The sequence below is a fragment of the Medicago truncatula genome, chromosome 1, assembly GCF_003473485.1.
Source record: "Medicago truncatula cultivar Jemalong A17 chromosome 1, MtrunA17r5.0-ANR, whole genome shotgun sequence".
NCBI lineage: Eukaryota > Viridiplantae > Streptophyta > Magnoliopsida > Fabales > Fabaceae > Medicago > Medicago truncatula.
The window spans coordinates 33,100,281-33,161,401 of NC_053042.1; the positions used below are offsets into that span (position 1 = coordinate 33,100,281).

General features: G+C 32.8%; 5 protein-coding genes and 1 long non-coding RNA gene across 7 annotated transcripts; 4 read left to right on the top strand and 2 right to left on the bottom strand.

Annotated features, from left to right (window-relative positions):
* Positions 1–11,912: 11,912 nt before the first annotated feature.
* Positions 11,913–17,353, bottom strand: LOC112421402 (uncharacterized). The gene is made up of 3 exons (XR_003011722.2): positions 13,269–17,353; positions 12,952–13,072; positions 11,913–12,816 (listed from the first exon to the last, which is right to left on the bottom strand). It is a non-coding gene; the product is annotated as an uncharacterized lncRNA (long non-coding RNA).
* Positions 17,354–18,315: 962 nt separating this feature from the next.
* On the bottom strand, positions 18,316–19,383 carry LOC25484093 (protein SLOW GREEN 1, chloroplastic). The gene has a single exon (XM_013612848.2). The coding sequence runs from the start codon at positions 19,381–19,383 to the stop codon at positions 18,316–18,318; it is 1,068 nt and encodes a 355-aa protein (XP_013468302.1).
* Positions 19,384–28,669: 9,286 nt separating this feature from the next.
* LOC25484095 (kinesin-like protein KIN-5B) lies at positions 28,670–35,759 on the top strand. 2 transcript variants are annotated; one of them, XM_024778972.2, is made up of 24 exons: positions 28,670–28,866; positions 28,947–29,156; positions 29,252–29,381; positions 29,478–29,633; positions 29,720–30,060; positions 30,145–30,283; positions 31,011–31,108; positions 31,198–31,354; positions 31,442–31,511; positions 31,596–31,672; positions 31,950–32,003; positions 32,096–32,176; positions 32,255–32,366; positions 32,454–32,540; positions 32,802–32,977; positions 33,070–33,231; positions 33,380–33,487; positions 33,595–33,753; positions 33,835–33,918; positions 34,006–34,211; positions 34,575–34,676; positions 34,781–34,890; positions 34,993–35,144; positions 35,332–35,759. In XM_024778972.2, the coding sequence occupies exons 2-24, from the start codon at positions 28,972–28,974 to the stop codon at positions 35,518–35,520; spliced, it is 3,135 nt and encodes a 1,044-aa protein (XP_024634740.1). In that variant the 5' UTR covers positions 28,670–28,866; positions 28,947–28,971; the 3' UTR covers positions 35,521–35,759. The 2 variants fall into 2 exon arrangements, with proteins under 2 accessions (XP_024634740.1, XP_013468304.1); XM_013612850.3 differs by having other exon boundaries at positions 28,950–29,156.
* Positions 35,760–37,425: 1,666 nt separating this feature from the next.
* On the top strand, positions 37,426–38,138 carry LOC25484096 (zinc finger protein ZAT11). Its single transcript, XM_013612851.3, has one exon. It carries the CDS (start codon positions 37,492–37,494, stop codon positions 38,005–38,007), a length of 516 nt encoding a protein of 171 aa, XP_013468305.2. The 5' UTR covers positions 37,426–37,491; the 3' UTR covers positions 38,008–38,138.
* A 6,336-nt stretch (positions 38,139–44,474) lies between these two features.
* Positions 44,475–45,262, top strand: LOC25484097 (zinc finger protein ZAT11). The gene has a single exon (XM_013612852.3). The coding sequence runs from the start codon at positions 44,492–44,494 to the stop codon at positions 45,005–45,007; it is 516 nt and encodes a 171-aa protein (XP_013468306.1). The 5' UTR covers positions 44,475–44,491; the 3' UTR covers positions 45,008–45,262.
* A 5,486-nt stretch (positions 45,263–50,748) lies between these two features.
* On the top strand, positions 50,749–51,435 carry LOC25484098 (zinc finger protein ZAT11). The gene has a single exon (XM_013612853.3). The coding sequence runs from the start codon at positions 50,828–50,830 to the stop codon at positions 51,323–51,325; it is 498 nt and encodes a 165-aa protein (XP_013468307.1). The 5' UTR covers positions 50,749–50,827; the 3' UTR covers positions 51,326–51,435.
* The last annotated feature ends 9,686 nt before the right edge of the window (positions 51,436–61,121 follow it).

Below are 61,121 nucleotides of genomic sequence, written 5' to 3' on the forward strand. Positions count from 1 at the left end.
AAAATTCAAATATATTTAATCTAAATTTGGATCAAATATTTTTAAAATTTGACTTATATTTAGACAGTAATTAATATACTTATTTTATTTTTGGTACTAATGAGGCCATAAGCCCAAACGAAAAAACAAAAACTAAGAAATTAGTTGAACAATTATGTGTATAGAAGCCCCAAATAAATCTTCAAAAATCAAATTGTGGAACTCATTAGGAGGAGACTCCACGAATATAAAAACCAAATGAACTTATAGAGAGACAATAATTAGCAAACCATGATGTTCTTATGTTTCCATCACGCCTAGCATGACAAACTTGAGTATGTCAATTTAAAGCTAAAAGACTTTGAATGTGCATCACCAAAGTAGGCATTTTTCCGTTGAAGTTGCAATTATCCAAGATCATATCAATCAAAACTTATGAATCACTCTAGACAATAAAATGTGAAATATTGTCTTGCCAAGCAAACTACAAATCAAGATACAAGTCCCACATTTATGTATGAAGTGCGTCACACAACCCAATCTTGTTTGTGTAGCTTTTGATCCAACGTCCATCTTAGTTGCGAAATAGTTCTCCACACACCGAAACATCACAATTTCCCTTGCAAGCAACATCACTATTCAACTTCATCCAACCATATGGAGGTTTAATCCAACAAATATATTGTTTCCTTGTGATGTGGACTCTGATGACATAGTGATGATATGTACATTCTCAATGAAATTCCATTTAAATCTATCATAAAGTTTTTTCTAAATCAATTATGATTGAAATAAACATATTTTTACCTTTTATGAGAGACATAGTATGAATCATTTTATGGACAACAATAATATTATGATGGATGTTGCGTCCCGAAAAAATAATTGTTACGTTAGTATTTTCTCCTTTCTCAGAATTCAAATATTGAACTTTTAAACTCTTCGGTTGTTCAATAATCGTTCTGTGTTGCCTTTGAGCTCAATCACTTTTATTTCAAACCAATGAAGCACGAACACTTCTCTGATTAGCCGTGTCCCGGTGTCAGGCACGTGTCGTGTCCGACACCGACACATATAATTAAATTGAATTATGTGATTTTCCTAAATTTTTAGCGGTGTCGGCGTGTCTGTGTTGTGTCCATATCCGTGCTTCATAGTTTCAAAAGCAATGTATTAAGTGTTTGTTTATATCTTTTTTCTCTATATTCATAATATCCACATATAGAATTCGCCAATTTGTGTGTTTCCATTATTGTCACATATGTTGTGGCAGGCAATACGTTTGTCGTACTTTTCATGTGAGAATTGGACAAATATATTGCTTTTATTCGAAAGGACAAAATCTATTATTTTAATAAACAGCAAGCATCCATGCAGTGTGTATCTTCCCCGTTTATTTAAATTTAAAAAAGATGACTAGATTACAAATTGCATGCAGCCGAAAGAATCTTTTAAATTTTGAAAATAAGTTGGCTTATTAAACACACCATGCATTATTTCAAGTCACAGTAGTGTTTTATATTGTTTATGCTTTGATTTGCAAGTTGACGTACTCATTTGTTTTGTTTTCGGGAGGCAGCTTGATTCACCAGTTCCTTACACGGATTTTTGTATAAGCTAAAACATGAGTAAAAAAACACGTGTGTTGGTATATAAATATGCTTCATCTGTCCCAAAATAATTAAGCTATTTTTTTATCATTCCACATATATTATAGATATCGATATCCAACCAAACTTCAGGGTATATAAAAATTTACCTAAATACCCCAAGAGCTATTGCTAGCATTTTTTTTTTCATCTCTCTCTCAAGGAAGATTGCGGAGTAAAGTATTTGCTCCTCTTATAATTGCGTGACAAGCTTGCAGTACCAAATTAAACTCCTTTGATTAAACTTATAAGGACCAAATTAAACTCTTTATATTTGATAGCATTTTCCTACCAATTTGTATTCCTTCTTGCGGTACGTTTGTAAAGTTGGACTTTTTTTCATTTGATTTTCCCCTCTCTCTCTCTCTCAAGGGAGATTGCGGAGTAAAGTATTTGAACCTCTTATAATTGCGTGACAAGCTTGCAGTACCAAATTATATCGACCTTTTCTCCATTGCAAGTTTTTGACTTGCTGAATTGCGGGTGAGAGAATTATTGCAAACATATATTATTACTCGGACAAGTTAAAAGTAGTAAAGTAGTTACCGAATTATGGGGCCAAATTTGGGTTAGATTATTGACTTACGAGATCATTAATTGGTTGTTGTACATTGCTCAATTCCCTTTGCTTCATCTTTTTTATGGTAGGGGCATATTTGGGTTTCAGTGTCCTCTCGATGGATCCAAAGGAATAGACGTCATAACAACAATAAAGGTAATTCTGTCCCCAACACATTGAGACTAAAGTTGCCAAAAGCACCATGTGGCATCACAATGATTCTTCTTGACCTTCTATGTGTTCATCTTATTCAATCAAATTTTTTTTATAGATTAATCAAATATATACTGTATGTCTCTTCTAGAAGAGAGTGAAATCAAAAAGGCCTATATTGGAGTAAAATATTGAAACATAATGGTTCGTAGTACTATTAAATTATCGATCTCTAACGAGTTATTTAGGTTATAATGTATGATTGGTTTTGAGACACAAGTAAACCATTCAATAGCTAATGTATAAACCTACTGGTTTTAAGGTATAATGTTGCATGATAAGGAACAAATTTCCACCTCTCTCGCTTAATATATGATGTTTGTAATTAAATTAAAAATAACGTAGATATCCATGTATGGATGTTTCTAAAGAATAATGATGATAAACAAACACAAATTTGACAACTTTTCAGTAATTTTTGTAACACAATACATGTCATTATTCACATGTACACATCATTAATTCACTCCATCTTTATATTTATTTTTTTTAGTAAAATTCACTCCTTTTTTATTATTAATGTCTAATAAGCATTCATTCATTTCAACTATACATTTACAACTCTTAAAAATATTAAATGTAGTAAGTCTCACTATTAATTTTAGATTATTTCATTTCAACAATAATCATTATTATTTTTTGAAATATGATGAAAGAAGTTAAGAGAGAGAGAGAGAGAGAGAGAGCGGGGGGGGGGGGGGGGGGGGGGGGGGAAGCATTGCATCGCAAATCCATGTTACTTATGCTTTCAATAGAAGTGGCTAATAAACTTTACATATTATTAGGCAAAACATCTTCTAACGAGATTGACTAGGTTAACCATTTATTTCATTCAACATAGTACATATATCCCTCTTAATACGTAGTACTTGATACTCTACCCAAAAAAAAAAAAAAAGTACTTGATAACCATTGAAATGCAAGAAAGTAATCATTTATTTAACATATTGTACTTCATTAAGCATTAAAAGGAAGTGCGGTAAGCTTTTCTTCTATATAATTAAATAAATATGTATCTCAATTGGTTGAGTTTGTAGCCGTCCCACATTACTTAGAAAATGAAATTCCAAAAACAATATATGAAATTTCAAAGCTTTTCTTTTGATCGGCCTGAACTAATGTCACATCTTCAATCAATGAATTGGGAATATTAGGACGAAAACCGCAAAGAGTATAATTTAGTTAACCATCTTAATCACTTCTATAATATACACTAAATTAAGAGGCCTATAACTATAGAGTTGCCTAAAACACTACGAAATTTAGGCCTATAAGTCAAATTCATGCGATAATTGCAACTTGATTTAAAGAACGTATTTCCAATAATAAGCTGCACTTATTCTTACTTCTATAATATATGAAGAGTGCGTTAGGTTTGAGTCTTCTATCATTGGGAACTTTCTATTCTTACTCCACCCTCACCAGCTGTTCGCATCTGCCACAAACTTTTGACAAGTACTTCTAAAGGTGGATCTGGGTTTATCATCTACGAATATATTCTTAAAAAGTAAATAAAAAACATAAGTACAAACAACTTTTAAAGAGAGTAATTATCTTTTATTATGAAATAAAATATTTTTTTAATAAAACTATAGTTGTTTATTTTATTTTTCTCAATTTGATTAATGATAATAAAAAAGGATGACAATTGGTAGGTTGTGGGTACATATAGTTAGAAGAAACGTAAATTTATTTGAGTAAATAATGAATTTTTTTTTTTTTTAAAATTAACACTAACTTAATTTTTTCTTAATTAGCTAGTATAAGATATTTCTATCAAACCACAAAAACAAAAAAAAAAGTAATAGAAATTAGATCAATTTATGTTTTGGCCTCTTTTTCTATAACTAGATTTGTCACCATTGGCATCTTTACAAAATTAGACTGTAACTTACATTTTTCTTAATTAGTTATAAGATATTTTTAGCAGACCACCTAAAAAAAGTAATAGAAATTTTATCAAATTATGTTTTGGACTTTTGGCCTCATTTTTTACAACTAAATTTGTTACCTACATTTATTGACCAGTGTGAAATTTATATATCTTCTAACATATGCATAACACTATTGCTTGGTATTTGTGTTCTGATTGTATCCCATTGATGATTGAAAATTTTGAAATATTAGAAATTCGAATAGACACCTAATAATTGATAATTGAAACACGTCACAATGATAATTGATAAGCTTCCAATTCTTGCTTCATATACAGTAGAAGAAAATGTTACAAACTTACATCAAATATTAGAAAGACTGTATCAAACTGTTCTTAAGTACAGTTGAGGATAATAATAGTGAGGGCACATTGCCAAATACTATAGCTTTTTAAATGTTCAGTTTTTGTCGTTCTATAACAACACTCCAAAAGAATATGTACGTAAATCTCTAATACTATTGAGTGTTGGGTCAAGCAGTATGTTAAGGGCCATGCAATATGGCAAATCATTGTTTCTTTTAAGGCAAGAAAAATCACAATTTCAAACCTAGATTTGGTACAAGACAATTTCTCAATCAAAATTATCGTCAATAGATGAAGACACGTGAGTTTAAAAAAAATTAATCTAGATAGCTTTTGAGGATCAAATGTCTTGAACTTGATATTTTAGGTTTCAAATAGCGTGTCAAAAAAATTTAACTACGTTATTATAAAAAAAAAAAAAAAAAGATTAATTAATTTTAATTAAGCACCTTAGATAAAAAAAAAAAAAAAAAAGTTCACAATAACATTGTTCAAATAAATGTTACACTATGGTAGAAAAGGACATAAGTTCCAAGTGTGACGACCTTTTGCTATCCAGCAAGGGGACAAAAGCTCTAATATTATGATTGCTCAAAGCCAAAAAGGGGTAGAAAACAAAATGCAGCAACTTGCCATAGGTGTGTGTGTTTGATTTCCTCTATTAAGGAAGCTACACTACATGTACACCAACCCCTTCCTTAGAATATATTACTGTACTTGATTAGATATGAGTAATGATACGTAGACATCTTTGATGTGTATATTCATTATACCATTTTGAAAAATTTCAGTTAACTAAATATATGGTTTGTGTGACCACATTTTTTAGTTGCCTGACCACTAGTTTTTCGGAATTTATTTGGTTAACTAAGTGGAAAAATAGTGGTCATGCGCATTTTATTGCGTGACCATATTTTTTAGCTTCTAAATAGTGGTCACGCAACTGAAAAAATGTGATTACACAGACCCTGTAAAGCCTCCATACTTCAAAATGGATGACGTATCATATCCCCTGCGTATCCTGCACCGATACCTGCATGATACTTCCCGTTACGTATCAGGAGAGTATCCGAAGATTAAATTTAATTTTTTTAAAAAATAATTATCTGATACTTCCCGATACGTATGAGGAGAGTACCCAATAATTATCCTGCACTGATACCTACCCCAATACTTCCCAATTAATATTAACTAAAATAACTTAACTATTGAGTATAATGCTTCTTTTTTGGATCAATATAGTATAGTACTAACAATGTTTCTTTTGGATATAGTATATCACTTATGATGCTCTTTTTTGGATATATTGTGTATGTAATTGACTAATCATCACTCTCTTAATCGTCGATATTATTTATATTTATGTTGATGTGCTACGAGCCTATGGCTGGTTTCTTTTGTTTGCTAATATATTTGCATATTAAAAAAATGGTTATAATTATATTCTACATTTAATTATATGATTTTTTTTATTAACGTATATCAGCCGTATCGTATCTTAATTTTTGAAATTTTCCTGTATCGACGTATCGGTGCAATATCGTATCCATATTATATCTCGTATCCGGGCTTCACAGACCATATATTTGGTTAACTGAAATTTTACAAAGGTGGTACGAAATATTGTACACATTAAAGGTGTCTATCAATATTTATTCATTAGATATAAAATCATATAGATGAAGAGACCACTCAATTAATCAAGACAAACGCGTTTAATTGTGATTATAACTCAAAATTCTTGGCTCCAAATCTAGAACACAGTGTATTATGGAAATGTTGATTAAGGTACGTACTAATCAACAAATATGCTAGTACCAAAACAAATCAAACAAGGAGGCCGAAAATGATACGTTGAGTTCATCCAATAGTTTAGCTTGAATACTATACGCAACACAGAGAAGAAAAAAAATGTGTTTAACTTTAGAAATAAGTGGATCCAAAGCTATCATCCTATTACAAAACATTTTTGTTTCTCTTTCAAAAAAAAAAAACATTTTTGTTTCTCTAGTATCACACATTTATTGCAATTTCGGTTTCAACTTAGATTTTTTACCCCAAAGTCATTATTTATTGTCTCAATTTTGATTATAAAAAAATACACATTTACCACTTTCAAAAAACTAAAAATTATCATATTTTGGATCAAAATATTGGTTCTGGTTGGAGTCAAAATTGCATCGATTATGATACTTGAGTGTAGGGATGTCAAGGGGTATCCATTGGTACAAATAATAAGATATTTGTCCTCGCTCCGTTGAATAAGTATGATATCGTTGCCAGCCTCGTATCCTTAGAGTTGTCAAAACCGGCCGAGCCTGCAAGGCTGGCCCACAAAAGCCTGAAAAAATGTAGGATTTGAACATAAAAATCTAGGTCCGTTTAAAATCGGGCCTTTTTAGCCCGAGCCCGTCCGGGATAGCCTGCTAGGCCGCGGGTAGCCCATTTATTTATATAATATTTTTTACATTATAATTTCCTACATGTAAAGACACGACTGTGAACTTCCCGGCTTTTGGGGAGCATGTCGTTCATTGTAAGGAACTTCTCGGCTTTAAGTACAGACACGACTTTGTAAGGGATGTATTTTTTGATATATTCAGACGGGCATGAGTATCAGTGAAGAAGGAGGCGCCTGTGAACTTCCTGACTGACCCGCTAGAAAGAAGATCAACACTCAGGCCTGCGGATGTTATGGTGTACGGATAGGTAGGAGGAAAACATGCATGTGTAGACTTGACTGGGGTTTCACCACTTTGGGATTAGGTGTCGGGCCTTTTACCGTAGGACAGACAGCCCTTAAAGTTGTGTCAAGTAAGGTGGCCAAACACGAGAAAACGTGTTCTGACAATCAACATGCTTTTATACCATTTGCTTTTGACACTTTCGGTTTCCTAGCACCAGAGGTTGTTAACCTTCTACATAGAGTTCAAAAGGTCATGCACAGCAATGTCATGTCTCCTAGCAGTGGCGGAGCCCTTCATGGGCTGGGGTGGGCCACAGCCCACCCGGAAAAATTAAAAAATCAACGATTATAGGTCTAATTTGCGAGATTTTATGCAATTTTGTATCGATTTTATGTTTTGGTTGATCCAAATTCCTACAAAGTGGTGTAGTAGCCCACCCAAAAATTTAAATAATTCAATTATAGGTCTATTTTGTGAGATTTTATACAAATTTATGTCGGTTTTAGGTTTCGGTTGATCCAAATTTCCGCAAATTGGTGCAGTGATCCACCCGAAAAATTTAAATAATTCAACTATAGGTCTAATTTGTGAGACTTTAAACAATTTTTCAATAGTTAATTTTAGTGGCCCACCCTGACATTTTTTTCTGGCTCCGCCACTGTCTCCTAGGTCCATGAATGTTGCGTTTACAACAATTTGTTTTGCCATTTAAAAAGGTCTAACGGTGCAGTTTGTTATCCACTTGCCTTCTATTCAAGTGTAAATAATAATTTATATATATAAGATGCAGGGACATGTTTGTGTATATACATGTTTGTGAACAAATGGTCTTCGACACTTAACCAATGTTAAAGGGGAGAAATGATCAGTTTCAAATTGTGTTGTGTGTTTTATATATGTTCGAGCCGGAAGTTTAATTGCATTATTGAACAACATTTTTATATTTACTATTTTCTGTTATTGCATTGTGGCATTAAGATCTTTATGTTCTCCCGAGTTCTTAATTAAGGCATATATGCAAGAATGGTTTCCTTTTCTTATTCCCTCTTAAATTTTTGCCTCGATGAGTATATCAAATCACTATTATCAAATTTTGTCGATTGCTATTTTTTAGTGTAATATTTTAATTAAATCCTTTAAGTAACTGGCCCGACCCGAAAGCCCGTAGCCCGCAAAGGGTCGGGTTTGGACAAATATTTTTGAGCCAATTTATCTTTCGGGCTTTTTGGCCCGGCCCGTCAAAGCCCGGGTCTGTCATTGGCTAGCCCGACGCGAGCCGGGTATAGCCCATTTTGACAGCTCTACGTATCCTCGTGGGTATCCATTATACGGATACCCGCGAGTATTGAGGTATTCATGGGTACTCATGGATTTTTGAAATATTTGTCCCCGCCCCGTTGGATAAATATGATATCTTTGCCCGCTCCGTTTCCTCGTGGGTACCCATTGTACAGGTACCTGCGGGTATTGAGGTATTCATGGGTACTTGTGGATTTTTGAATGGCAAATTCTATGGTACACCCAGTGAATTTGGGTGTATCGATACACCAAGTCGTAAAATTAATAATAAATGAGTTGTTTTTTTGAAGAAAAATAATTATTTTCTATCATTGACAACTAAGATAATTAAATTTTATTTACCAAAAGCTTCGACGAAATAAAATTTAATTTTTAAGAATTTTTATTACTCATAACAATGAATATTGATTATTTTTTATAACAAAATGTAAATTTTTTAATTTGATCCTTATAAACAATGAAATGATGGTTTTTCTTATGAAATGATGTTTTCTAAAATATAAATATTAACAAATACCTTTTTATTTCATTAAAGTGATCGTTAATTTATAAATTTTGTGAAACAAGAGTACCGGTACACTCAAAATTGTGAGTGTACGATAGAAGTTCCCTTTTTGAATTTATTTATTTTTTCGTACAAAGAATAAATTTTTAAACATCCATTCAAAATTTCATAACTCATACATAATCTATAGAAAATTCATGATTGATAAGAGAGAGAGGTGGCTGAAGACTTATGTTTTGATAATGGTGGTGGAGGAGGAGGAGGGTTGCAATAGGAATTGAAGAAAAAATAAAGGTAGGTTTCTTGGGGAAAGAATTTGTTTTATAATGTGAATGAAACAGTGAACTTAATGAGATGAATTAAAAAAAAAATCAAAATTAATAATAAATAATAAGAATATTTTAATAATTTATTAATTTGTTATCGGGTATGGGTACCCGTGGGAATGGATACAATCAAATCTGTGTATGTATAATATAATAAAGGGTAATCAAATACATGTTTATTACACTCGTGGATACTCGTTTAGCTATCCGTCCCATGCCCATGACGGATTTTACTTGTGGGTATCTGTGGGCATGAGTATTTTTACCACCCCTACTTGGGTGACACAAATTTCTGATTTTTATTAAAAAGGGAAACTCTAAATGCAATTAAGTCTAAAATAAGAAAGACACATTTTAGCTTCTGAAAGTTGATTTCCGATCATCAAATAATAAGGATTATACAAAATCATTAAAAAAAAAAAAAAAATTCCAATCAAAAGATACGAATTTGGAAGTTTAGCTTTCCGAAGATATAAACCGTCTACCAGCTAACTTTTGGAAGGTAATTTAAGTTCCAAAAATAAGTATAATTTTCGTTCGAAAATTTAGACATGGCAACGGGGTGGATCGGGGGCGAGTTTAAGCATCCCCGTCCCCGCCCCCGCCTCCATGCACCCACCCCCACCCCCGTCCTCAAACCATATCGGGGGTAAAAATTGAACACCCAACCCCGCCTCCAATGGGGACGGGTCTCCCAGCCCTGCCCCACCCGCGAAAACTCTATTTTTTATAAAATATTTAAAAAAGACATATTTTTTCATTACAACAAAAAACAATAATTATATTAATAATTAAATATCTAATAAACTTTTTTCAAAATAGCAAAATAATTATAACAAATATGTTTCTAAAGAGTAATAATATATTAAAATAGGTTGGTGCTTATGGAAATAAGATTATAAAATATAATAAAGTAAATTTCAAAAAGCGGGTGCGGGCGGGTGTAAGCACCCCCCGCCCCCGTACTAAAAATTTAAATTTCCCCCACACCCGGTTAAATTGACTTTTCCCCGTTAAATTCGGGGCGGGGTAGCCGGGGGTGGGTTTTGTTGCAATGTCTACGAAAATTAACTTCTACATATAGGTATTTTGATTAAAAAAAAAGTGACAAATTAGGTAACTATTAGAAGTAAAAGTGAGAGGTGCAAATAAGAATAGTATACACCCTCGATTGATTTTTTAAAAGAATGATACTAGCTACCTCCATAGCAAAAACGAAAAGAAAGTTGCTAAATAGACCCTTCCCTTTCGCTCCCGCTCTGCTGTTTTTTTGTGTAAAGTATGATCGAGTCGTAACTTCCAATCGACTTTTTTTCAATCAAATGAACAATTTTGAGATGTCTATTGAGTAACCATCAAACAAAAAGCTATCACAATTGGCATTATTTAAAAAGAATGCAGCTGCCTGTAGACAAACCAGACCAAAAACGAATTAGTGCAATGGCTTGTGCTCAGAGTAAAATTCTCAACGAGTATTTGCTGCTTCTAAAAAACGCATGTCTAGGGACTTGGTTGACGCAGATCTAAACAAACAAACTTGACCGGGTTTACACTTGGATGTGTTCCGTAAGTACATCCCAAACTATATCATCTGCAAAATGCATACATCTAGGTGCTAACTCTTGCATGTGTTCCGTAAGTACATCCCAAACTATATCATCTGCAAAATGCATACATCTAGGTGCTAACTCTTGATGCAATCCTATTGTTATGGGAAAATCTTCGGTAGCCCCATCATGCGTCCTCACACTAGTCGAAACTTCCCCATGCATATCATTGATAGCTCTAATATAGGCAATCCTAACCCCTCTCTTCTCTAGGCCTTTCCACAAAACCTCTCTCGGCACTCTATCATACGCCTTCTCCAAATCAATAAAAACTAAGTGCAAGTCTTTTTTATCCGTCTGATATCGCTCCATCACACGTCGAAGTAAGTAAATTGCTTCCATAGTCGACCTCCTAGGCATAAAACCAAATTAGTTATCCGTAACTCGAGTCTCTTTTCTTAGTTTTCGTTCAATCATCCTTTCGCATAACTTGATTGTACGACTCATTAGTTTAATTCCCCTATATAATTCACGCAATTTCGTATATCCTTCTTGTTCTTATAGATTGAAATTAAAGTGCTTCTTCTCCACTCGTCTGGCATTTTCTTTATTCACATAATCTCGTTAAAAAGTTTGGTGAACCACACAATTCCTCTAAATTACGTTAAAAAAAGTAATACAAATTTGATCAAATTATGTTTTGGCCTCATTTTGTATATCTAAATTTGTTACCTGCATATTATTGGCCAGTGTGAAATTTATATCTTTTCTAACATAACACTATTGCCTAGTATTTGTGTTCTGATAGTATCCCATTGATGATTGAAAATTTTGAAATTTGAATAGACACCTAATAATTGATAATTGAAACACGTCACAATGATAATTGATAAGCTTCCAATTCTTGCTTCATACAGTAGATTAAAAGGTTACAAACTTACATCAAATATTAGAAAGACTGTATCAAACTGTTCTTAAGTACAGTTGAGGATAATAATAGGGAGGGCACATTGCCAAAAATACTATAGCTTTTTAAATTTTCAGTTTCTGTCGTTCATATATCTCCAAAAGAACAAAAGTTCCAAGTGTGACGACCTTTTGCTATCCAGCAAGGGGACAAAAGTGCTGATATTTTGATTGCTCAAACTCAAAGCCAAAAAGGGGTAGAAAACAAAATATTATGATTGCTCGATATGTATGTTTGATTTCCTCTACTAAGCTACGCTACACCTACCCCATCCATTCAGTGTACTGTGTATTTGATTAGATATACAATCATATAGATGAGAGACCTCACTCAAGTAATAATGACAAATGCGTTTAATTATGATTACAACTCAAAATTCTTGGCTCCAAATCTCCAACACAGTATATTATGGAATTGTTGTTGATTAATATGCTAGTACCAAGTTAAATCAAACAAGGAGGCTGAGAATGATGCGTTGAATTCATCCAAGAGTTTAGCCTGAATACTATAATATCCTTAAATGCCTTCTAGATTTGTTCAGGATTGGTATCACGCTTTTATGGTTTTTGTTCGATTTTGTCTTGGATTATGGAGATCAATTTGTTGGTCATCGACGGAGTGGGTGCAACAACAGATAGGTCCTTGAGTCAAACATCCTTTGCTTGAGGATGAACTGAGTGAACTGCATTGTGGGAGCACACATAAAGATAAGAGTATTTTAATCTTGACCGTTCATGTCAACAGTTGTAAAATGATTGGCGCACGGTGAACGATATGCTAGGCTCGCTCACGCTAGCCTGAGCCACGCTTTTGTCATAAGTCCAAGTAAGAACTTCCGCATACGCCCTGAATTGAAAAAGAGAAGACGGCCTCCAATGAGTTATATAACTTATAAGACAACCCTTGATATAATTTAACACTTAGCCAAAGAAAAACAATAACACAAGACATGCCATCATTAGTGATGTACTTGTCTGTTACCTCCTTTGTCTGTACTTTTGTTTTGGTCGAATCTTTAGTTTGTACTTTGGTTAACTTGAAACGAAGCTCTATTGAGTTCAATAGAAGTTCAAAACAGGATTGTACACTTCAATGGATACTCCTATTCAAATAAATAAATAAAAAAAATTAGTGTGCTCATGCATATAGGACATGAACATGTCTGATATCAGGACAATGGCCAATATGCAGCATTGGGTAGTTTAGATATATGTAACAATCCACAAGATAGGAAAGTAAATATCCATCATTCAAAGTTAAGATAGAAAAGGCATCGTTAGAGTGCTATGTGGCTATACCATAGCAGAATTTGAACAAATCACTGCTGTTCCGCGATACACTATCTAGAGAGAATGTTGTCAAACAGAGGCTCTATAACACTGTTGCAAAGTGGAATTTGAATGGCTCTATAACACTGTTGCAGAGCGGAATTTGAATGAACTGCTGTTTTTTGCAATCCACAATTAACAACATTATACCAAACATTAATTAGCATAATTGGATGCCATGGTAAATGGGAATCTAATAAAATTTCTATAGCAACACCAACACGCCACCAGATTATCGCAAAACAAATTCAATTTTCAATGTAAATCCTAGGGACTGTGACTCACTGCAGTCAGTAAAATGACACAGTCACACATTCAAACAAAACATAACCATCTGATCAAATAAACGGTGCAGATTCATCTTCTCTACTTTTTCCACTTTAAGCATAACCCATGATAGTAGAAAGGGAAAACTCACGCCGCCATCAAAACGCATCTTCAGGGTTGTGAAAATTTGAATTGTTCTCAAAGTTCTCCCCTTTTCCTTGTGCACGATGCCTTTCTCATCATCTTAATAAACCTCTTAAACATGATTCATTAGTAGACCGACATTAGGGACGCATCAAACATTGCAACTATGTCGGAGGTCATATAATCCACCACCGCCAACAACCGTGCCACTGTGATGGGCTGATTCAGATTGTTAATTTATTGGTCATGCAATGAGTTTGGAAGGTTAATAGTTTCATGAATTGTGTGGTGGTTGAGACAACCTGTCATGGTGCTCAGACCAGATGTGTCCATATACGAGGATGACGCATGGGGGAAACTCACGGGTGTTAGCCTTCCAATCCCCGTCCACCCTCCATGAAATTAACAAATTGTCACCTTGAAATTAACAAATTGGAACAGAACGCAAGAACAACAGAAATGAAATGAATTAGAATTTTGGAACTTTCGATTGAAATTGATAAATTGGCGTGATTGAATGGAATTCAATTTTTACTATCCTGCACGTTTGGCCATACAGTGGAAAATCATAGAAGTGTGAATCTGAACCATAGAAAAAAACCGGTTGGCTGTGTTTTAATTGACAGTGTGACTGTGTTATTTATATAACTGCAGAGAATCACGTTCCAAATCCTAGCCACTTTCCATGGGGTTTGCTGTATGTCACTCTCCAACAAGACCACCCATAGTGTACTATAATTTTTTTTTTTTGTTTTTAAAAGGCTAAATCTATTGAAAATCCTTGTTCAAGACGAACAGAGATAAGTGAAACAAGAGTTACAAAGCAACAGTGCCGTATATAGGCGGAACACCCAAAAAAAGTGATACGAACAAAGCAAAGTTCGTGTACAAAACCACAAAATAAAAGCCATATTAATGACACCCAAACAATTACACAAAACAACCAAACCAAATCGCACAAACTCTCGTGAAGATTAACAATTGCCCCAACCCCCAACCTCAAACACTAAAAGACCACTAAAATATGTCCACACCCGCAAGCCACTACATCCATATGATCTCCAAACAACAATCAAACAAAACCCATAACTAGAATCCATTGAGCAACAACAATATCAGCCCCTACCACAACCTTCCACCACATCTGCACCTCATCCGACACAAGCCAATAAAAAACCAACTTTCAAATTCCAACACGAGACCTCCCCACAACAGCCCCAAAACCAAACAAAAGCGTCAGTGCCATACGCCAACACCCCTGCCATTGCCGAAACCCAAAACAGAGAGACAAAGCCGAAACCACTTTCTAAGGAGAAGTTTTCCATTTTTCGAAAAAAAAGAAGTTTTCCATATAGAGCAGCATTATGATTATCCTATTCCAATATTACATTATTACTGTTGTGACCTATGGAATGTAAATGTATTCACACTTGTATATTATATATACCTCCCAAAAGATAGGAAGAAGATTCATTGTATAATGAAATGTATTCGCACTTGTATATACCTCCCAAAAGAAAGGAAGAAGATTCATTGTATAGACGGACGCATAGCTGGTGTTTACAATGGAAATACTTACATGATGCCCTGAAATTAGACTAATGGACCAATTCTATTTTACCAACATAAAATACACTGTTCTAAAAACCTAGCCGGACCTCAATTTAAAGGGTCCATTGGTGGACCTCAATAAGTTACCTGGTATAGTGGGTCACCATTATAAAGGGTATCAATCTTGTGGGACCAATTAGCATTCAGTTTATATTTGCAGTTATTTAAAACATGTACTCTCTCCCGTGGTAAAACTCCTCTAGAACCACTGCAATGTTGACCTATATTTGAACACAATCTATTCCTTTCAAACCCATCATCTAGCTACATAAATGGCTATTTTCAAGTCACAAATGGATCTGAACAATTTAAAAACTATAAACAAAGCTTTTTCCTCATTTCAAGCAATATTCTTATGTTTTCTCTATAATCAACAACAGTCATGACTCATGACAATCTCAAATAAGAGAAACATAAATCATTTAGATTAAATGCCCAACATATCTCTTTCCTAAAAAGAGTAATCTCATACGGTCATACTTGTGTTGGTAATTAACTATTGTGGAAGTTCAAAGGTTAGATTTTCCAAAAGAGGAAAGAAAGATCGAAGCTTTAATTTTCATTTCACTGGTACAAGAACTGCAAATGGTAGTAAGGTAAAACTATTATCCGGAAATTTTTTAACGATCCACAGCTGGTAAAGAGAGGGAGGTTTAAGGGTTCGTTGCTTTCTCACTTAGCAATAAAAACTATGAAAGAAACCAAATCCTTAACACCATTTCAACTGCACAATGAGAAAGAGAGAGTGCCCCTATATTTGAGTTTTTATGGAGGAGTTTAATAGAGAGGGAAATTTATAACAAAATGCTATCCGGTCCCACAAGATTGATACCCATATAGTAGCGACCGGCTATTGCAAGTAGCCGTAGGCCCACTAAAGGTTCCTTTAAATTAAGGTTCACATTAGACGCTCCCCACTAACCATATGAACCAAATAACTAATGGTTTTAACTCTGCATAAGCTCTGTCTAAGCTGTTATTATAAGTTATAAGCTAGGTAGTCAATAGTGCGCTATAGCGGTGAAGCGGAGCGATCGTGGGCCACACCAGGAATGACTACAGCAGTTCGCAATAGAGGCCCCCCAAGTGCTATAGCGGCATGGTGGGCAGCGGGTTCTGATCTGCCATTTTGTTTTAAACACAAAAACCCTAAATTTTAATTCATTTCGAGGACAATTTGGGGATTCCGGATTAACCCTGACCGTTTTCCCTTTCCTCACACTTCAGCCAACTGTTCCATTGCACAAAACTTGAAAACCCTGACAATATTTCATCACAAAAACTCTTCTCCGTAACTCTTCAGCCATCGTAGCTGCCCATCAAACCGCCGCCGTTGCCGATTAACCCTAACCCTTTCATCTTCCTCTATTCAGGTTTTTCTCTTTTCTCTTCCTCTGTTAAGTTTCATGGCTTTGTTTTGTTCCATCTCGCATTCTTTCTATGTCCTATCATCTCTCATCTGTTTTCTCTTCCTCTGTTTTCCATGTTTTCTTTTTCTTTCTTCGTTCTGAATCTGTTCTATTTTTCCTTTCTATGTTTTCTCTTCCGTTTTTTGAATAGCAAACGAGGATATATATAAAAAAATTAAAAAATAAATATTTTTCTTTCTATCTTCTGAATCTCTTCCTGTGTTAAGTTTGTCTTTCTAAGATTTCTTTTTCTTTCTTTGTTCTGACTCTCTGTTCTCTTTTTCTTGCCTCATTTTTTTTCTGCTCTCTGTTTTACGTGTTCAATGAATGACAAAAACCAGAAAACAACTTATGGTGAAGCTCGTAAGCTATTTGTATAGGCTCTTCCAAATACTTACATAAGCCTTTATGTCATAAGATAGATCCAAATAAACCCTTCCAAACGCACTCTACATTGAAAAGAAGGTGGCAGCCTCCAATGAATTATAAGACAACCGTAATATAGTTTAAAACTTAGTAAAAAATAATTGAAATGGGACACGCCATTATCAGTGATGTATGTACTCACTCGTACATAACCTGTACATAACGGGTAGCACTTGGATGACATAGAGTTGGGTGACATTGGTGACACTGACCAATCACAATGTCACAATGCTTGTGAAAGAGAGAGAAACACAAGCATTGTGGCATTGTGATTGGCCAATGTCACCAATGTCACCCAACTCTATGTCACCCAAGTATTTTCCGTACATGACCTGCCTGGCTTAGTTTTCATTTTGGTTGGACCGAATTTAAATCCTATGGAGTTACATAAAAAAGAAGACATCAAAACAGGAAACGGTGCCCTTCGATATACACCCTTATGAAAAGGCAACAATACATAGGTTCTAAGGTTCATATCCATCATTTGGAGTTGAGACAATAGAGTACCAAGCATAATTGGATGCCATAGTAAATGGAACTCCAATTAAATATCTCAAACACCGCCAAAGATTTTATTCCAAAACAAATTTAATTTTCAATGTAAATCCTAGTTACTTCCTATGGGGTTATGCTTCCCCGGTAAGTCATTCTCCAACAAAACCACCCACAACGTACCACTATACTGAATAATGAATTCATTTTTCAAAGGCATAACCATTTTCAAAATCCATATTCTTTCTCAGGAAAAGTTCTCTATTTATGACTATCCTATTCCCATATCAATGTTGTGGGTGATGGAATGTATATTCACACTCGTAAAGGAAGTAGATATATCACACAGAAGGAAACATAACAGGTGTTACTGTGAAAATACATACATGAAGCCCCAGAATTAGACTAATGCACCAATTCTATTTTACAACATTAAAAAAAATGTTCCAAAAACCTCACTATCGATATTCCATATCCACCATAATATTCAAACTATCACCAGAAGTAAAATACATGACCTAAAATTGTACCATTCACCTAAATTACAACCCAAATCATTTAACAAAACTAAAGCAAGGCATAGTAACACTAACATACCTTTAGCAAGGAAAAACAAAACAAGATAAGCAACAAAACCTCTCTATAGAAACAGCACATGCTTGTGATTCTCAAATCTTTGCTTCTTCTATTCCTCCCATTTCTAGCTTCTTTGACAAAACCTTGGTGTTATCCTCAAAATACTTTTTATAAGGATGATTCTCCGGAACAATTCTTCTAAACTCCTCAAACTGTTTCTGAGCTTCATCATTCTTCCGAAGCAAACTATACACAACACTCTGACACAAATAAGGTCTAAAATCACTCGGTTCTTCCTTCACAATTTCCTCATACACCTTCAATGCACCCGAATAATCCTCTTCCATCACCTTCACCTGCGCAATCAAAAGCTTAAATTCTCTAGCTTCTGACTCCATTTTTTTCTCCTCAAAAAACTTCACTACCTCATCAACCCTATTCAAAAATCCCTCCATTGGCTCCTTTAACTCCGAATTCGCCATCAAAAGACCGCGATAAGCTTCCGAATTAAACGGATCTTGCTGCAGAGTAAATTCAAATCCTTTCTTAGCTAATTCATGTTCACCGTTATGACTATGCAAATGTGATTTTAGTAGCAACAAATCAAATTCCTCCGGTTCAAGTTCCATTAATCGTTCCACAGCGCGAATAGCTTCGCTTAGTTTGCGTGCTTTCACGTTTTCCTCAATCAAAGACCGAAGTGCATTTGCATCGTTGGAATTTTCAATCAATTTGTCATCAATTGTAGTGTTGTTTTCTTTATTGGGTCGATTTTCCGTTGCGGTGGTGGTGGTCGTGGTAGCAGTGGAGGATTGTGCTGGTGGTGGTGATGGGAGTGGTGACCTGGCGGTGGCGGGGTTTTGTTGAAAACGGAATAAGAAGAGAGCGAGAAGTGCTACTGCGACGTAAGCAGGTTCAAAGAGAGGTGAGGTAAAGGGGTTAAGGGTTTTGAGAATTTGGGAGAAAGTGTTTTGGGGTTTTTGAAAAGGGTTGTTGTTGTTATTTGGAGAGGATGATGCTTTGATGGAGGGTAGTAATAAGGGGGGTGAAGAAGAAAATGAGTGATAAGGTAGAGAGGGGGAGGAGAGTTTAGGGAATGAAGAGTGGCGGTGAGTGAGAGAGAGGTGGTGATAGAGATGGGTTTTTGGTAGAGAATTCATTTTGGCTAAGGTTTGAACAAGATGATATGGTATTCAATCCTAGCTAAAACCCCCCAAACCCTTTACGTTTCACTATATGTGGCCTCTAACGGTGTCGTTTTCACATTGCTTTCATAGTTTTTTGCCATGAAATCTTTGATATAATCTCTCGCAAAATTCCTCTTTCATCAGAACAAACTAATGAAATCTGAATTTTTAGATTTTTTTCTTACAAAGATTTGGTTATTTTTAACGATATTTTATATGTAAAAAGGATGATATTGTTAGTATTTAGAACATAAATAATCAAAATTAAAAAAACAAGTATTATGAATGGCTGCATCTATTTTAGTTAGTATAAATAAATATTTGGCTAAAGTGTACTTTTCACCCTTTAAGTTTCAAAAAGTTGTAATTTTGGCCCCCTATTTAAAAAATTACTATTTTGGCCTCTTTCGTCTCAAAATTGCTGAGAAGACGCAACGTGTCTCAAAAAATGGGCCATAATCGCAACTTTATGAGAAGATAAGGGGTCAAAAGATCATATTTCCCTTATGTTAGGGGTCAAAAGAGCATATTTCTCTAAACATAAGGGGTCACTTTTGTCATTTTTTTCATGGGGACCAAAATCGTAACTTTTTAAAATTTAAGAGGTGAAAAGTGCACTTTATCCAAAATCAAAGTATAATCAAAAGTTTGCAAAAGTTGTAATTTTTGTCCCCTTTTAAAAAAATGGAAAAAGTGACCTTCATGTCTACCCCTTTTGCAAAACGTCGATTTTGACTTTGTCAATCCTACGTGTCATGTCAACTGTGTATTTTTTTAATTAAAAAAAGAAAAAGCCACACGTGTATTTATAGAATTAAAAAAATAAAAAAGGAAAGAAAAAAGGATAAGCACGCGAGGTTGTCTATTTTCCTTCTTTTCCTCACTCTTCTTCCTTCATTTTCCTTCTTTCCTAACCCACTGCCCCCTTTTCCGGCCACCCACCATAGTGCTTCTGACCACCATTTATCAAACAAAATACATAATATTTATCATCTCTTCCTTCTATATATCATTATTAAATTTACTTTTTATTGAAGATATTTTCTGAGTTTTCAAACGCTATCTTTATTGTCAGATTCCGTCCACCACAAATTGTTCTTCGACAAATTACCACCATAAAAATACTCTTTTTCGTATTCCCTACAAAATCCATCAAGAAAAATCATGTTTCAATGAGCTTTTTCTGGCGACCACCGCACCTGAAAACATCAGCATCATGCCGGAAATTTTTGTTTAACGTTAGCAGCAGCCATAACGCGTGTTTGAGCATAAATCAGAAACTATGCTTCTGTTTTCTTAATCTGTCAAACGGATCTATTAAACACGTTTCAGATATGTGGCTCCTTATGTTGTGTTGTTTCTGTGTATTTTCTATAAAAAAAAAATTGTATTTTTGTGTTGTGTTAGAGAGAAGAAGAGTGAAGGAATTATGGTTGTTATGTGTGATGATGATCGAGAAGATGAAGAGGAAATTTGAGTTTTTTTATATTATGGAATATAAAATAGTTGAGATGTGAGTAGGATGTAGAAGAAGGAAAAGTGAGTTTTGATGTGATTTTGGGTTTATGAAAGAGCAAGAACAAAGGTGGCCATTTGTTCTTTGAAGCTCACGTGCCATACTATCTTTTTGGTGATTTTTTTGTTTTTGTTATTAGCTAATTATACACGTGGGATTAAAAAAAATACACAGGTGACGTGCCATATATGGTTGACTGAGTCAAAATTGACGTTTTGCAAAAGGGGGTATATATGGGGGGTCACTTTTGCCTTTTTTTTAATAGGGGGCCAAAATTGCAACTTTTTCAAACTTAGAGGGTAAAAAGTGTGTTTAAGCATAAATATTATCTCTCTAAAAAATATTAATCTACACTTTAATCTATTTTAATATAAATATATATATATTTTTAAGTAAAGAAAAGAAAATATATAAAATAAAAAGGTAATACAAAAAGTTGGGAAACATAAACCTGATCTAGCAACCGCAAAATCAACCCTAATAGGGTAATACAACAAAGATAACATAAGTGGTATAAAAACACAACCGGACAAAAGTCCACTAAAAGGAACCAAAAGTTAGGCGGGCGAATACATGCATGACAATTCAGCGTATCCAACGCATGACATAAAACCAAATTGCAAAAGAAACAGCTTGTAAGAGTCAGGAAGCTTTACATCGGACCAAAGAAGAGCTCGAACTCATCTCTTGAGAAATGACAGATGAATCGGACCGCTACTACGACAACAAATTCAAAGACAGGCAGGCAACTCTCTGCAAAAAAAAAAAAAAAAGAAGAAGCAAGCAACAAGTCTATTTCTAGCCATAAGAATATGTTGCAACTACACATCAAAAAACAAACTGCAGTGGAGTCGAAAGACGTGAACCAAAGTCGACAACAGATTTAAGAAAACCATACATGATCCCTTTGGTGCAGTGGCAACAACCATATCGCCTTGAAATTGCAAATCTCAACAGATCCGGAAAGAATCCGAACTCAAAGGCAAGAAACCACCACATACCAAAGGATATTTGTCAAACTGTGTGACGTTGTTTGATTTCACGTCTTATTATGGTGTTTCTTTGATTCATATTGAAAGATCATATTCAGTTAATCACTCTATCAATTTGAATTAATAATTATCGTCTTGTTTTTGTTAAAAAAAACTATTTACTCATAAAATAAATGGATATACGTTCAATATATAACATACATTCTTTGTTTCTCCTACCTTAGTACTAGTCAATAAATATTTTTAAAATCACTAAAATGCCCCTGCATTAAATGTAAGATTTTAAAAAAAACTAGTTACAAACCCGTGCTTCGCACGGATTGAATAACGTATTTTTTAAAAATTTAGTTCCGAATGAGAAATCTTATAAATTATGGAAAATTGTTGTCCTTTATCAATGTGAAAATCAAAACTGCGTAAACTAAAATTTTACAACACAGAGCCTAAAACACTACATAAAAAATAATATAACAACTATTGTAATCTCTTATTCCTTAAAGTTAACCCGAACGCAAAATTTTGCCCTAGATTTAACCTAACTTCTTTGCTTAATTTTACAGTATTAACCCTATTTAATTTAATCAAAATGTTAACGTTAATTGTTAGGGAAATCAAAATAAACAAATCGCTCCTAATTTATCTCCTTAATTTTATTAAAAAAAATTATATTAACCCTAGATTTAATTTATGCAAAATATTATCTCTTATTTTTAAATGTTAACCCGTGACGCAATATTTAACCCTAGATTTAACCTAATTTTTTCATGTGACTTTACTATATTAACCCTAGATTAGGGATGGCAATGGGTACCCAATGGATAGGGTACTATAGTATCCATCCCCATACCCTCATTTGTAAAAAATGTCCGTACCCGAGCCCGTACCCTCGTGGGCAACAACTTTAATGCCCTTTCCCATACCCTATGGGCACTTAAGTGCTCATACCCCCACCCATTACCCGCACTTTCTCTATGAAAAGACAATAAAAAATATCACAATTGAAATAAAACTATGATCCAAAATTATTTAAATCAACTAATAAAATAATACGAATTGTAGTATTTAGCCAAATAAAAAAACATCCAAAATATCCCTCAAAAATTAAAATAAAAACATTCAAATAATCGTAGTATTTAGGTTTAAACTTAAATAGCTTAGATTTTAGGTTTAGGTTTAGACTTAAATAGTTAAATAAATTAAATAATTGTACACCAAAAATAAATAAAGTATTTATTATATTATATAAATATGTACATGCGGGTTGCAGGGCTGGGTAGTATAGTACCCTTACCCGTGTCCATACCCATTAAAATTTGCGGGTAATTACCCTACCCGTGCCCATATCCATGAAAGCGGGGTTTTACCCTACCCATTGTGGGTATTTTTTGCGGGTATCCATCGAGTCTGGGTCCAATTGCCATCCCTACCCTAGATTTAATTTATGCAAAATGTCATCTCTTATTTCTAAATGTTAATCCTTGATGCAATATTAACCCTAGATTTAACATATTTTTTCGCGTGACTTTACTATATTAACCTTAGATTTAATTTATGCAAAATGTCATCTCTAATTTTAACCTAATTTTTCCCTCCACACTTTTGCATTTAATGTTTATCTAAAGTAAAATAAAATGATGTTCCCAATTATATGTTGTTTTTTTGGAAAGGAATAACCGTTAACCCGTCTCGCTATACTTAACCTAATCTCTTACTTATAAATGTTAATCCCTCTTGCTATACTTAACCTATTTTATTTCTTAAAGTTAACCCGAACTCAAAATTTTGTCCTAGATTTAACCTAACTTCTTTGCTTAATTTTACTGTATTAACCCTATTTAATTAATCCTGTTTAATTTAAATAAAATGTTAACGTTAATTGTTAGGGAAATTAAAATAAACAAATCGCTCCTAATTTTTCTCTTTAAATTTACTAAACAAATTATATTAACCTTAGATTTAATTTATGCAAAATGACATCTCTTATTTCTAAATGTTAACCCGAGACGCAATATTAACCCTAGATTTAACCTAATTTTTTCGTGTGACTTTACTACATTAACCCTAGATTTAATTTATGCAAAATGTCATCTCTTATTTCTAATTGTTAACCTGTGACGCAATATTAACCCTAGATTTAACGTATTTTTTCGCGTGACTTTACTATATTAACCCTAGATTTAATTTATGCAAAATGTCAGCTCTAATTTTAACCTAATTTTTCCCTCCAGACTTTTACATTTAATGTTTATCTAAGGTAAAATAATAACCTTAGATAATCACGGCATAAAAAAAATCCTTCGAAAGAAAAGATGTTAAAACAACGGAACATTGTGATTCATCATAAAATATGTATGAGCTGATTTAGAGATCATATAATCAGTTTATGAGATTAGGAATTGACATAATTTTTAGGATGAAAACAATTGAAACTAATGAGAGTGATTGTTTTGCGCTTTCCTTTTAGAATTGTTCTTGACACCTCGTTTGGGAAATGCTAAACAGGGAAATAACAACAATATTAGTCTAATGCATATTAACATGGATAATGCGAATATAGTTACATATAATTTGTAAAATAAAGGTAGCATAACTGATTTTAAGCTAAAGAAAATGTATCATGACTTCTAATTTATCTTCCTAAAAAGGCTAGATAAATGCATTCATGTGCATTATATGAACCCCGTTGACCAATTAACATTGTTGAAACAAATGGAAATTAAGCATCGCTCCCGCATGTGCATCTATAGCTAGCACCATTTGACAATGATGTCTTCGAACATTTGGTGAAACTCTCGTAATATTATCCAAATTGATTAAGATTGAATTTAGTTGCTTTCCAAATGGTGATGCAATATGTATCCTAACACAAATATGCACATGAAATAAAGAATAATGCAATATGTATTTTTAATTTGTGCGTAAAAAATTCAAAGAATGTTTGTACATAAAAAAAAAGCAGACCTTGACTAAGTTTATAAATTCAACAATTGGCCTTACTTGAGACAGATTGAAAAAATCGTTGTATGAAGTACATTGAGAAGAAGTCGAACTCTGACTTAAGTTCTGACTGATGCTTTGACTCTAAGCTTGAGAAGTGTTAAGGTCACGACAACAATTCAAGAAACATGGTAAAAAAAAATCAAATTAGATTGTGAAATAATAATTTACTCTAACATTGTATTGTGAAATCATAATGCAAACTTACTAAGTCTTAAACTTCTCAACAACCGGATAATGTAGGTTGATGAGCAGCCTCGAACCTGACCAATTGTTACATATATTTGGGTTGCCATTGACTACAAAATGGAAGCAAAGAACTCGAGGTAAATAGATGGTAAATGATAAAGCTACGAAATATTTTTCCCATAGTGTTACATCAACTATATTCTCACTGCATAAGGAAATACATCTTTCAGGTCATTATCAAACTTATACAAAATCCTATCATCTTATGCTGACAAATAAGAAAATAATACCTTTCAACACAATATTCGTACACAATTTCTTTTTAGTCCCAATTGGAATTATCTTGACAATCTCATGAAGAAGCCCGATGATTTCTTAAAAAAACTACTATTATAAATGCTGGAATTTATACTATATGATATTATATTTGTTGGTGTCATGGAAACATATATGTTTAGTTTTTTTGAATAAAAAAAAGATATTGAAATATAATATTAAAAAATAAAGAAAAAGTTCCAAGCGTGAGTTGAAAAGAGGTGTTTGTGAAATAAATTGTGGAGAAGTAGTTTTTTAAAGTAACATTCAACAACTTCTGGTCAAAGCTCATTCCATTCAATTTTATGCGTTCAAAAAATGTTCTTTTTTTAGTAAGTACTTAATTAATATTGTGTTTGCCCTAACTTCTCCTTAAAAATGTAGAGAAGTTTGAAAAAAGTCGGGTCAAACGATACCTTAATCTTCCACAACGGCAATGTAGAAGCAACTGAATTTGGGAGAAAAAATTGAAAAATAGTTAAAAATATAAAAATTGGAAAATAATTAAAATTTATTAAAAATATAAAAATTAGAAAATAATTAAAAAAATTGGTTAGGGGCAAAAATGGAAATTCATAGGCAATCTTAAAAAAAAAACTCAGCCAATAATTAATTTACCAAATTGCCCTTAATAGGGGCAAAATGGTAAATTCAAAGGACATTTCTTTTAATATAAGTATATAGATTAACAATACTAATATTAACTTATTTAGAAGAAGAGATGTTGACTCTACCAAAAAAAAAAAGAAGAGATATTGACTTTCAAGTCAAACATTCTAAAAAGTTAGACCTATTGACCAAAACAACAAAAACTATTTGTTTTTTTAGAAATATTTTTTGGTCCGTCAATGTTTGTATTTTTTTAGTCCTTATATATATATATATAGTTAATGCATGTTTTTTTTTTTTTTTTTTTTTTTTTTTTTTTTATCCCCGTGATTTTAGCTCAGTTGGTAGGGATATTGCATATTATATGCAGGAGCAGGGGTTCGAACCCCGGATACTCCACTTCTCCACAATTAAATTGTGTGAGCTCTAGCCACTAGACTACTTGACCAAAAAAAAAAAATGCATGTTTTTTTTTTAACAAGCCAAGTTAATGCATGCTTTTATTTTCTAAGAGCAAAACATTTTTCAAAAACAACAAAATTTCGGAGGTCTAATTAAAGTGTTTGCCTTGATACCCTGATTCTTAATTGGCCCGACCCTGACAATCGCACCCATATACATGCCTAAAAAATTAATTGATATATAATTTGAATATTTCACAAAAAAATATAATCATATCGATTCATAAAAATATATTTTGCAAATTAAACATTGAAAAGATAGCCATATTCCCTGAAAATATAAAAGTGTACTTCAATTTTTATTAATGATGTTATCATGACTCTAAAGATAAGATGATTCAGAGCATGAAGATGGTATTATTCTTGACCTTATAATTTTAGTTGATTTGTGACAAAGACTGACTAAAGGAACTTAGAGGACTACTCTTTGGTGGTGTCCTTGGTGGCTCAGAAATCTGATTCCCTTCACTATCGTAATAAATTGCACCTGAAAATACCAATGGTTGACATCTCTCCCCCATCAATATGGTCTTCTTCCACAAGCATTCGTCATCCTCTTGCTTTTTCATTTTGAAAAGTTGGGAATGGATTGCCTTGTAGATTTTTTTGATGACATTCTTTGAATTAGTTGGTAACTCCTCTCGCTGCTTTCTTTTGAAGCAAATGGTACATGAGGTAATTTCCTTGTTGGTCGTAAAATTAATATTCTTTGAGGTATTGGTATGTGATGGCATTGGAGAAACTATTTGATTAGGTTCATGATTTGTACAGAGACAAATGATGTTGTTGGAAAGTGTTGTTGTGTAAGGATGGTCTCCGAATTGACTCAAACCATCCATCATGTAGTATGATTATGAATGTGTTTAAGAGGAATTCTAATATGGTCACAAGACTAAATAAATAATGTTTTTTTTTTTTTGTTACAAAAATGAAATTGATAAAAATATGATTGAATGTCTTGAGGACAATTTCTTTATGCGTGTGTCCAAACACTATTTATTTAGTCTTGTGATCATAGAAGAATACTTCTAAGTTTATATGTTGGGAGTTGGTCAAAGGAGAGTAAAGAATCACGAGTACTTATGATTAAAAATATAAATGTATTGACTTAAAAACAATGAATGTTGACTGAGGACCATTGTTTGAAGGAAAATTTTAGAAGAATTAATTAATTAAAATTAAAAATAAAAATAAAACATGATACTTTTGTAGGGCCTGAAAACTTTTTAACTTAAAAAATATATAAATTAGTTTATACGACCCCTTCTAGATAAAATAATAAATAATAGTATAGTAATAAACAATATTTTTTTAGGGAATAATAAACACTAATAAATATTATTCAATATTGATATAGGGTACAAATGGAAGACCACCTACTAATCCTAGATAGATCAAATACGACAATTTACAATCGGTAGATCATAAGTGAACAAAACAAAAAACAACACACGATAATACAATCTGGTTTATTGGGCAAAAAAAAAAAGTGCAGAAACACGCAACAACACCCGTACAATCTAGCAAATCTGTGTACGAACCCAAAACCAAACTATAAAAGAAGAGTGATGCATGAATGTACATGAGCAAGAACCTAGGATGAATTCAAGCGAACTCGGACTTTTTGCTTAATAGCGGTAAACTCAATCGCTATCACGATTTTGAATTTATAAAAGCATTGAATTTTAGAAAATGTAGGATTTTCTACTTCATTTTAAAGAAAATATATATTTAATTTTATCTTTTTTAGGTATCAAATAAGACCAAGGCCTAATGCATTGAATTATTTATTCTTAACCATTATGAAAGAGTCAGAGTTCGAACCACAAACATCTAACTTTTTTTTTTTTTGACAACTCAAATATCTCACTTATTCATTGTATGAATGAGTTTCTAACAAGATGTTACATTACCCCAAATTTAAACTATTATTTCCAAAGTTTTTTTTGGCGTATATCATTTCCAAATTTAAATAGAAAAATATAACAAAGTTTTTTTTCCTTAAAAAAAAAATACAGCAAAGTTTTTTTGGCGTATATTATAGCAAAGTTTTTCTCACTTACTTTACTAAAATTTTGGTTTTTCATCCTCTAAAAAAAAACATAGGCTTTTCATTTTTAGATATTTGTCACGTTACCCCAAATTCAAACTATTTTCATTTCCAAATTTAAATGAAAAAATATAGCAAAGTTTGAAATTTTGGGTCGAAGGAGCTGAAGAGCGTATAACGTCTATCGAGCTGAACACAAGTAGCCGTTGATAAAGCAACCCAACATCCTCTTCTCATTTTCAAATTCGCTTTCAGAATCAAAAAAATTTCAACACCAAAATCATAAAAATCTCTTTTCCACCACCCTTTCTCAGATTCTCCGATCAAGTAACCTTTCATCTCAACTTTCTCTTTCCCTCTTCTTTTTCCTTCTTCACAATACCAAACTAATTAGGGTTTTGTTTCAGCAGAGTTTTCAGTGAAGCTACAAATATGACGTCAATGACCCCAGATCACTCTAAGAAAGTAGGGTTAGGGATGACAATCCCATCTCCAGCTCCATTTCTAACACCTCGACCCGAACGCCGTCGTCCCGATTCACGTGGCTCTGATCGGAACCCTAACCGTCAGGATAACAAAGATAAAGAAACCAATGTTCAAGTTTTACTTCGATGCAGGTCATTTTCTAATTAGCTTACTTTTTTTGTTTTTGTTTTTTATGATTTGTAATATTTCCAATTATTAGAACTTTAATTTAATTTTCTAATATTAGGCCATTAAGCGATGAAGAACAACGATCGAATGTTCCGAAGGTGGTGTCGTGTAATGAAAATAAAAGGGAAGTGACTGTTATGCATACTATAGCCAACAAACAAGTGGAGAAAGTTTTCAATTTTGACAAGGTATATCTTTTTTAAAGCTATCTTACTATGATATGGTGATCATAACAATATACTGTAATAATTGATTAACAATTGTTTTTGAATCTGTTTGGCAAGGTTTTTGGACCGAAATCACAACAGAGATCGATTTACGACCAAGCAATTGCCCCGATTGTCAATGAAGTTCTCGATGGTTTCAACTGTACTGTCTTTGCTTATGGACAGACTGGGACTGGTAAAACTTATACGATGGAGGGTGGCATGAAAAATAAGGTATACTATTGTCGCTCGATTCACATTTCCTTCTACCGGTTTTATGATGTTATATTACTGATATTTTTTTATGTTTATAAATGCAGGGTGGTGATTTAACTGCTGAGGCTGGTGTTATTCCGAGAGCAGTTCGTCAAATTTTTGATATTTTGGAAACACAAAATGCTGACTATAGCATGAAAGTCACATTTCTTGAGCTTTATAATGAAGAAATAACTGATCTGTTGTCTCCAGAAGACAATTCTACTAGGCCTATTGAAGAAAGAGTGAAGAAGCCTGTAGCCCTTATGGAAGATGGAAAAGGTAGTGTGTTGTTAAGAGGACTTGAAGAAGAATCAGTATATAGTGTAAATGAAATTTATACTCTGTTGGAACGAGGAGCATCAAAGAGGCGTACTTCTGAGACATTGCTTAACAAGAGAAGCAGGTAGCTAGGTTTCTTTTTACTTTTGTTGTTGAAATTTATGTTGGCAGAAGCTATGTTTAACTTGATGAACGCGTTTTGGTGCAGTCGTTCGCATTCGGTGTTCACCATTACTGTCTATGTGAAAGAAACAGTAATTGGTGACGAGGAGTTGATTAAGTGCGGCAAGCTTAATCTTGTTGATTTGGCTGGATCAGAAAATATACTACGTTCTGGAGCACGTGAGGTAAAAGCAAAATTTCTGATTTACTCTCCTTTTGTTAATTTGTAAAGCAATTTGTCATTTGGCCAATAGCAAATCAGATATATCACATATTCAAGTTAATCTTTTAGTGCATTGAAATAATAATTAGGTGTATTTGGATGCTCAGCTTAAGTGTTTATTCTTTAAACTATTTTAACAGAAGTAAGAAGCATCATAAACTATTCTAAGAAACTCAGCTTAAGTGTTTATTCTGTAGACTATTCTAAGAAGTAAGAAGCATCATAAACTATTCTATGAAGTAAAATAAGAAGCATCATCAAACGCTAAGGCCCAATTTTGATTAATTTTTGGCTTACATGAGCTTTTCAACTAAAACAAGCTTACAATATTTGCTTATGGAAAAGTCCATATAAGCTTATAGATATGTTTATGAAGTTACATGGGACGGGAGAGATTCTAGAAAAAGTTGAGACGTGGAACTGATTTTAATTTGTGCTAGAACTTATTGTCCAAAATATACATAAGTATTGCAAGACTTTTTGATATTTACTTTTCTGCTATTTACAAGAAGTTTTATGACTAATGTTAATTTAGAGCAATCTGATGTTAGAGAGTGACATAAAATGCTTGTTATAACTTGGTTTTTCTCCTGATTTTGGTCCTCTTTCTTTGTCTCGAGTCTCGACTGTAAGTGAATTTAAATGGTAATGTTTGATCTTACAATATGTTTGCAACAATATGATTACAGGGCCGTGCTAGAGAAGCAGGGGAGATAAACAAGAGCTTACTCACCCTGGGACGTGTGATAAATGCGCTTGTGGAGCATTCTGCGCATGTACCTTATAGGTTCATATTAACATGGTTTTCAATTATTGTTGGGTATTAAAAATAATTGTACCTTAATATGCATGCTTCTTGGCTGTCTGTTATTTCAGAGATAGTAAGCTTACAAGGATATTACGAGATTCCTTAGGAGGGAAAACTAAAACATGCATTATTGCTACTATTAGTCCGTCTGCTTATTGTTTGGAAGAAACACTAAGTACCCTAGACTATGCTAGTAGAGCAAAAAATATAAAGAATAAGCCTGAGGTCAGTTACCACTGCCATTACCCCTTAAAAATGTCATAACAGTAGTTTTTTGCTTTGTGCTGATAAAAGCTAATATTTTTCTAATAGGCAAACCAAAAAGTTTCAAAGGCTGTTTTGTTGAAAGACTTGTACTTGGAAATTGAGAGAATGAAAGAAGGTACCTTCACTTTTATTTTAAGTTCTGGAACATAGAGAAGATCCTTGTATCATATATCTTTGTTCATGTGAATATTGAATGCAGATGTACGAGCAGCGAGGGAAAAGAATGGTGTATATATTTCGCATGAAAGATTCGCCAAAGAAGAAGCTGAAAAGAAGGTCCTTTATTTGCTTTAAGTATCTGCATATCTATATTACAATAATAGTATTATAATATTGTCCGAGGAAAGCAAAACCTCTGCATGAATCTTTGTTCATGTGAATATTGAATGCAGATGTACGAGCATCTTCATTGAATATGCTCTCTTTTCTTGACGAGAATGTTTAAAATATAGTTTCACACTGAAAATTCAATATTTAGATGCATGTTCTATCTTTCTTGGTACTTATTTAGATTTCCCTAGCTTAATTTGTGTTTTATCAACCCTTCATGCAGGAAAGGAGTGAGAAGATAGATCAATTAGAGAATGACCTCAACCTTAGTCAGAAAGTATTCCCCGAGTCTTTGGTTGACATTTATTCCTATTGTGCTTGTGCATATGAACTTCATTGATAAATTATTTCTTCCCATTTATTTTGCAGCAAGTAGACAAATTCCGCGAGCTCTACTTAACAGAGCAAGAACAGAAACTGGATTTGGAATGCGAGCTTAAGGATTGCAAGGTGCATAAAATGGATTTCTTTTTTCCTCCATAATTTCTTATTTAAAAAAGCATCTTATCAAATTAAATTACTCTTTAGGTGAATTTTGAAAAAACCAGCAATGACTTGCATGATCTTCAAGAGAATTACAGGCTAGTTGTTTCAAAGTTGAAGGAGAAGGAGTGCACCATTTCCAAACTACTGAAATCAGGTAAATCAATTGATGATATGCTACAGAGGTTGTATGCTGTTTTTGTTCAATTAACTAAATTATATGCTTTATTTTGCTTATGAACAGAAAATGCCTTGATTGAGCGTGCAAAGGAAATGTGTACGGATCTTCAGAATGCATCAGATGATATAAATTTTTTGTCATCTAAGTTGGGTATGATTACTTTACTCTTCATTTTCCATCAATATGTTCTTTGTTCCTGATATGTGGCCCTTTTAAAAGAAAATATGCTTCATGGGACATGAAAATGAGTTTGAGCATATCCTAATCATGCGTTAATTGTTTTAGAAATTAGATATATTTTTTAGAACTATCAAGTATAAACTTAAGTTTTTGAAGGTTTTCATTTCCTTTCTAGATATTATTGCATTATTTCAACATGATATCTTGAATGAAAGTAAGTTCTTCTTGCAGATCACAAAGAAAGGATGGAGGCAGAAAACAAAAAAATAATCGTGAATTTTGCTTCTCTCTTGAATGGGAGCTTGAAAGATTTGCATACAACCATTATAGGATCTATTTCTCAACAACAGAAACAACTTAAATGCATGGAAGATCATGTTTGCTCTCATCTTGCCAGTAAAAGTGATGTAAGAAAATCAAAGTGGATCCTATTTCAGTTACAGTCTCTGTTTGCAACGACCATTCATCGTTTGATTTTTGCATGACAATATTTTTTCAGGCAGCACATGCTCTGGAAGCAAGGATCAAGAAAATGACAGAAATTTATTCATCAGGAGTTGGGACCTTGAAGGAGCTAGCAAATACATTGCACATGAAAGCTTCATCTGATATGGAACAGATACAGAATAAAGTTTCATCACAGACATTAGCTGTTGAGAATGTAATTTAATTGCTGAAGAATATTAGTTTTGTTTTTCTGTTTTAGTTTCAAGCTTCATTGTATGCTTTGGCTGTTCCAAGAATGCTAAAATTATTTGTTTCCATGCTCTCCTATCTCAAGTTGAAATCATGATATGCCTTCTTTACAGTTTCTTGCCACTGTGGTTCTTGAAGCCAATGATGTGATTGACAGCATCCATAATTCTCTTGATGAGCAAAAACAGCTGGTAGCATTCTCCACTCAACAACAAGAGGAAGTATGTTCCATTTGAAACTACTTTTGTTTGGGTTTGTTCTGTTTTTTGTGTAAAATATTAGAGCAATAGTTTAATAATGCAATTGCAAACTTAATGGATCATTGCAGGGATTACAACAAAGTATTATTTCAGCACGAGTGGTTTCAGAGGCAACTGTAAAATTCTTCGACAACATTAATATGCATTCTTCAAGAGTAATGAAGATTGTTGAAGAAACTCAAAAGGAGAGATTTCACCAATTGTCAAATTTTGAGATGAAGTTCAAGGTAAGAAAACACTGTTACTTATACATTGATTCTAAAACGTCAAACTTGTGAGGTTGATTTTCTTCCTTCAACCTTAAACAGGAAGAGGCTGGAAGAGATGAGGAGGAGGCCTTGGAGAAAATTACAGCAATTTTGGCAAACTTAACATCTAAGAGAACTGCTATGGTGTGTAGACTGCATTCATCCTCTTGTTTCATTTCTTTGTTGCAGTAAGTAGTATAGTATGACTGACTTCTGGCAAATATGCTTTAGGTCTCAGAGGCGTCAAGGAATATGCAGGATGCCAGTGTGCAACAGTCTAAGAGGTTGCAGCTAGAGATGTTCAACGTGCAGCAAGTTTCTAAAGATGCTACCAAGGAAGTTAATGAATATGTAGAGAATGCAAATAGCCAATTTGTGAAACAAATATTTTCAGTAAACAGTTTTAAAGCTACAATAGAGGATTGTCTCCAGGATTGGTGAGTTTTCGTTTGTCCTGTTCTTGTCCGTCTTCTTCATTTTTTCGTTCTTTCTTTGTTTTGTTTTAAATTAATCGATTTTAGTTTTGTTTGTGTCTGGTGATAGCGAAGAGACATAAAATATTACCATTTTTCCTTTAATAACAAAATATTTAATATCCTTTTAACACAATTTTTTTAATTTTGATTAGACTTTGTTAAAAGTAGCCAATATATTCTTGCACAAACACTTTTTGTTAAGGATGGATGATGAATATGTATACACAAGCAGTTTTTTTTTATATGACTGAATTTTCCATTGGCATTGCTTGCTTGCTGCTTGTCTCAAAGAAGAGTTTCAATTATTTTGTACATGCAATGCAGTTCAAATACAGTGGACTGTTCCAAGAAGCAGTGGGAAAGTGCCCAGTTGTCCTTCAACAATTTCCACAAGAACAATCTTGCAGAGATAGAATCTACAGTGAAGTAAGTTTCTTCTAGTTAGTGTCTTGGTGGTGTTTTCTTAACGAGATAGAATCTAGGGTGAAGCAACTTCCAATCTTTCTTTAACTGTAATCAATGCTTAACAGGAAAAATATCTTGACAAACCATTCTCTGGATCAAAAATTTGTGTCTGCGTCATTATCTATGGATGCTGATTATGATGCAGGAACACACAATCTGCTGGCAGATGTGAACGGTAATTCGAAATTCTTCCGTTACAGCTTGTTTCCATCTTATTGCTTTCTTTTGCGTCCCTTTTGCTAATTTGACCAGTTGAAAAAATTTGTAATGCTTCCAGGTGCACTAATGATGGACCATGAGAACAAGAAGGAAATTGATTCTATGACGACACAATTGTTGGAACAGCTTAGTTCATTACAAGATAAGCATGGTGGAAATGTATCGGATATCAATATTGAAGCAGAAAAGTGCCTTGTTAAAGATTACTTGGTATACTAATCTTGTTTACTTTTGTGGAGTTTTGGCAGATTATTATTATTATTATTATTATTATTATTATTATTATTATGATTATTATTATTATTATGATGATGATGATGATGATGATGATGATGATGAGTACGACGACGACGTTCTGAATTAGCCCCAATTTAAAGTTTGTTTTGTTTATGAACAGGTTGACAAGCATACAAGTTCAGCATTGAACAAAAAAGTTGTATCAGTCCCCAGCCATGCATCCATTGAGGAGATGAGAACAGATATCGTGGAAGACAATTCCACAGAAAACCGATTAAAGTGGACCGCCACAGAAAGCAAAATTCCGCGTCTAACAGAAAATAGAACTCCATTTGCAAATGTTAATTGATTAGTTAGACAAACAAACTTGTGCTTATATGTAGAGTTTTATTATGAGGGTAAGCTCATCAACTGATGAGCACCACTTGTTGGTGTGATGTAAGAACTAATGAGACTTTCATGTCATGTAACTCGTTTTTTTCTTCCTCTCCGTAAAGGGAGAATAAGTTGTAGTTAAATCAAATTCTGGAACTTGTGTAGAAATGTATTGGAAATTTTTCATAGTTTTTATTAGTCCATTTTCTAGAATCCTCGACAAGTCAACATATTTTCTAGATAAGTTTCAATTTTGTTTATATCTGCTGTGTCTATTTGAACTTTCTAAGTACTTAAGGTGTGCATCACCACACAACCTGTTCATAATTTGTGAGCTGTATGGATAAACTATATAGTACAGCATAAATGTGGGTATCCCCTTTTTTTCTTTTTTTATTTCAGTGATATTCAACTTCTGAAACTACAAAGCAACACGTTAGATTTTTCTATTTTCAAAATCTGCTGGTTTTTTATTTGACTACTACTACAATACATGTGAAGGAGTATCAAGTATGCATTCCCATTGGGATTTAGCTAAGGTATACTGCTATAGCACTAATTTTCAGATGTGAAACTGTTATAGTAACCAATCAGAACTCAAAGAAAAACATGTTTTTGCAACCCATGTGATCAATTCCTGTTTTTAGCCGTACACTTTGTCACCGTCCGTGTTGAAAGGAGACCAGCAATAGCCTCATACATACGACATCATACATACGACATGTACTCCACACAAAGGAAGCTTCTACCTATTAATAAGAAGTTGAAATTTATTATTTTAGAATATTCTTACCAAAAATAATGGAAGTTTCACTGAACGTCGTACTTGTACAACAAATAGCTTAGTGCTCAAGCATCATTTACTCGGTTGCTCAACAATTTTAAACACGTATCTGGATTCTATACAATTACTGCATACTTACACAGTTATAAAAAAATAGTGAGTCAATTCAATACAAGACATCATAGATTAAGAAACATAACTAATTTGTAAGATCCTTCAAAAAAAAAAAACTAATTTGTAAGAGAAAGGTAAATCATGAATTAGTTTAAAAAATTTCCCTATTATGAGAAAAATAAATTACAAGAATTGAAAAAAAAAGAATAATGAATAATTAGTTGTAATAACAAAAGTAAATTTTAATACTTTCGGAACATAACACTGTAAAATAAGACATAATGCGTAAAATTAGTGAAATTAGTCGTATTTGGTCTATATCATAAAAATTAGTAAAATTAGACGTATTTAGGTTGTTGTTGATGCCTAACACAACCATCTCCTCTCTTCTAAACTTGTTTAAAACTAGTTGTCTAATCTATAATTGATGGTTGAGATTGACTAAGTGAGGGAGTGCATTTTAATTTTTTTTTAAAATTATTTTGTAGTTTGTTTATTTATTAGTTTATTTTTTTGACAAATTATTTAGTATTAGTTTGTTGAGTACCGGTATTACCGACAGAATATTAATTCAAAATTTAGATTTACTTTAGAATAGTTAGATATAAAAAAATAGTACCAAAAGGTTCACCTTTTACTTTTTTTATTATTTATTTTTTGGTGAAAAACGTTTCTTTCACCTTTTATTAATTGCAGTGGATGTGGTACCCAAAACGCTGGAAAAAAAATGTTTTTCAATATGTTGACCAAATTTAGTAAAGAATCGTTTTTGCCTTTTTGGATAGGAAAAAGAATGCTCCTTAACACGTTCAGCAATTACGCAAGCATTGAGGGGTAATTGCGTTATTTAAAACAAGTCAAGAAGTCCAACATAATAAGTTATTGTTATATTCATTCACAAGCTGAACAAAACCCCATTGTCCACGTTTTCTTTTTTTGACTTTATTCACAAGTCTATAAATCTATAAATATCGATATGCTTATTTCAAGTGTTCACTAACCAACCCATCTCCTACATTACACACATTCACATTTACAAACATACTCATGATGAAGAGACAAAGAGAAAACGAAGAAAAAGAGAGCATAAATTTAGCGACAACTCTAATGTTACTATCTTCTCGTATAACCCAACAAAACAAAACATATTCTCCAGTTGAGTTTGAGTGCAAAACTTGCAACCGTAAATTCTCATCTTTTCAAGCCCTAGGTGGTCACAGGGCAAGTCACAAGAAGCTGAAACTTCTTGATTCAGAAGAAGCACACAAAGTGAATATTCATAATAATAAGCCCAAAATGCATCAATGTTCAATTTGTGGACAAGAATTCAAACTTGGTCAAGCTTTGGGTGGACACATGAGAAGACATAGGATTAATAATGAAGGGTTTTCATCTTCTTCAATAAATTATCAAGTGATAGCAAAATCTTCTCCTGTTTTGAAAAGATCGAATAGCAAGAGAGTTATGATCATGGAATTGGATTTGAATTTGACACCTTTAGAAAATGACTTGAAGTTGTTGTTTGGAAACAACGCACCTAAAGTTGATAATTCTTTGGTCTGATTTTAGTCTCGCCAAATTTTTGAACATATTATCATGATGTATTCTTTCGTTTTTTTTTTTTTTTGTAAGTAGTGACATTTATGGATTCATTTATCTAGTAAAATAATATTTATATATGATATGTTACATCATACACTTTAATTCTTTCATTATCAATAGAGTGGTGATAGGTGAACCACCCTAGGTGGCATACCACCATATACACCTTCCACATGTAAAAAAAATAATATAAAGTAATCATTTTAAGTGCCTTTATTTTATTTTTTATTTATTTTATTAATCAATTAAAAACAACACATCCAACCATTGACTTTTCCTCTTTCCTTTCTCTGCCTCGCCAGCCACCGGCAACGGCCGCTTTGTTCGTTTCTCATCTCGACGGTGACGGCGCCGGAATAATAAAAACCCAGATCTATGCCACAACTGTCCTCCTCTCATCTCGCCGCCACTATCATCACCGCCATCGTAGCAACCACGCCGTCGTTTTTTGAAACACCGTTATCTTCCACCTATCTCTCTCGCCTCCTTCGCCTTCTTTCTTCCTCTCTCAAATCTGATCTGGAAACACCGCCGCCCTCTCCCCCATCAACACCGCCGCCCTCAAGTCAGATCTGAAAACTCAAATGAGAAAGAACAAGCAAAGTCATAAAGAGAATGCAGAGATGAGAGAGAGAGAGAGAGAGAGAGAGAGAGAGAGAGAGAGAGAGAGAGAGAGAGAGAGAGAGAGAAGGGGAACGTTTGAGTGAGGTCAATGACAACGGAGATGGTGGTGACGACGGTGGTTCATAGCCGGTGAGGAGAAGGAAGGAAAAAGGAAGAAAGTGAGAGTGTGTGTTTCACGTTGCAGAGGAGGAATGGAGAGAGTGACAGGATTGAAAAAAAGGGTTTGCGAAATTACCAAAAATACCCTGCCATATAAGGGTGTATAGAGAAGTGGTATGGAAAAAGGGTGTTTATGAATCATTTTCCTTCTCAATATGATATGATGGAACTACACTTACTCTATAATCGGAGACATAGACATACTTAATCAAATTATGTAACTAAACATTAAAACCGTGTTTCTTTAGATATTTTTGTTTTACCGTTTCACTTATCCCTTATATCAAGTTGGTGTTCTGACAATTATTAACAAGTTGAAAGTCAAACGTGACTAGTTAGTTACACATCGACTATTAATAGATGAAAGATTTGATAAATAAGAGAGGTAACTGATATACTACTTATATACTCCCTCCATTTTTATTTATAAACAAAAATAAGTCAAAGAAAATCAATGTATTTAGTCTTAACTTTGTATTAAATATATCAATTTTTATCAACATATTTCTGTTTATAAATAAGAACGAAGAGAGTACTTAATATAAAAATGATGTGTCAATGTTTTGATGGGTCGAGACATAACTAGTTAGTGGTTCCTTCTGCCACTCCCTGGGACCACCCAACATAATGATAAATGTGGCTGCATCCTTTTTATTATTAGTCATTTTTAACTTCTGAAATAAACTACAATACAACACTTTGATTTTTGTATTTTCAAAATCTGCTGCTATTTTTTATTTGACAACTACAAACACATATGAAGGAGTGTGTCTTCCTTAGGGATTAAGATAAATTATACTGCTGTAGCACTAATGTTTAGATGTGAAAGTGAAACTGTTATACCAACCAATCAGAACACAAAGAAAAACATGTTTTTGCAACTCAATTGATCAAATTCCCGTTTTTGGACCAAGTTGGTGCATTTTGAATGGAGACCGAAATTCCCTCACATGTACCCATACAACAACGCATTCCACACAAACGAATCTTCCAACTTTTAGTATTAATACTAGAAACTAGAAAATGTACAAGAATATTCTTGCAAAAAATAATGTAAGTTTTGAACGTTGTACTTGTAGAACAAGTAGCTTAGTGCTCAAGGTTCATTCACTCGGTTGCTCAATATCCCGAAACTCCTTTTGGATATAGTAGTAACTTGTGACGCATTTATTGATATTCGTGGTCTGGTTTTAAATTAATATTTGTTTTGGGGCATGAAACTTAAATTAAGAAAGAGCAGTCCTATATATCAAGAAAGATTTTATCACGAAACAGTGTTAAAATAAATGTTAACAAATAAAATTTATGTCTGGCCGGAAATTATGGGGTGGTGTATCATATGTATTTTTTTTTTTTTAATGAAACGGTAATCAAATAAGACTGAAATCTAAGGGATAGTATTCTGCCATGTCATTTTTGAAGAAATCGTGATTTCACATTTCGTTGTACTTAGCATTACGTACTAGTTAACTTTTTTTGGAAAATAAATTATGAATTATTTTATATAAATCACATTCATAAATAATATGAAAAAAAAAATTATAAGGGTCGAAAAGAAAATAGTAAATACTAATTAGGATATAATGGTCGAGATTCATTCACTGAAGTATATATTTTTCAACTCCAGTAGATTTTGGATCGTGCTAATACTGCAAAAAAACATTTTAAAATACGTGAAATTGGATTGGATATCGATAACCTGTAGATAAAATTAATATAAAAATATGATATAATATTAACTGATTGAATAATTAAAACATACCCAATATAATGAAACTCCTATTTACCAAGTGTCTATATATATTATTTTTATAGGAAAAAAGAAGAATTGTTACTTTCTTTTGTAGGCAAGAAGAGTTGTTACTTACCTTTTAGCAATTACCCAAACATCTAAGTTATTCAAATAATTTAGAAATATTTGATATATAAGAGAGATTTTTCAAATTATAATTCAATGTTTTAAAATTTTAGATAAAAGTTTTGTGTCAAAGTCTTGGACGATTGACCCATTACTACTCTTGCCCGACTCCCCAAAATAAACCATAATAGTACATTATTAATGTAGCTGCATTCTTTTAATTCTAGTCATTTTCAACTTCTTTAACATCCTTAAAAAAAAAACTTGTTTTAACTACAATGTCAGCCGATAGATTTTTCTATTTTTCAAGATTTGCTGCTCTTTTTTAATTTGACAACTACAACGCACGTGAAGGAGTATGTATGATGGCTTCCAATCAGGATTAAGCTAACCAATTTTCAGATGTGAAACTACCAATCAGAACACCAAAGAAAAACAAGTTTTTGCCACTCATAATTTGATATATTCCCGATTTTGGCACACATTTACTTATGACGGTGTCCGTGTTGGAATGGAGACAGAAAATCCGTTCACCCTTACGACATGGCACTCCACCCACACAAACGAATTTTCTAACATTAAAACTTACTAGAAACTGTACCAAAATATTCTTACAAAAAGTCATAGAAGTTTCATTGAACTTTTTACTTGTGCAACAAGTAGCTTAGTTCTCAAGCTTCATTCACTCGGTTGCTCAATAATTCAAAACACGTAAGTATTTGGATTCTATATGATATAGACATAGTAGTAATGTGTGACACACATTTATTCATACCGGTCATCTTGTTTTAGATTAATGGGAAAGGGAAAGGGAAATGCTGCATGTTACGAACTTATGTTGGGTAGCAAATGCTTTAATTTACGTCCAACCACTTTGTGTATTTCGTGAAAGGAACATCTAACGGCAGAAATGAATTTTTTATGCTTTCGTTAAATTGTCGCTCGCGAGAAATAACAATGCTTTTAATTAAAACACGACCTTGTCTTAAAATATTCTCCTTTTATCCTAAATTCTACGTCACTTCGATAATCTCAAATAAATTAAAAATATATAATCTATGGAAATGTGTGCAATCGATACATTTTAAATAAATACATTTGAGAATTTTATTTTTTCTTAGAATTCTTAAAGAGTGCCTTAAGGACACTCGTTAACAAGACCCATTAAAATTATATTAAGATAATTGAAAAAAAGAAAGAATGACAAGTAAATGGTATAATAGAAAAATAAATAATATTACTCATTTATATTGCATAACAATTTATAATTTGAGATGAAAGGAGTAAGTCACTTTGACACATGACACTCAATTTAAGAAAACATAGTTAATTTATATAGGAAAGATATATTATGAATTACTTTATAAAATTGGCTTTCAGTAATAGTATGAGAAAAATAAATTACAGCAATTTAGAAAAGAGAAAATTATAAATTGTTAGAGTAAAATAGAAAAAACAAAATTAACATTTCATTGTTAAAGTAAAAAAAAGCACGTGAAATTTTTTTTTTTCACCGATCTCATTTATAAGCGAATTTGATGACCACATATATCATTTATTCAATAAATCTAAAAATTAAATTTGCTTATAAATAAAACTGGAGAGAGTATGACATATAAAATGAGACACGTGCGGCTAAAACTTATATTGTGAGATGAATTAATATTAATGAAACAATAAAGGTTATTTAGAGATGTCCTCGTGAGCTTAGCTCAGTTGGTAGGGACATTGCATAATTTATGCAAGAGCCGAGGTTCGAATCCCAGATACCCCACTTCTCCACATTTAGTTGTGTGAACTCTAGCCACTAGGCTACTAGACAAAAAAAAAAGGTTATTTAGAGATGAATGAGACAAGACATGACAACAAAACCCACCCCGCCCCGAATTTAACGGGGAAAAGCCGATTTAATTGGGTGTGGGTGTGGGGGAAATTTGGATTTTTAGTATGGGGGTGGGTCCGGGTCCGGGTCCGGGGATTCTTACACCCGCCTTTTGAAATTGATTTTATTAAATTTTATAATCTTATTTCGATAAGCATGAACCTATTTTAATACATTATTACTCTTTAGAAACATATTTATTATAATTATTTTTCTCTTGTTGAAAAAAGTTTATTAGATATTTAATTATTAATATAATTTTTTTAAAGAGGATTATTAATATAATTATTGTTTTTTGTTGTTATGAAATAATGAAAAAATATTCATTTTTTTAAATATTTTATAAAAAATAGAGTTTTTTTTCCCCTTTCTTCCTCTCTCTTCTCTCCTTCTCAAACCCTAGCCGTCGCCCTTTTCTTCGTCTTCTTCTTTTTAGACGGGTGATTTAGGGTCAATTTTGACCCAAAAATCACCCCTTGGAATTGTTTTTCCTTCTATCATAATTGAATAAGTGATTTCATATATTTTCTGTTTTCTTTTGTTTGTTTTTGTGATTTCGTCGTCTCTGAACGACTCTGTTTGTTTTGATTTCACGTCTTTGTGCGGTGTGTTTTTGATTTCCCGTCTTAGTGCGGTGTTTATTTGATTCAGGTTGAATGATCAGCTTTGAGCAAGTGTAGATCCGATCAATGACAATGACTTTGGCGTCATCAACGTTGCAGATCCGGAGACATGATTACAGTCATATTAGTCATATTTGTAGGCATGTGTACTTTGCCGTTTTATGCTATTAACATGGATGTTGTGAGTTTATTCACAGATTCATCCTTTTTGTTTTTAGCGAATTTGGATTTTTATTGTATCGATGTACTCTATCAATTTGAATGAATGAATATCGTTTATTTTTGTCAAAAAATAATAAAAAACAGAGTATTTGCGGGTGGGAGTGGAGGCGGATCTGGGAGACCCGTCCCCATTGGAGGCGGGATTGGGTGTTCAATTTTTACCCTCGATATGGTTTGGGGACGAGGGCGGGGGCGGGTGCATGGAAGCCGGGGCGGGGACGAGGATGCTTAAACCCGACCCCGATCCGCCCCATTGCCATGTCTAAATGAGACACTTTTGTCAGGCTAAAACTTGTATTGGTATTGGGCACACATTAATGTACTTAATGTAGAAATACTCATGCAACCAACTTAAAAATAAAAATAAAAAGTCACGCAACCAACTTTTAAATAGTCAACATATTGATTTTACACATGTAAAATTATCAATTTAAAGTTATTTAATATCTACTCTTAAGACACAAGTTAACAAATGATCGAAATTCTGTCTATTTCTTTTGAGTTGATTATTATAGTTTTGAAGTAAATTATAAATGTATGAATTTCAAAAATTTGTAATATCAACTAGACTCTTATTCATTCTTTAATAGAGAGGATATCTACTTATTAGCAAAACCTTTAAATATAACTTAATTATAGTTTAGTGATCTTAACTAATGGTTGAGATTGATTAATGTGTGTAAATGCGTGTTTAATGTTTGATATTCCAATTTGCATTAAATAAGTTTTTCCTTAATGTTTTTCACTGCAGCGGATCTGGGGGCTGCAAAGTGTACAAGCAAAAATAAATACTACAACACTATGTTGACCAAAAAAGGAAAGAATCGTTGCTTTACGATAGTAAGCAATTACGCAAGCATTGAGGGCATTCGAATATTTTCCTACAAGTCAAAATGTCCAAACTATACCAAGTTTCACATGTTGAACTAAAAAAATACTTTGCTTGATTTCCAAGTTGATCAACAACAAAATCCGTTGACCACGTTTTCCTTTTTGACTTTCTCCACAGGTCTATAAATACGACGTGTTGAGTTTAAGTGTTCCTCACTAACCAACCTATCTCATACATTAATACCCATGATGAAAAGACAAAGAGAAAACGAAGAAAAAGAGAGCATAGATTTAGCAACAACTCTAATGTTACTATCTTCTCGTATAACCCAACAAAACAAAACATATTCTCCAGTTGAGTTTGAGTGCAAAACTTGCAACCGTAAATTCTCATCTTTTCAAGCCCTAGGTGGTCACAGGGCAAGTCACAAGAAGCTGAAACTTCTTGATTCAGAAGAAGCACACAAAGTGAATATTCATAATAATAAGCCCAAAATGCATCAATGTTCAATTTGTGGACAAGAATTCAAACTTGGTCAAGCTTTGGGTGGACACATGAGAAGACATAGGATTAATAATGAAGGGTTTTCATCTTCTTCAATAAATTATCAAGTGATAGCAAAATCTTCTCCTGTTTTGAAAAGATCGAATAGCAAGAGAGTTATGATCATGGAATTGGATTTGAATTTGACACCTTTAGAAAATGACTTGAAGTTGTTGTTTGGAAACAAGGCACCTAAAGTTGACAATTCTTTGTTCTGATTTTAGTCTCACTAACTTTTTGTACATTATAATTCTTTCAATTATATTTGTTTGTAGTAACATTTATTGGTTTATGTATTTTAAAAAATATTTATGATTTATTGCATTTCATCGGACTTGTAATTAAATTAACCTTTGGGTTGTGCAGGGTTTGTTAATTGTAGGGTAAAATGTTTACAAGTTTGAAATTTCAATGTAAAATTATATGGAAAACCGTGTGATAACCGAATAAAGCAGCATTCTTTTACTTGTTCATATTTTGATAAGGATGAACGTGTGTTCAATAATGTTGGCATATTGTGTCCATTTCATGGCATATAAAGTGATCATTAATTTATAAATTTTGTGCAACAAGAGTATCGGTATACTCAAAATTGTGGATGTATCATAGAAGTTCCCTTATTATATAGATTGATCCACAATTTAATAATATTAATAACAATTATGTTGGGTTTTTATTTTGACGGAAATATGTGATGTACTTTTTTAATACTAGAAATATGTGAAGTATTAAGCAATTAAATTTTGTGAAATGTACACAAAGAATTGAAATAACACAACTTATCCGTAACCATCAGGACCGTTCCTGTGAAATAGGAGGCTCGACTCTCTTTCTAAAATAGGTCCATAGTAAAATAAAACGTAATTTTTTTGTGTAGCTAAACTTTATTACAAAAAAAAAAATCAGAATCAGAAGAACTTCTAAATATGAAAGACATTTAAAAAAATTAAGTAAAAGAGATGAAATTTATCCAACGGTGTCATTTGGATTTGTCACTCCTCTATTGTGGAAAAGGGTAAAACGAATGGTTTATGCGAAGAAAAAAATGATTGTTGTGATTCTTTCAATGAAATAGACTTCCAGATTGACTGATTAAATGATTATACAAATTAGGGGTGGTTTGATATGATTAGATTTATGTACAAAAAAGAGAACTAGAGTCTAGAAAAAAATTCAAACGTGTACCGAAGAAAGAAAAGGATATAACATATATTTTTTTATTTAAGTGGGGGTGAGTATTAGACTTAATTTTTTGTTTGAGGCTCATATAATTTGGAGGTCCGGCCTGGTTGTTAACCATATATTATGATCGAAATAATAAAATGTATAATTTTAATATTATATTTGTTAAATAGATTTGAATTTTATTTCAAAAGTTAGTTAAAGAATGAGAATGTCTAAACAAATTTATGCATTCAACGACTTAAAAATATGAGCAATATGAAACTTCAATGCTCACTCTCGCACATATGGGGTCTTAAGTCCAATTCTTACATAGCAATGTTGAGCAATGTGAGACTCCATATAACTTCGATAACAATCCTCACAGTCTTAACTCTAATTCCCACATTAACCTGCAATACAATGTTAAATGAGTCTGGATCACATTCACAAGATTAGCTCAAACAATAAGGATATCCGAATACATTTTATAATAATTAACTTGATCGATTCAACTCTTCAAAACCATAACTCGGTCTTAGTTTTGTGTATTCAATTGAGATTTCAAAGGATTTTAAAAGACTTTTTTGTTTTAAAAATGTCTTTAGGTATTCAATCAAGACTTTTAAGGAATCTAAAACATTCTGGTGGTATTCAATTAGGATTTTCAGGATTTTTTAATGAGTCCAATAAAATCCAGAGGTATTCAATTGAGATTTTACACAACTTAAAAATTGTCTATTGGTATTCAAAGTTCTAAGGATTTTAATGGATTGTTGTGAGTAATGGATTTTGTGAGACTTTTTAGTGTAACATATATCTACCAACAATCTCACACCTAGCCTTGAGACTTTTTTGTCTCCCACACATAGCCTTGAGACTTTTTTGCTTCTCGTTATTTTCTTTTTTACGGAAGTTGTTTCTCCGGTCACAACGTTGTTGTTCATGCTCCAGTAAAAAAAAAATATTGTTCCTGTGCACGTTCCATATTATTACATTTCAAGTATTACAGAAAATACGTAACAAACAAAATTTCAAGTGTTACAGGAAATACTTAATAAACGGAATTCATTTCAAGTGATTTTGCTATAGTTTCATAGAGACTATTTCAAGTATTAAAATAATTCGGCGATTTTACTGAAGTTTTGTTCAAGTCATTTTTTTTACTAATTTATTCTCATTATTATTTATTTTTAAGGATTAAAATCATTAAGCCCAAAATGATGAAATCCATTAAAATCATGAAAATCATTAAAATCATGCAAAGTCTTTTAAAATCCTTAAGATTTTTTAAACAAAAATTGTCCTTTAAAATCCTAATCTAATACACCCCTAAGTTGTTATTATCCATGATAGGTAAACTATAAAATTCAAATAGAATATATAGCCAAAATAAAGGTGCACTTTACATATAATTTGCAATATATCCACGTTGGGAAGCAATTGAAAATACAACATTGCCACATTAACAATAAATTAAATAAAATAATTTGTGCTGGGAATGTTTTTGTCTTTCTATTTCTTCTGTTTATGCAACCACCATAGAATAGAATGCATGTAACCTTGAAAGGCAATATAATGTGATTGACCAGCTCTATTGTTGAATTTTGAAAATATGATTAAAATTATGTTATTGATCGGTTTAGGCTTAGAGTATTACGTACTAGTCAGATTGAGAAAGAGTTACCAAACTCGCATTGCAGAAAATAGTTGCGTATATAAAAAAAAGAGTTGTAGATGGATGATGGTGATAATATAATAGGAACTTTTTTTTTAAGGAATAATAATAACAACTTTTTTTTTTTTTTTTTTTTTTTTTTTGTGAAGGAAATAATAACAACTTATATATGGTTAACTTATATATGATTAATCTTATGGCTGGTTTAAAGAGTCAAAGTTGTGGAATACAGATACTCTTGTCAATTTATTAGGATGCCATAAGCCTTTAAGAGACTTTAAGTACAATGGATTTAAAAATATAAAACTGTACGTGATATTTGTAAGATTTAATTTGTATATATCAAGAGAGATTTTTTTTTTTTTTTTTTATGCACGTACATAGTATCAAATAACTCAATGTAAAATTATTTTTTTAAAAAATACACCATCTAAGTATTTGTAATTTTTTTTAAAGATCATCTGACATAAGAAAGTCACACTATATTGTGATTTGATTGAATGTTATGGTGCATAAAAATTAGGGAAATGCTAACCGGTGCCTCCGGGGCACTGGTTAAGGGTATGAAAAAGGAAATTATATAGTAGTTAATGCATTGAAATTGTGTAATTAATTTATAATAATGTCAAAAACAGTTTCCTTTTATGGTATGCTTAACCAGTGCCCCGGGGGCACCGGTTAGCAGGACCCTAAAAATTAATCCATATTTTTCTTCTATTTTTATTTTGTGCTTTATATACCTACCAACCACAAGGTGGACAACTGACAAGGACAAGGGTCGCATGATCCCCACCCACCGATCCTTTGTATCATTTTGAAAAAGTGATTCAAACTCCATGGACCATGATCTATATTATCATCACTTTAATTTGTCAAGTGAATAAATAGTATAGTAGTATATACTATTTATGTTATTTAAGCACATTACACACACATACTAAGTATAATTCTAATTAAATAAACCCAAGCCTGCCAAAATAGAATCCAACGCAGCGCATTCATCTTGAACAGAGACCAAAATTATTATTTTTCTCATAATAATAAGATTAAGAATCATTGTACCTTATTACTATTTTATTCCTACTGACAAAAAATTGATTTTCTGAAGTTGTTTTCTCTTTTCTTCAAATTTGTGAAACACATTCATGGCCCATGGGTTCCCAAATTTCTGATACTCATCGAAGTTTGAAGGAAGATAGTGACCATTTCTAGTTTTGTTTGTGTTGGGTTGTCGTTTGTAGCACATTATGTCATTATCATTGTACAAAGTTACTGTACATAATTCACAGTAATTTATTCCAGAAGTGCAGTCTGTAGCCCAAATTCTAGCTATAAATTAATAACGAGTCAGATGAAGCAAGCATTTCTTTATTTTCGTATAATTGATTTTATTTGAAAATAAAAAGTATTTTCAAACTCAACATGAAATTGCATGTCCTATACGTGGTAAACATTTTTTTTTAAGATATGTTATAAGATCATGCAAGAGTCTATTCTAGATCTAGATGAACATAGTGATTATTAGTTTCAAATAAAAAATACTACTATCTCCGTTTTTTTCTAAGATATTCTAGCAAAAAAATCACGTGTAAGAAAAATTATTTGAATAATATTTTTTTCTTAAATATGTGTGACAATTTTTTTAAAGGAAAATGTGTGTGACTATTACTAAATTACTATATTTGTATATTGTATTATATTTAAAGATAATTTTTTTTATTTGCCAGTTATCCTATATAATTAAGGATGAAAGTAGTAGTAAGAATAATGCTATTAGCACAATCACTAACATGTAATTAAATAGTGTCCAATCAATTAGAACCTTGTCCAATAGAGTCTCTAATACATCAAATTTAGAGAATCTAGCCATGAATGGCGAAAGTAAGAGACACATAGCAAGTGAACAAATAGAAATCTTATATAGTGACAAATTGTTATTACGTTGTTCACACATTTGTTCATAAATTACGTTGTTCATAAATTATGAGATTTTTACAAAAGTCTCTTTCATTAATTATATAGAAAGAGAATTTGAAAGAATGGAAAGAACATAGAGTAACAATATTTCTTTCATTAGTATCGTCAAAATAAGATGAAACTTTATTTGCAATTGACTTTTTTGAGAATAAGTGACCTGCAATTTAAACCAATGAGTAATTTAATAACCATGCATGCCCCATTCAAAAGTAGAAAATATGTGGTCAATCGTTATTGTCGCTCTAAACTTTAAGAACAATTGGACTTCATAACTTTTAAGTAGAAGTTTAGGGTGAATGACAGAGAAAATACCTAGCTAATAAATGTTTATTTCAATAAAAATATGAACCAAGAAATTTGTAAGTTCTGTATTTTTTTTATTTTTTTTTTGTAATTAATATAAGTTGAGTTTATTACTATTTTCAAGCAATGTTTTGCCGTAGACTACATGCACTGGAAGAAGGAACGGGGGGTTTATATTTTACTAATTTAAGTATACATGTATTTTAGTTTCATATAGTAAAATTCAAAAAGTATTGCCAAATACAGCTTATTTGGGATACGCATTTATATTGTGGTCCAACAATTAATCTGTATATAGTATATAGCTTAGTCATGCATGTAACTTTATCCTTATCGTAAATGTTTGTCTTAATATAAAATGACTTATACAAAAAAGGAGGTTGCTCACCAGAAAGTAAGAAGTAAAAGTCGCATATAGTTCCTAAGTTGCCACACTTTTTTTCTTCATTTGCTTGTGATAATTTTTCAAATATGTAGCTCGTCACAAATGACTTGTTCACTGTTTAGCACGCCAGAAAAACATTTCATCCCACACGGTTATTATTATTCTTGCATAAGCCCCCTCCCCCAATTATTATATATTACTTTATTATTAATACTGAGAAGAGCCCAACACGTATGGCAACATGCAATTTGCAAATTCTGCATGCATTCATTTCATTATTATAAACTCTTATATAACCGTTACTTCCTAAGTTTCCATAGATTTGAAACATTCTTCAATAAACAAAAAAAGCCTCCAACAATTGGTTTATTTAAATAATTAAAGTCAAAGTCCTTGAGTTTATCTCCAACGGCCTATAAATACCAATTTCTATTTCTCATAACATCTTCATCACAATATTTTGAGTATTTCACTTCCATAATTTAATTATTATTTTTTTGCACAGACAATATTTTTATTCTTAATTTCGTAGCCATGAGAGACGAAAGAGTAGAGAACATAGATTTGGCAAATTGTCTAATTCTACTCTCTCATCCCAAAGAAACCAAACCAAAGAAACATTTTAGTCCTGTGGAATTTGAGTGCACCACATGCAACCGCAAGTTCTCTTCGTTTCAAGCCCTAGGTGGCCATAGGGCTAGTCACAAAAGGCCCAAACTAGATACCTTGAAACTCAAGCTACATGCTCAAACTTTAGGTTTGTTGAATAACCCCAAAATGCATGGGTGCTACATTTGTGGTAAAGAATTTTCTCTTGGCCAGGCTTTGGGAGGACATATGAGAAGGCACAAGATTAGCGTCAACGAGGGATTTTCTTCGGTGAAGAAAAATAAGGTTGTTGGAAAAATCCCAACATTAAAAAGATTGAATAGTAAGAGGGTTATGTGCTTGGACTTGAACTTAACACCTTTGCAGAATGACTTGAAGTTATTGTTCGGAAATATGGCACCTAAAGTTGATTCATTTTTTTGATTAAATATATTTTTGGTACACATGATGAATTTGACAAAATTATGGAGATTCGCCATAGTTTTTTTTTAAATCGACCATGATATATATCAGACAAATACTAATTGTTTGTTAAAACTTAACTTCTATTTGTTATTGTTTTCAATTTATTGATTAGATTGGTCGTGATAATTTGTTTTGCAGTTTGAATATGTGCATTCTTTCAATTGATCTTTAATGTAAAATTGATTATTTATTTGTTTGTAAAAACATCTATAAATGGCCAAAAGTTTTTTTTTTTTGTATGTGAATATTATGGACTGGTAATATTGCTAAACTTGTAGGTGTTTGAACAATAATCACTTAAGTCTTTTAATTAATTTATTTTTTAAAACCTGACCCTGTACATCTACACAAATATAGGTCAACCTATGGAAGTCAAAATAGGTTGGACCCGTCGGGTTGGCCCGTTTAACCCACCATTTTTAGCAGGGTGGGTTGAGATTTTGAACCTGCCACAAGTAAGGTGTCTGCTCCGCCTAACTTGCTAAAAAGCAGGACGATGATGGGGCGAGTTGGTCCGTTGGGTTTATAGGTTATAAAGAAACTCTCCTTTTCACTTCTTTTTATTTATAAAGTCACGATCAATTTTCCAATTTTCACCTCCATATATTGGGGGGAAAATTCAATTCAATTTTATTAATTTTGTTTTATGATTCCTAAAAACACTTCCATACTTGTGACAAACGGATATACTACCTACCCTTTATGATAATCAGTGTAGGGTCTTGATTAGGGTATACAAAGGTGAGAGAGCAGGAGCTAGTGACAATAATGTGTATTGTTCATTTGGGCAATACAAACGCGATCACCATTAAAAATGACAAAGAAAGGCTGTCAGTGTTAGAAATTGAAAGAAAAAAAAAATTGAACAAATAGAAATTGAAAAAATTGATTAAAGAAGCTGAGAAATACCATGTGGAAGATATGCAATTCTTAAGGAAGGCCAAGGTAACGAGTGCATTAGATTCTTGTGTTTACAATATGAAAAATACTTTAAAGAAAGACGGTTGTTAATTTGAAGCTCTCCCCCTCAAGAAAGTGAGAAGATCAACAATGTAATTACTATCGTTGTGAATTTGCTTGATAAGAATAACAAAGAGAAATAAATAGATGTTCTTTAGGGTCATCTCGAGGAGCTGGAGAGCATGTCGAAACACCTTATATCCAAGACTAATAATTTTATTTTCCTTTGTTAAGATTTAAAGTGATGCCTTGCTTTTGAAATTGCTGAATGCAAAACCTTTAATTTTATTATCATTGTCTAGTAGCATCGAAGGTTATGATAATGTTTGTGTTGAATATGTTATTGAAACTTTTTTGTTTTCTGCATTGCAAACCAACATAACTTGATGAAATCTTAGAATAATTTGAAGGTGAGAAAAACATAAGAAGGGGTGTTGAATTGTATTAGTTTTTTCTTCTTTTTCTTCTAAGCTGAAAACACTGATCAGAAGCAGATAGAGTTCCACTTCTGAAGTGATATTCAGAACTAGATGCAGCGGATAAAACAGAGAAAGAGAGAAGAGAGACACAAGACAATTTATACAAGTTCCTTCCACAAACCGGAAGTCAGTCATGTCCCCCTTGCACTTCCAATGAGAGTTCACAATATAATATCTAATTACAAATGCTCACTGCTAAAACTAGCAAGAGACTTCAAATTGCTCAAGCACAACTGCACGAGACTTCCTATGCTTCTGAACACAATCAAGAGACTTCTAATGCTCAAGCACAACTGCAAGAGACTTCTAAATTCAAACAGAATTACAAGAAAAATGTTTGAGGTTGAACACTTGATATACAATCAGTGATGTTCACAATACAAATAAGATACAGACTCTTAAGACTCTAGAATTTCTAAGATATGAAAGTTGATAAGAAATTCTAAGTGAACAATTGAATGCAGAACAATTTCAGCAGAGTTTTGGCACTTGTAATTTTTGGTATTGTTCTGTACAAAACTCTAAGTCTTCACTCCTTTATATAGAGGTGTGAAAGAGACGTTGTGAATTGCCAGAATTTTCAAAATAGAGTCGTTTGAAGCTTTGATCAATCACCAATGATCTTTTGCCTGATATGGTTATTGTCCTATAAAGGATCAATTTCAAATATATTCCCATTGTGAAGGAACATCGTTGCAGGCAGAGCTGTTTTTCTTGCCTTGTAGCAGAGACAAAAACAGAGTAGTGGAGCTAGTGATTGTACACTTCGTACAATTGTACTTTGTTATCGCTCTTTGAAGAACAAGCATCCAATGCCTTCAAATCCTTTCAAACTAGCCGTTGCTTCACTTTTCTAGTCTTTTGCAATGCTTAGACGAGATTAAATCCATTAAACAACCTTTGAAGCTTTAAGTTGCATCTCCTGATGAATTGCAACTTCTGGTGATTTTCAGCTTCTGATGACGTCACCACTTCAGGAGCACTTTTTCTTCAGGGGCATTTTGTCTTCAGGAACAGTTTTCTTCAGACGCTTTAAGCTTCCTTTTTGTTGATTCTTTTGATCTCTATTGTTCTTCCAAGACCTTTTTAGGATGTCAAATTTTTGTCTATAGTCCTGTACATTTGAACAAATATTAGCATATCCAATTGACAATTTTTAATACCTTGTTATCATCAAAACTCTCAAAGGGTAATGTTAAACATATTTTGTTCCAACTATTTCCCCCTTTTTTGATGATGACAAACATTAGTATTTAAAATATGCCCCCCCCCCCCCCCCCCCCAGTTCTATCCATGTCAATTAAATTCATCATTTAAAAACGCAGTAACTCTCAGAATAATCTCACATAAATAGACTAAGAGAATAGAAGAAGGTCCTATTAATTTAACTTGATTGAAATTAAATTAATGGGGCTCAGAGCCTATAAATACCATACATCTACTCCCTCTTTTGTCATCAACAAAAAGAAAGAGATGAGAAAAACAGTGAGAAATTCTGTAAATAAATAAATTCATAAGCAAATTAAATTAATATATATATCAGAGCAAGAACGAAGTTCAAAAGCATAATCATTTCATTCAGATGCACACAAAATTGATCACTAGTAGTAATTCAAAAGCATAAAAACAATGAGCAGAAAACAAATAATAGACAAAAACTAAACAAGCTAATGATGTGCAACTAAGGTTGGGCTTGTTTTTGGATCATCTCCATCATTTGTTTCATCACTCTCTGTGTTTCATCTGCTTTTTTATTCATTTGTTGCTTGAATTCTTCATTACTCTTGACCAATCTTTCTTCTCTAGCCCTTGCTTCATCTAACTGCGCTTTTGTGGATGACTTGTATTCCAGCAGCAGTAGCTTCTGTTCAAGAACTTCCTTTCTAAGCTTCTTGTTTTCTACTTCAAGTTCTACATTCCTTTGCATCAGTTCTAGTTCAGAAGAGGTGGACTTGAAGTTTATCTTCTGCATGAAGGTTAGGTGTAACACCATATTTCTATTAAAGCGATAAAACACGCGAATAATATAAATATTCAAGAAATATACGCTACGTCATCAACAAAAACCAAAACAACATGCATGTATAAAATTCTCAACAGTTGCAGCGGATATAAACCATATAATTCAAAAGCATACATGCTAAGAAATCAAAATACAACATCATAAAAATTCTCCAAATTCCGACAATTGGGTAAATCTCCAAAACATAATAACTCCACAACAGATAATCCAGAACAATCATAAACAGACACCTAGATCAGAGCAACTCACCAAAGCAACTAACCCTGCACTTCATCTACCCATCCATACAGACAGGTAGGCGGTCAAAACCACTGGGGGGTAAGCTTTACATCAATCATAATCAATAAAATAAGTTTGAGTATATATGAATTAAATCAAATTCCGAGTACTTAACATAAACAGTTAATTCAATATACACATTCACATAACAATCTCAAATATCACGATCAAGTACTCACCAAGCACACTTATCATCAACAATTATCATTCACAATCTCATCACAATCTTCAACAATTATCATTCACATGCTACAATTACGACTCATGTCAATATGATATGCGCCTAATTTCGTTACCGTCACACCGGAGCATTCTCTGCCGCCGTTGCCATTCAACTGTTCTCATCGGACATATCACATAAGAAGATGGTGTTGTATACTGTTGAAGGTGTGAAAAAGCATAAAGAAGTCGCAATTTTAAGTCTTTCAGTTTGAACGTGTTGTTACTTGCCATTTTCATATGGGTTTTGAGCTTCATTCCTCTTACCAAACCGATTGAACCCACCCGTCACACTCGTCTCCAACACAACCCGCAACCCACCCAAACTGGTGGCTCAAACGATCAAGAATGGGTGAATTTTCCCCCTTTGCAGCTTCATTCAGATGGGCAGTTTTCAGGCCACACCCGCTCAAAACCGTCTGATGCTTAGTCCTAGGATGAAGAACATAGGTTTGAGAAAAAAGGAAACTTCTCTCACTAGAGAAGAAATAGGCAATACTTGTGTATATTGTAGAAATATGATCTTGGAGAAGATTGTTTCAACCAAAGCTTAATTGTGGGTGTTTTAATAAGTCCCACATCGATTGGAGATCAATCACACAAATCTTTGAAAGTTTTAAATATAGTGTCATAAATGACTAGCATGGTCATCAATATTTGTAATTAAGGTTGGAAAAATACCCGAGGCCCGGCCTAACCCGCAAAAACCCAAAAAAGAAGAAGAGAGAAACTGGCGATTTCAATCGAGTTGCTGAACAACAAGTCAGAATTTCAATTTGGCCAAGGTTATTATGGGCGGGTCCGGGTCAAAAAATCCAGGGCGATGATGACCGAACCCGTTCGAGTTATCAATTTTTTTTTGTTGATTTGAATATTTAATTACTTGAGAAAGGGGTAAACTAAAAACCTACTTTCACTTTTGCTTCCCATCACCTATTTCAATCTTTCCTTTCCCTAAACTTCTTTCAAATCTTTCATCCGATTCATTTTTCCCTCATATCTCATCAAGAAAACTACACGATTGTGGATCTGATTCAACATAATTCAGATCAATTTCTTCCCCTTCTCAAATCTTATCTTAGTTATAGATCTAGAATTTTGTGAAGGGAGATTTGGTGTTTCATTTTTCATCTTCTGTATTTTTTGTTCTCTCATCATACAAATTTTATCTCACTTACAAATCAATTGTTTCCCTCGTCTCCATTAACTCACAAAAATTATAGATATGAAATTATTTTAATTTATTTTTTAATAAAGAAAGATCCATAATTTTGTTTTCACCTTCTTCATTTTGGGCTTATTAAAACCTGTATTAACCGACTTGGTGACCCGTAAAAACCAAGTCGTTAGATTGGGTAAAATTAGGTCTTGTATCTTCACCAATAGGTTCAGTTGGGTTGAGCTTTTGAACCTAAAACCTCCTGAACCCGCCCGTTGTTCACCACTAGTTGTAATCCATCTTCTCGATCGAGCTGGTTTGTACTCATTTAAGTATTTTGTCAAGGGGATCGATGTTGATCAAGTGAGAGCTTGACTAAGAAGGTACATTTGAAAACAATTTTCATCGTTAGTCTTACATTTAGGGGGATGTATTGGATTAGGATTATATGGAATTTTAAAAGACTTTTTAATTATGAAAAAGTCTTGTGGTATTCAATCAAGACTTTTTGCAACTTAAAAAAAGTCTTGTGGTATTCAATCAAGACTCTGTCATTTTAAAAAAGTCTTGAGATATTCAATCAAGACTTTTCATCACTTAAAAAAAGTCTTGTGGTATTCAAAATCATTCAAATTTCGAAGGATTGTTTAATAAATTGGATTTTGATGGATTTTGTAGTGTAATTTTAACAAGAAAAAGTATTTCATGAAAAGATGAGATTTCTTGAGATTGTTTTTCTTTTAAAAGTTTCTCTCTCTCTCTCTCCCTCCCTCCCTCCCTCCCTCCCCCTCCCTATTCTCTCCTTTATCTCTTCGTTTCTCTCTCTCTCATCTCTCATCCCCCCTCTCTCCCTCTCTCTATCTCACGTAAAATCGGTTTCTGGTGAAATTGGAAGGTTTAACGAGTTTGACTGAGTTAACACTCGGTAAACTCGTGTAACTCAACCAATTTGTAACTGCTGACACAATATATTTTTTTGAAAGATTTATAAGTGTTGGCATAATTTTAAATATGTACAATTGAATTTTGTGGGAATAACATTTTTAACAAATAAAAAATGTGTATTGAGAATAATGTGTTAGAGTGTTTTTTAGTCCCTTAAAATGTTATAAAATTCTTAAAATTTGAAAATCAATAGTAAAAGAATTTTTTATTGGTTTTATTTTTCTTTATTCAAACGCTAGAATTTATTTGTTCATTATTTTTATCATTCATGTTTGTAAGTTTGTTCTTTTTCTCGTAAAATTCATTGAATCCTTTGAAATTTTAAAATCACATAAAATCCTTTGAAATCCTTAAAAGTCAGTGTGATAAATCCTTTAAAATTTTGAGTGTATAAAGTCTTTTACATAAAAAGTCTTTTAAAATCTCACAGAATCAATACAATCTCACACAGTCTTTTAAAATCTTAAAGACTTTTTTTTTTATTAAAATAGTCTTTTAAAATTCTAATCCAATCATTTAATTATTGTTCATATACCCACTAGTATATCTTCTAGTTGCTTATATGCTTATGGAGTCGTAAGTTGTCTAATCTCTTACATTTATTATAACATTTGAGTCTTTGATGATTTGCAATAACTGCAGATGATATCAAATTTCAAGAATTTTGATTGTCTATAATTGGATTTTCATCAAGGTTTGACTAACAAGATTCATTGGTGTTTATTTTAGATCTTGTTATATGATTGATTTGTGGGAAAATTGTTCATGTTGTCCCTTAACTTATATTTAGGTAACGATTTAGTATTTTATATACTCTTTTCCGATTTTATACTCTATGTTATAAAATACTAACATTGTTATCTTTCATTACATTATTTTTTACACATTCTTTAGGTAATATTTACCAAGAAGATGTATTAAGCTTAATTTTTTAGGTAATACTTGCCAAGAAGATACAACTGTCTTTTTGAAATCTTCAATTATAACTTTTTTTCTTCTCTGTCTATGGATTGGTTGTTATCAAATCTTTAATTAAAAAAAAATTAAGTTCCTTTATAGAACATTTGTTGCCAAATTGTTAATTTGAAAAATTATGTTCTACATTTCTTAATCTTATTGTTGTGAAATGTGATAAGATTTTTGTTTTGTTTTTGAAAGGTTGAATTTTACTACTATGTGCAATCAAGAGCAATGAAAGAGTGTGGATACTTGTAAAGATCTACATTCCTCAATGGAGTTTTTGTTCAAATATATTATCAATAAGGAACAATGTAAATACCAAGAAGATTGTGTATGGTTTCCTTGTTTAGTTTTTTTTAAAGGGGTTTTCGAGTTCAGTTGGTTCTTGACTTCTTAAGCATATTCATGATTTCTTAATTTTGAACCTGATTTTGCAGTTTTCATCTCCGTATTTTGGGATACAACACAACCTAACCCTATTTTGGGACACTAATAACCAATGGATACATGACATGTGGACAAGACTAAAGCTGGATATTAAGAGAACTTTAAAAAAAGAACTTACAAAAATGAAAAAAGGATTATCTTTAAAGAAAGAAAACGTGACCTTAAAGGAAAATAATAACAAAATGGAAACAAAAATAATAGTAAAAATGGAAACAAAGTAAATAGGAAAAAAACAAAAAGTAAAAAAAAGGAAGTTGAATAATGAGAATTAAAAAATAATAAAGATAAAATAAATGAATTGAAAAGATGTGAAATTGTCCCTTTCCGTAACCAAATGAGGTATTTCAAAATACCTCTCTGCCGAAATTTCGTCTGAAATAGCGAAAATTTCCGACTTTAAAAATACGAATAAAATGGGTAAAAATAGAGAAAAGTAGTCAAAATTTGGGGTATGACAGATGTCCCTATTTAAGTTTCTCCGTCACGGGGATTTAAAAGATGAAATTTTTAAATCAACGGGTAGAAGAGACTTAAATATCAAGTACGCCAATTTTGACCAATTGAAATACTGAGAATGCAATGCTTATGAACATATTAGTATGAATGCCTATGATGCAATTATGAATGCAAAGTCAGCAAGGATACACTGATTGGGGAACGAACCGATAGGTATTACTGGGGAGGAAAGATTGTCTATTACATTTAGAATTGGTAAAGACGACATTACAAGAAAGATAAACACATGTCTTTTACCTTTAGAATTGGTAAAGACGACTTTACTAGAAAACAACCACGTGTCTATTACCTTTAGAATTGGTAAAGACGACATTACAAGAAAGATAAACACATGTCTACTACCCTTACTGGGGTAAAGACCAACATACGAAAAGAAATATTGTCTATTACCTTTACTGGGGTAAAGAACGACATACGAAAGGAAATACCGTCAATTATCTTTACTTGGGTAAAGACCAACATACGAACAGGAAATACCGTCAGTTACATTCACATGGGTAACGACCAACATACGAAAAGAAATACCGTCAGTTACCTTCACAGGGGTAACGACCAACATACGAAAAGGATATACCGTCAGTTACTTTCACATGGGTAACGACCAATATACGAAAATAAAATACCGGTAGTTACCTTCACATGGGTAACGACCAACATACGAAAAGAAATACCGTCAGTTACTCTCACAAGGGTAACAACCAACAAGATAAAAGTTATCTGCTACCGGTACGAGGATAGCTTACATAAGGTACTGGGGAGCTGAACTGTATTGACACAAAGATTGTTCGGCGGGACCTGCCACTTGAAATAAACTATAATTGGTGACAAACCTGAACCAAACACAATGGAGATGACACACTTTACGGGATACATTTGAAATAAGACACTGGGTAATAATGTAACCATGTATGATTGATATTTGTATGCATGTTATGTATGCACGAATGGATAAATATGCATGAGACTCGCATGACGGTATACTGGTAAGGCTGTTGAGACAAGGTTGAGCAGGTCCAAAAGGAAGTGGCCCGACATCGCAGCACAAACACTCGAGAATCTTCAACGGGGATACCAATACAGGAGGAGGTGAGTCAAACACTGCTGGGGTAAAGCCCTCCAAACAAACCACTGGTGGGGTAAAGCCCAAAATCAAACCACTGATGGGAGAGCAACCCAATAATCAAACCAATGATGGGGATACAACCCAATAATCGAACCAACGATGGGGATACGACCCAATAATCAAACCGACGATCGGGATACGACCCAATAATCAAACCAACGATGGGGATACGGCCCAATAATCAAACCAATTGATGAGGACACGACCCAATAATCAAACCACGGATGGGGATACGATATATGCATTTTAATATTCAAATAACATAATTCTTTTTCTAAAGACTGTACTGAAGCAATCCGTCTAAAATGATTTGATCAAATTAAATATAAAAAAACGTATTTATAAAATTACAGAGAATGATATAGTAACCCTTCTTCAAATTGATGCTAGTTGATCAAGGAGCTTCAGTTTGTAGCAAAAAAACAATTGTTTTCTGTGAGCCTTGGTTAACACATCAACTCTCTCGTTGAAGAGTAATGAACAAGTTACTACATTTCATTGTTGTTACACTCAAACTTATACCTAATTCCATGTCCTTAGTCTAAAAACAAGTGAAAGAGACTGGATTCAAACCTACGTAGTAAAGTATTTCAATATTATTTTGGAAGAAAAAAAAAAAACAAAGGTTATGCTCAAATATATCT

Excerpts from the sequence above, each read along its gene's own strand:
- LOC25484093 (XM_013612848.2), bottom strand. The coding sequence starts at position 19,383 with ATGAATTCTCTACCAAAAACCCATCTCTATCACCACCTCTCTCTCACT.
- LOC25484095 (XM_024778972.2), top strand. The coding sequence starts at position 28,972 with ATGACGTCAATGACCCCAGATCACTCTAAGAAAGTAGGGTTAGGGATG. Across the intron at positions 32,978-33,069 it reads ATCTTGCCAGTAAAAGTGAT|GCAGCACATGCTCTGGAAGC; the intron begins GTAAGAAAATCA and ends ATATTTTTTCAG. Across the intron at positions 33,919-34,005 it reads CATCTAAGAGAACTGCTATG|GTCTCAGAGGCGTCAAGGAA; the intron begins GTGTGTAGACTG and ends AATATGCTTTAG.
- LOC25484096 (XM_013612851.3), top strand. The coding sequence starts at position 37,492 with ATGATGAAGAGACAAAGAGAAAACGAAGAAAAAGAGAGCATAAATTTA.
- LOC25484097 (XM_013612852.3), top strand. The coding sequence starts at position 44,492 with ATGATGAAAAGACAAAGAGAAAACGAAGAAAAAGAGAGCATAGATTTA.
- LOC25484098 (XM_013612853.3), top strand. The coding sequence starts at position 50,828 with ATGAGAGACGAAAGAGTAGAGAACATAGATTTGGCAAATTGTCTAATT.